Source organism: Lactuca virosa, chromosome 9, assembly GCF_052849685.1.
Source record: "Lactuca virosa cultivar CGN04683 chromosome 9, Lactuca_virosa_CGN04683_v6, whole genome shotgun sequence".
Taxonomy (NCBI): domain Eukaryota; kingdom Viridiplantae; phylum Streptophyta; class Magnoliopsida; order Asterales; family Asteraceae; genus Lactuca; species Lactuca virosa.
The window spans coordinates 54,190,561-54,262,649 of NC_136434.1; the positions used below are offsets into that span (position 1 = coordinate 54,190,561).

The following is a 72,089-nucleotide window of genomic DNA, read 5'->3' on the forward strand; positions in this document are numbered from 1 at the left end:
AAAACCCGGACATGGACCTAGACCCGGTAAGTCTCATCCGGTCCGGTCCATGGTCCACAATATTCTCCAAAACTGGTTCGATCCAAGAGCCGGTCTGGTCCAGTCCAAATGCTCACCTTTACTACGAACGAGGTCAACCACCCCGATGGTGGTCAACTGCGAGGATTGGAGTACGCTCAGCGTATCTCCGGAGTACGCCCCGCGTACTCGTACTGGGTCAGCCCGATGAGTTGACTCGGTTAGGTTGACTCAGTTGGGTTGACTTAGTTGACTTAGTGGGTTTTGAACAGTTGACTTTGACCAAGTTTGACCTTGGAGGGTATTTTAGGATTTTGATGGAATTGGTCTTTGGTGGGATTAGGTGTCGGTTAGAGAGTTGAGATTCGGAGTCAGGGACCTGTAACATACACGTTTTGAGATCGTGTTTTATATAAATAATATTATGAAATATTATGTGATATTCAGTATTGAGTTCTAACAGATAGTTTTTACTAGAAATAAGGTAAAACTATGTTTAGAATCACCCATAAATTATTGGAAGTTTTATGAGATTCCAATTAAAAGCTAAATAGTGAAATTTAGCGAAAATATAAAACTTGAAATAAGTAAAATTTTATTGTTGAAAGTTGTAGATAATCTCGTTAGAAACATATAGGCGAAAACCGCATCGAAATCCGAGTTATAACGAAGAAGTTATGACCAATCGAAGATCCGCGATAAAATCGGCACGGTGCCGAATGACGTAAAAAGTGAGTTTTCGATAAACTACTTTTTAGCCTTAGTGATCTAAATGAAAGTCGTAGTATTCATTAAACCGAGAAGTTCGATAAAAAGAACGCCAAAATCTGACTTCGTATGAGGAATTTATGATTTTTACAAGTTTTAGCTTAGCAGTAGACAGCTAAAAACTCGAATTTTAGATCGAGTGATTTTTATCTGACACAACCTAAACAAGAATCGAAGGTCTCGTCATTAGTAGTACAACGGTAAAAAGTCTGACGAAAACGGACATCGGATGAAGAAGTTATGAATTTTTAACGGCTTTTCCAGTCCCGGTCTGTTAAAAATAATAATATAAAAATAAAGTCAAAATTTTCCGACGAAGTCTAAATGAAAGTTGTAGAGCATAATTTTCTCTACGCGTGTATATAAAGAACGTCAAAAACGGAGCTCGTATGAGAAAGTTATGGATTTTACAAGATTTGGCACAATTTTCGAGAAAAATCGCATGAATAGTGCTGCCACATCATCCCTCGCATGCAGCCTCCACGTGTCACCTCCTGATAGGACCGAGGTTCGCTGTGTCGCCTTCTGATTGTACCAAGTCCGCGGTCCACTAAGCCCCGGACACCTTCGCAGGAGACACCCCGTGGACACTCCTCGGACCCTCGTGTCCCCCTCCCATTGGACCGAAGCAGCCGACCCGATCCGAAGCCAGAAGCCGCATCATCCAACCAATGCGAAGCAAGCACCTGTCCGTCCGAGCCTCGCCCTACTGCCACCTGGTCCGAACCTCGCAGTCGCGTGCCCTCACCCCCTCGCTTCGGATCCGAGGCTCGCACCTATATAAGGGGTGCGAGACCTCCCGGTTAAGAGTTTGAATTTTGGTCTTTTTCACCCCTTTTCAACATTTTCTTGCATTCCGACTTCCCCCGAAGCCCCGGTACTTATTCCAAAGCCTGAAACGCGCCCCGAGATTCCCGAGAAGTCCGAAAAATTTATCTTTTCGGTTTCAAAGCTCTACCTTCGCAAAACCCGATTTTCAAGAAAACTCTCGGTTTTCAACGAAGAAAGTCATATTTAGAGCCGAAGTGTTGCCCGAATTACTATTTTGACCCCCGGTTATTTCTCGGTGAGTTTAATATATAGGAACAATTGTATGTTATGTGTTATATGTGTTATGTGCTTTTCCATGTTATCATCTCGAGTTGTTGTATCTGCTATTTTATAGCAAGGCTGTACCTCTGACTTGAAGTGTATGACATAAGCATCACTTGGGTATTGGTATGAACCGTTGACCATGAAGTGTATGACATAGGCATCACTTTGGCTTCGGTAGTATGCTAAGATAAGGCTGAAAGCCTAAATATTCTAGCAAAATGATATTCTTGAGTATTTACTGTGCCATTTGTGCTTAAACTTTATTGATTTTATATCAAGTATAGAATTTGTTATGTCTCATTGATTAATATGGAAAGCTTTTCGCATTATGCCTTTGTTGTTCCTTGTTCCTCTTTGCTTCTGGAATATTACAGTATATATATGGCATAACGTTATATTGTATCTATTATTGAACTCACTAAGCGCCACCGCTTACCCCTCTCAATGTTTAACTAATTTGCAGGAGATAAGCATCCAGTATAGTTATATACTGGTAGCAGATTTTTGAATAGTTTGAAACTACTGTATTGATAGAAGATTTTCGAATAGTTTGAAACTATTGTATTTTGCACTCCCATATGTATAAATCTATAGAATCCTGGGAAGTTATGTAATATATAACACTATGAGATAGTGGGTTTGTATCCAGTAGTTTGTAACCGTTTTATCAATATAAAATATTGTTTTACGAATATGCATGTAGCATGTTTCGGAATAACAATTGTCAAATATGAAAGTTTGGGTCTTTCAGAAATATAAAAGTATAGAAAGGGGTTCTTTCAGGACCTCATCAGCTTCTGTTCAGTTTGTGAGGGGAGTTTTCCTCACTATACTTTTAGGTCGAAGGCACCAAGGCCGGCCTATTGGATTGTTATCATGGTTTATTGCATGTTGGTATGCTGTAGTGATCTAGTAGATCTGTATCATGGTAGATAGGATGATATTCTGCTTAGTGATCTGTCTGATTGTTTATTGACTGATTATATGTATGCTTATCTCTTATGTATATTCGGCATGGTTTGTGTGTGGTTGGGTTGAGGCTTATCAGTATAAACTGAAGGCCAAGAAACCCAGGGCGTCCCGGATAGACTGCAGGCCCGAGAGACGTACTAGTCAAGCCAAAGGCCCTGAGAACGTTGCAGATAGGCTGAAGGCCCAGTGAGGCGTACCAGTCCTGTTGAAGGTTCTATGAGCGTACTAGATGGACTGTAGGCCGGCGGGGCGTTCCAGTCAGGCTGAAGGCTCTGTATGCATGTTGTCTGTATTACGCTTATTATGTGTTGGTATTTTGGGGGAACTCACTAAGCGTTTGCTTACAGTTTTAGGTTATGTTTCAGGTACTTCGGATGATCGCGGGAAGGCGAAGGTGTGACCGTACACATCCTCATGTTTTGACTTATGATTTTGGGAGACTCTGATGTTGAACATGTTTTGAAAACTATGATTGTAAACAATTTGTGAAATTGGTTGGTTTTGAAAATTTTAAATTTATCATGATTTTTATGAGTGTTACAAGTTGGTATCAGAGCCTTGGTTTGAGTGAACTGGAGGAACACTCGTGTGAATCCACTCTCAAACTATGGGAAAAGATTTTAAAAATGATCTTCAATTTTTTTTCAAAATAACCAAAGAGGATGCGATGTGTACGATCAGTCGGAGCCAGTAAGTAGACCCCAAATTACCACACTGTTATTTGATTTTTGTGATATGTTAGAACAACATGCTAGTGATAGGCTAGGGTTCTTTAGGAAATTACATGATAGAATTGCCTTATTATATGATGCATGATAGCCTAGGGTTCTTCCTTATATGAAATTGACATCATTACTGTAGTTGCTTAGTGTATGCATCATGATTATACATAACTAAGATTCTATAGCCTGAGAATGTTTGGTTTGGCCTTATTTCTTGTTCTTATTTGATGAAGGGCTTAGGGTAGGATTAGATATTCGACTGTCTATAGGGTCTAGTGTTATGTATGATTAGCATACACGAGTGCTGCAGGGTTGGTGGAAGTTTCATGGATGAGTTGTGTGGGGTCAGCCGGCCAGTTTCGTGATGTTTAGCCTTCCTCTAGGGAATGAGGGTTAAGTGTATCCGTATGATAGTATGTATTGTTAGGATTATTGTGATGATCCCCTGAGACAAATACGGGTAGGTGTGGAAGGTAGTATGGGCCCGTACTAGTGAAAGCACAAGACTCGTACGCGTAACATGGAAGTCACAACCCCTAGGGCTTTTTTTGGGAGTTGGTTCCCCTGATATGATATGTATGTTATTCGATATCTTCCTGGTTTCTTTTCAGTATGGTGATGACGAGACGATTTGAGGTTGGATCCGGATCAGGATCGGGAGCTGGCAGTGAGGGTGGGCCAGTTGTGTCCGAGGACAGATTATGAAGATTCTTCAGGAGGAGGTTGTTGCTCACTTTCGAGCACTGTTTACAGAGATGTTCAGGTCTATCAAGACCGCCGTTGTGGAGTATTTTGATGAGCATTATGTTGCTTTGTCTGAGGCTGATGCTGCTGCTGCAGCCACTGCAGCCGTTGCCGCTGCTAGGGTTGGTATTGGGAGAGTCTTCCAGTATCGGGACTTCGGTAATACGAAGCCCCCGACATTTGATGGAGTTCAGGACCCAATCATACCCATGAGGTAGTTGTCTGACATTGAGGGGTGTTTATTCACTTGCTCTTGCCCAGCTGACCAGAAGGTCAGGTGCGCTCTGAACCTTCTGATGTCCGGAGTGAAGGATTGGTGGAGACTTGTTACTGGTTCGTATTCTACTGAACAAAAAGTTGTTGTGTCTTGGGAGCAGTTCTCGGAGATGTTCCATTCTAGATATGTGCCACTGGTGGAGCGTGGGAGGTTGTCCCAAGAGTATTTGGATCTGAGACAGGGGACCGAGTCGGTGACGGAGATCACCAAGATGTTCACGGAGAGGGCCATGTTTTGTCCTGAGTTTGCAACTTCTGAGCAGGCTCAGATGACCCGTTACTTGAGCATGCTCAAGACAGATATCATTCAGTTTGTATCCACTCATCGTTATGGTTATGGTTATTTGTTTTAGTCATTTATGGTTTTTTTTATGTTTTTATTTTTTTTAATTCAAGTAAATAAACTTAAATTCGACAAATCATGTCGAAACCATTTTTTTTTAATTTTTCTTATTTGTGAATTAAAGCGTTAATGTTTTTTTTTCTTTTATACCGTTACGGTTCATGTTTTTTTACTTGGATGCTCCATAACTAATATCGTTATCAACTTTATGTTTGCATTTATCATTATCATTATTTCACATTTGTTTTCAATTTTTTTTTTAATTTAGTTATTTATTATTCTTCTATTATTTTTATTTATTTTGATTGAGGTAATGAAAAATAAAAAAAAACAAAAAACAAAAACTCAAAAAACAAAATTGTAATATACTCTAATATATTATACATTTTACCCTTTTCATATTTTTTTGGTTTTTTTCGTATTTTTTTTAAGTTTTTCGTATTTTTTATAATTTTTTCGTATTACTTTTTTAAGTTTTTCCTATTTTAATTTTTTTGTTGTTTCGTTTTATTTTTTATCATTTTGATAACTTTTTTTTACCTTTTACAAAAAGTGTAAAATATATGAATATATTAGAGTGTATTACAATTTTGGTGTTTGTCTTTGTGTTTTTATTTTGATTCAAGTAAAAAAAATGGACCAAAATTACAAATATGTAGTATATAACTTTTTATTTACTTGAATTTTTTTTTCTGTCTAAACTTTATTTTATATCTTTTTTAATTAAAACATTTTAGTTATCATCATACAACGAATGAGAAGGTAAACGGGCAACAAGTTGCTCCGCTAAGCCCTTTTGTATGGTAAAACCAATTCTTTTGAACACTACATCCATAGATCTAGGGGATGTAACATTGCTATGCATGATCCGTTGTAGTCTACTAAGAAGCTCCACCGCATCTGACGCAAGGAAACCAAACGTATCAAATGCAAATGGTATGAACGCGTGTTAATTTTCCATGCACGGTTTCTCATGTTTGGTGACCTTGCATGTAGCAGCTTTTAAGGCAGCCTGACCCGCCGTGAAACCCCTGGCCCTCAAACTTACGAGAGGGGATACCCCTGTAAGGTCCACACATGCATGTTTCCCTCCAACCCATCGGAAAATCAAAATGGCAGTCGGTCTATGGGTTGACCTTCATTCTGTCGGGTCAGTCAGGAAATTCACAGGAGCCTCTTTCTTGGCGGAAACCCCGGCACGCTTACTTATGTCGACCAAAAAATCCCTAACCATATCGTGCCTGTCTTTGAACCCCGGGAGTTCTTTGCAATGAACTACATGCTCGCCGAAAGAGTCCAAACATGTCTTGCGGCACACCGGACATATCCCATCGGCTGGGAATATGGGAATCATGAGTCGATATCTGAGGACCAAAATCACAAATATAAATATAACTTTTTTATTTACTTAAATCAAAATAAAAAAGTTACAAAATCCATAAATAACCAAAATTATAAAAAAATAAATAGAAAACCAAAAAAACACAAACACCAAAATTGTAATATACTCTAATATATTCATATATTTTACACATTTTGGAAAATGCAAAAAAAAAGTTATCAGATTGATGAAAAATAAAATGAAACAACGAAAAAGTTAAAATTAAAAAATAATACGAAAAAATTTAAAAAAAATATGAAAAAACCAAAAAAAGATGTAAAGGGTAAAATGTATTAATATATTAGAGTATATTATAATTTTGGTGTTTGAGTTTTTTTTTTTTGTTTTTTTTTTATTTTTCATTACTTGAATCAAAATAAATAAAAACAATAGAAGAATAATAAGTAACAAAATTTATAATAAAAAAAATAGAAAACAAAAGGTGAAATAATGATAATGATAAATGCAAACATAAAGTTGCTAACGATATTAACTATGGAGCATTCAAGTAAAAAACATGAACCGTAACGACATAAAATTGAAAAAAAAACATTAACGCTTCAATTCACAAATAAGAAAAATTAAAGAAAAAACGGTTTCGACATGGTTTATCGAATTTAAGTTAATTTGCTTGAATCAAAATAAATAAAAACATTAAAAATCATAAATAACTAAAATTATAAAATAAAAATAGAAAACAAAATGTCAAAAAGATAAAATAAAAAAAGTTATCAAATTGTTAAAATGATATATATATATATATATATATATATATATATATATATATATATATATATATATATATATATATATATATATATATAATTTCAAATTTACAAAACTACACAAATGGTTCTTGAGGTTTGTAGTATATTACAAATTTGGTACAAGGGTAAAATATTCTTTTTCATTAAAATCTAACAGCTGAAAAGTTAGATTTAACGGCAAGAGGACCTTTCATGTAATTTTGCAAACCACATGAAGACGTTTTCCTTGAAAGTCCTTAAAGTGAGATATTTTGCAAACCATAGGAACCAATTATGAAATTTTGTCTAAATTCTATGACATTCCATATATGAAGTCTTAATGACTTAAATAAGTCCTAATATAATTATTTCATCCCATTTAAGTCTTATATTATTTATTCCCTAATGGTTAAGACATTTAGACATCATAAGAGCTATATGGAAGCTCATATAGACATCATAACATAAACAACGGTCCATATGTTCTTAATGGATTCCAACCTCGTCATTTATCATTCTAATTACTTGATAAGATCATAATGAAATTGTAAACTTATTAAAACCCCTTGGAATAGTGAATTCCATTCATAAGTTATGATTCTATTTCATTCATTTTGATAACAACGCAACTAATGACTAATGTTGACTCCAATTCTACATTGAAGTTACAAATCCATCTAAGTTCTTTGAAATACTCTTTAAAAAATATAAAACTATCATACATTAGTTTATATTATTAATTTTCCAAATTAAATCCTTATTTGAGTTCAAACTTGCTTAAAAATCATTTTAATACATTTCAATGGCAATTCGCCATAAAAGATAACTAGGATCAACAATCATAAACTACCTCATTTCTATTGGATTTGTCATCACCAAAGTTTTTATAAGCTAGTTTCCAAATCATTATTGCCAATGTACAACTCTAGTAATGAGGTTAGGGTTAGAAACACCCATTTCCATCAATAAAAAATGAAAATTGACCATTCATTTTGTAACGTCCCGATTTTTACCATAAAAATTTTCATTTATTTATTCAAATATATCATAGTATAATTAAATTCGGTGGAAAACATGATGCGAATGCGTGTATGTACAGTTGAGCCATGCCCTTCTCACGATCCGAAGAAATACCTGAAAACATTTATAATCAACTGGGTATGCACGAAGCTTAATGAGTTCCCCAAAATACCATACACCACAATACATATATAATGCATACACATTATTATTTCTACATAGATCTTTGTGTTTGTAGGAATCTATCCTTATCATACTCCTTCTAATGAATACTCAGGAGGTCATGTTGTACAAAATGAGCAAATGCTAGGTTAGAAAGCCATACCGAGGGATGGACCCCGATAGTGTTCTCCGATGCCTAAATTAGATATTTCTTTTTGCATAGTGGAAATATGTTGCCTTCTGGCCCCTCGCCATCTGAGAAATAGACTTACCTTTATATAGATGGAGGTCTATCCAGTTCGTGACTTTCCCATTTGTATCATGTATTGGTCCTTAGGTCAAGGGTAGAACCTTTTGATTAAATAATCTCGTTTTTCTGTGTTTCCTGGGATGTTGCTTGGAATATCTTATACAAAAGATTTATTATTATTTTATTTGTGGCCGGCTTGATAAAATTGTATCCGGCCTGTGTTTCTTGTTTACTACTTAACGTCATCCTTTTGCCAGCCTATTTTTGGATGGGCCTGACCCATACATCATTAAGCCCCTAAACCTAATTGTTAAAAGCGGTTGTTGAATCGTTTTTTATAATTGGGCTTAAATTTGTAATTACGACTACTGGGCAATGAAACGATTTGCGGTTATTACATGCGCCTTAGTATTCGTGGCGACGTCCCTTTGATTGATTTCGCAACAATTGCCTTTCCCGCTTTTCGCCTCTTATAAATTTTTGTCAAATCCATCGCTTTCATTCCTGTTGCTTTCTTCATTTCCCATTGATTCTTCTTCCATTTTCCCCTTTCCTTGAAAATTATCATGGCTCGTCTGATAATGCATCCTCTTCAATCTACCAAGACCCATGAACGCCTTGACCAGCTGTCACTAAACTATCATTTGATTGACGAAGATGGCACCATTCTTCCCAATCCTACAGCAGCTATCGATCGTCCACCTCCAGGAAATATTAGTTTTTATTTGTATTATTTTGAGATTGTTCTGCGTGTGCCCCCTCTTCATTTTTTGGTGTTATTATGGAGGTGTACATGATTCATACTTTCCAACTAAAACCTAATTATATCTCCAAGATTGTTTGTTTCGAGTTATTATGCCATGCTGCTCTCATGGTTCATACTGTTGCTTTGTTCCAATATTTCTTTCGAATATGTAGTAACGGTGCTTGGTATTATTTTCATTCTCTTGGTCATATTTCGATTGAAGGTCTTCTTGAATCCATCAAAAGATGGAAAACTGAGTTTCTCTGGTTGAATCCATCTGTGTTTACTTATCACAATGTTTTTCATCGTCCTCATACTATTATTGATCAAAAGCCCAATAAGACTGTTGATTTGGGTCAGGATACTGACAAAATCTCCCGCTTTAATGTTGTTATGAAGAAGTTTCCAGAAGTTGTGTTAGGTAAAGTTGGTAAGAGTCCTTACTGGATTCGCATGGGTGTGGTTTCATCCTTATTCATTCGAGGACTAGGTATATTTCCTTATTCTTGTTCATTTTGCTTGTTTTATTGTTGTACTATGGATATGTACACATTTTGTTTTGGATGGATACCGAATACCCTTTCTTTTGTCTGACTTCGTGGAGGGGAAAATTTTAGCTTGAGATCTTGATTCCGATGACTTTAAGTTTCCGGTGTATGATGATAGCTTTACTGACAGTGGTAATAAAGGTAGAAATTATGGTGATGATGAAGAGGAATCTGAGTCTTCTGTTAGAATACATGACTCGTATGACGAAAATCATGGTGATCATACTCCTAATTGTAACATCCTGATGATAAGGTACTTCAAACTTCAACCCTTTAATTTATTTATATTGAAATTGGTCCGAAAGTTCAAGAATTATATGCAAAAGGGCCTTAATTGCATTTTAGTAATTATGGCTTCGGAGTACGCCATGCGTATGTGGTGTACACTGGGCGTGCATCCTTGTACGTTGGGCGTACTTCCTAAATGGGAAACCCTAATTTTTAGGGTTTGGTTGGTATTTAAGCATCCTTATGGCCTCATTTCCCTTCACCTTCTTAGCCTCCACCCTCTCATTCGTGTTGTAACCCTAGAACCACCTTGTAAAGCCATTTTAAGCCTTAAAGTGTGTGTTTGTGTGCTTAGAAGAAGAAGGAAGGAAGCCAAGATCATCTTTGGAGAGTGAAGCACTTTGGATTTGGGATTTACTCTTCATTTGCAACCCTTCAAAGGTATAAAGCTTGCATCTTGATCTTTTAATCTTGTAGATCTAGAAATGGGTGTTTTAGTTATACTTTTTGGTCCCAAATGTCTCATCTTGAGCATGGCATGTTCTTGACAATTTGAGTTGTCCTTTCAGACCCTACGAGGGGTCCTAAGTCACAAATGAAGTCCCATTAGTTGGTTTTGCTCCATGCATATTGTAGAAGGTCTTAATGGATTAAGATCTTGAGTTAGGCTCTTATTAGGCATGTAAAGTCATAAAGTTGGAAACTTTATGACTCTAGAGTATATTTTGGCCATTGATCCAAAGTTGGGACATAAGTGCTTAATCCATTAAGCTCTTAGCAATATTTTTGGGCTTGCGAGGGTACGCCCCGCGTACTCTGAGTACGCCCTGCGTACTAGAGGTGAGCATTTGGACCTGTGGACCGGACCAGACCGTTTTTTGGACCCCCGGGCCGGTTCTCAGTTCTAGGATTTCAGCAAAACCGGTCCGGTCCGGCCGATTCCGGGTATAAACCGGTTTTCGACCGGCTTATTTTAAAAAAAATTGTATTTTGTAAATTTATTTAGACAAACATATCTCATTCGTTTTAAGTCGGATTGACATGAGGTTTTTTCCAACGTGTAATTTAAAGTTTTGTAAATGATTTTAGACTATATATATATATATATATATATATATATATATATATATATATATATATATATATATATATATATATATTTGTGTTATATTTGATAAGTTACAATCCTTCAAAGATGAGATATCAAAGCTGAAATATTTCAGCTTTTCAGCAATTATGTGAAAAAATTTAAATAAGCATATCTCATTCGTTTTAAGTTGGATTAACATGTAGTTTTTTCTAACGTGTAATTTAGAGTTTGTAGATTATTTCATATTATAATTTTGTTGTTTTTCGTATTATATTCGATGAGTTACAATGCTTCAAAGATGAGATATCAAAGCTGAAATATTTTAACTTTTCAGCAAAAATTTAAACTTTTGTATTCTGTGAAATTATTTAAACAAACATATCTCATTCGTTTTAAGTCGGATTGACATGCGGTATTTTCCAATGTGTGATTTAGAGTTAATAGATTATTTTAGACTATAATTGTGTTTTTTTGGTGTTATATTCAATGAGTTACTATCTTTCTAAAATGAGAGATCAAAGTTGAAATATTTCAGCTTTTCAAAAAGAAATTATTTTTTTTTATTATGTGAAATTCTTTAAACAAGCATATCTCATTTGGTTTTGGTCGGATTAACATGCGTTTTTTCCAACGTGTAATTTAGAGTTTGTAGATGATTTTAAACTATAATGGTGTTGTTTTTGGTGTTATATTCAATGAGTTACAATCCTTCAAACAAATGGTATAAAGTATAAATAATGAAAGTTTGACCGGTCCAAATGGCACAATAAACGAAAACGTATTCATTTTTACGATTTGTACCGTATCAAACCCAAAAAACTATTCATTTTAATGAGTTGTAACATATCAAACCCGACAACATATTTGTTTTAACAAGTAGTATCAAACCCAAAAACACGTTTTAACAAATTGTACCATATGCATATAAAGTTGTACCAGTTCAAATGGGTCCAAGAACCGGAAAACCCGGACCCGGACCTAGACCCGGTATGTCTCATCCGATCCAGTCCATGGTCCACAATATTCTTCAAAACTGGTTCGGTCCAATTGCTCACCTTTATTGCGTACGAGGTCAACCACCCCGATGGTGGTCAACTACGAGGATTGGAGTATGCTCAGCGTACCTCCAGAGTACGCCTCGCGTACTCGCACTGGGTCAGCCCCGATGAGTTGACTCGGTTAGGTTGACTCGGATGGGTTGACTCAGTTGACTTAGTGGGTTTTGACCAGTTGACTTTGACCAATTTGACTATTGAGGGTATTTTGGGATTTTGATGGAATTGGTCTTTGGTGGGATTAGGTGTCGGTTACAGAGTTGAGATTTGGAGTCAGGGACCTCATCAGCTTCTGTTCAGTTTGTGAGGTGAGTTTTCCTCACTGTACTTTTAGGTCGAAGGCACCAAGGCCGACCCATTGGATTGTTATCATGGTTTATTGCATGTTGGTATGTTGTAGTGATCTATTAGATCTGTATCATGGTAGATAGGATTATGTTCTGCTTAGTGATCTGTAAGATCTGTCTGATTGTCTATTGACTGATTATATGTATGCTTATCTGTTATGTATATGCCAACATGGTTTGTGTGTGCTTGGGTTGAGGCGTACCAGTGTAAACTGAAGGCCAAGAGACCCAGGGCGTCCCGAATAGACTGCATGCCCGAGAGGCGTACAAGTCAGGCCGAAGGCCCGAAGAACGTTCCAAATAGTCTGAAGGCCCAGTGAGCCATACCAGTCCTGCTGAAGGTTCTGTGAGCGTACTAGATGGATTGTTGGCCGGCGGGGCGTTCCATTCAGGTTGAAGGCTCTGTATGCATGCTGTCTGTATTATGCTTGTTATGTGTTGGTATTTTGGGGGAACTCACTAATATAGTTTTAGGAATGCCCTCAAGAGGCCTTCCAAGAACAAGAACACACAAAAAATGGATTAGGGTTTCGTGGGAGCAACTTAAGGGTGAACGGGTGGCTGGACTTTATGGCATAATGTTCTTTATATAGGGGTTAACCATTAAATTTTAGGGTTTGCACTTGGCACGTGAACGCAGTGCGTTCCCCAGGGGAACGCCCAGCGTCCGGGCTCCGCCTCCAAGCATCTAAAATTGGCAGAAACGGTCCCTCCTTCCCTCAACCTTGCAAACATAAGGTCCAAAAGTAATAATTCAACATATAAGGGACCAAAATATAAATAATACCTGGAGTGAGCGTTACAATTCTCCCCTACTTGAATCAGACTTCGCCGTCGAAGTCCGTCGCCTCGAACAACTCGGGGTAGTGTTCCCTCATTTCCTCCTCGAGCACCCATGTCCATTCTGAACCCTTTCGGTGTTGCCACTGTACCTTAACCAACCCCATGACCTTGTTCCTCAAGGTCTTCTCCTTTCGATCAAGAATTGCTATCGGTCTCTCAATGATATTCAGGTGGTCATCCACCTGAATATCCTCTAAAGTCACGACCGCGGAATCATCCACCAAACATTTCCACAATTGGGAGACATGAAAGGTGTTGTGAATCTGACTGACCTCTGCTGGAAGATCCAAACGATAAGCAACCCGGCCCACCCAAGCCAAAACCCTAAACAGACTGATGTATCTGGGGCCTAGCTTTCCCCTCTTCCTGAACCGGATGACACCTTTCCAGGGTGACACCTTCAGGAGAACCATGTCTCCCACCTGAAACTCTAGGTCATATTGGCGCTTGTCGGCGTAGCTTTTCTGCCGACTCTGAGCAGTCTGGAGCCTGCTCCGGACCTGCTGGATCATCTCAGTAGTCTTGAGTACCACCTCGGTACTCCCCATGACTCTCTGATCGACCTCGTCCCAACAGATTGGGATCCTACATTTCCTCCCGTAGAGCATCTCGAAGGGAGGTCGGTCTATGCTAGCATGATAACTGTTGTTATACGAAAATTCCAATAACGGAAGATACATATCCCAACTCCCACCGAAATCCAATACACATGCACGTAGCATATCCTCCAGAGTCTGAATCGTCCTCTCACTCTGCCCATCCATCTGAGGGTGAAAAGTTGTACTGAAGTGAAGACGAGTGCCCATCTCGTCATGAAACCGCTTCTAGAATCTGGAAGTATAACGAACATCTCCGTCTGACACAACCGAAACTGGAACTCCATAACATGCCGCCACCTAGCGTACATAGATCTCGACTAGCTTCTCAGCCGATATACTCTCCTAGATAAGGATGAAATGTGCACTCTTGGTCAGCCGATCCACGATGACCCAAATCGAATCCACTCCATGTGTAGTACTGGGAAGCTTTGTGATGAAATCTATGGTGATGTCTTCCCATTTCCACACGGGAATCTCCAACGACTACATATTTCTGTGACGTCGCTGGTGCTCGGCCTTGACTTTCCTACAAGTCAAGAATCGCTCCACATACCAAGCTATGTCCCGCTTCATGCAGGGCCACCAATAATCAGGGTGAAGATCCTGATACATCTTCGTCGCCCCGGGATGAATGGAGAATCTCGACTTGTGAGCCTCCTCCATTAGAACCTGGCGTACACCGCCCTAGTAAGGAACCCAGACCCTCCGATGCAGGATCAACAACCCACGGCTGTCATAATCAAATGAAGCCACCTGACCTATAATACGCTCACTCTTCCGGTGCTCTTCCTTCATAGCCTCTACCTGTGCCACTCGGATCTTCTCCAGTAATGGAGTAATCACTGTCATCCTCAAGCATATATCCCGAATCGGAGCCGCGACCGCCTTGCGGCTGAGAGCATCGGCCAACACGTTGACCTTCCCCGGGTGATAAATAATCTCGCAATCGTAATCCTTCACCACGTCTAACCACCTTCGTTGTCTCATGTTCAGGTTCGGCTGGTCCATCAAGTACCTCAGGCTCTTGTGGTCCGTGTAAATGGTGCAACGAACCCCATAGAGGTAGTGCCACCAAATCTTGAGGGAAAAAACAACGGCCCCCAACTCCAAATCGTGTGTCGGGTAGTTCGCTTCATGAGGCTTCAGCTGCCTCGAAGTGTATGCAATCACGTGACCTTGTTGCATCAAAAATGCACCCATACCCGTGATCGAAGCGTCACAATAAACCACGAAGTCGTCGACGCCCTCCGGCAAGGTCGGAATCGATGCCTCACACAACCGCTGTCTGAGAGTCTCGAAAGCTGCCTGCTGATCAGGCCCCCAGCGGAATGTCACCGACTTTTTGTTCAGTCGGGTCAATGGAACAACAATCTTGGAGAAATCTTGGATGAATCTCCAATAGTAACCCGCCAGACCAAGAAAACTTCGAATCTCAGATGGAGACCTCGTACGCTCCCATCTCATAATAGCCTCTACTTTGGCCGGATCGACCAGTATACCGTTCTGGTTGACAAGGTGCCCCAGAAACTACACATCGCGAAACCAAAACTCGCATTTGGAGAACTTTGCGAAAAGTATCTCCCTCCTCAACGTCTCCAGCACCTCCCTCAAGTGCTCCTCATGTTGTTCCTGCGTCTTGGAGTAAACCAAGATGTCATCAATAAAGACTATCACAGACCGATCCAGCATCGGCCTTCATACGCGGTTCATGAGATCCATGAACGCGGCAGGAGCATTGGTGAGCCCAAACGGCATCACCGCGGACTCGTAATGACCATAACATCCAATAATTTACGACCAAAAATTTCATTTTTAATTAAGTAATTTATGAAAACAATATTCTGAAAACATCGACAATGTCATCCCATGTCACGATCAAAACCAATATATCAAATATCCAAAACACGTCATAGAAAAGTAATATCAGAGTACAACTCCCAAAGATCTCATGTGCGGAAAACCATAGTGTGATGCGCTGCGATCATGTCGGCTCCTTTCCTTTCGAAGAAGAAGTACCTGAAATCAAAACTGAAAACTGTAAGCACGAAGCTTAGTGAGTTCCCCCATCATACCACATACCATACAACAAATACACTGCCAAGCATATCTGGGTGCTGGCCTCCCCTTCGGTCTGTTTCAACCGGATACTGTCGAGCATATCTGGGTGTCGGCCTCCCCTTCGGTCTATTTCAACCGGATACTGCTGAGCATATATGGGTGCTAGCCTCCCCTTCGGTCTATTTCAACTGGATACTGTCGAGCATATTTGGGTGTTGGCCTCCCCTTCAGTCTATTTTCAGCTGGATACTAGGTCTATCCCACCCCTACCACTACCACATAATAACATAGCAAGTAAGCACATAAATCATAACAGATAGTGGCATACCAGACAATTATCACAAAGACAATCATCTCTACTATAAACAACTACTAGTGGGCCGACATTGGTGCCTTCGGCCCACTCATACAGGGAAGGTAACTCACCTGAATGTTGAATCTCACGGTAAGAAATCTCTAATGGCTGCTCCGACGACTCCCAGAGCTATTAGTACAAAATAACACTTAGTCAAAACTCAATAATCCTTCTTAGGGTAAAATGACCATTTTACCCCTGATCTAATTTGGTCCTTGCCTAAAGCCCAAAACCATAACATGAAAGTCCTAATACTAGGTAGACTTCCCACGCCTACTAATGGCCCACCATTGGCCCAATTTTCTAAATCGGGCCCAATCCCTCTAATGGGCCTTACCCTAGACCCAAAATAAGACATAGTCCAATAAAGCCCAAAATGATGATCCACTAAGGCCCATAGTAGTAAAGTCCAATAAAATGGCCCAAGGAAGCCCACTGCCGTAACGAACGTAGGGCGTTCCCTTGTGGAATGTTGAGCATTCCTCACCAGTCCAGATCGCGAGTCCCAATAGGAACTGTGACATCCCCATTTTTCACGGCCAGAAAAGACCGATTTTGTTTATGCTTTATAAAAATCAGAGTATCTCCTTTAATAAAAGTGTTGCGGAATTTGTTCCCAGAAAAACATGATAAATACGTTATCAAAGCATTTCCGAAGAAATGTATTTTTATTCATTTTCAAAACCTTGGGATGTCATCGTCAATACAGAAACATAAGTATAAACAGAACTTACATTTATTTACACTAGTGATCTACATCTCTTTTAAATCTCTCAGTGTAAAGTAGCTTCACATCGACACCTGTGATACAAATAAACTGAGTGGGTCAGGTTGGGAAACCTGGTGAGTACATAGGGTTTTCAACCCACAATAATATAATTATTATGTTTAATCATCAAACAATTAACCCAATTACCCATCCCCATTATCTTATTTACTCTTAAGGATCTACCCTAAGAATCAACTATTTCTTGTTCATTCGTTCCTAAGGATCATCCTAAGGAATAGGCACGAAATCCATCATTGCCAGGGTTTACTCAACGGTTACTAAATCCATAGTTGTCAGGGTTTGCTCAACAGACACTAAATCCATAGCTGCCAGGGCTATTTCGTTTATCAACAATATCGTTTCCGAGAATCCACTCGCAATACATGTCAATGATTTTTAGAGTACATCTGGTGAATACACATTTCAAAACACCTACAGGTTGCGAGCCTGCTAGTGTTTACTGGACTGTCTAGAATAGTCCGTGGTTGTCATCCATACTCTGCTGAATGACGGGGCCAACACATGGGTAAAAGGTTTCTCTCATGGTTTACCTCTCACCCTTATCTCATGGTCTGTATCACTTCTCATCATTTTATTTTTGTCACACAGCAACTATTTCATCTACCCATGTTTTACCCAACACATTTTGTAGATATAAAATACATATACAGTTTAAATCATTTAAAACATGTATAAAAATCTTTCACCCAGCACAGACGGCAAGTATACAGACAATATGCACACATAGCACGTAATTTATATTAAATACTTCATATCTATGTGTAAGATGAAAGGGACTATGCACTCACCTGAAAGGTGGTGACTCGGAACACGGACAGCGCTTCGTTATCTCAAAACAATTTTCCCTTGACAAAACCTAGTATCAATACCACTAGGGTTTAGTCTAACGTTAACCGAGACTAATTAATAGTCTAGCTATTATTATTATTATATAAGCGTTAAAAAACACTATATAACTCCTAATAATAGCCCAAATAATTATTATAAGGTCCTAATAACATTACTATATTAAAACATAAGCTATACTAAAGATAGGTTAGGCGTAGCGCACTTACAGCGGGTTTTTCTCAAAAACCGGGCTTCGCCGGAGCAGCGTTACCGAGCCGAAAGGCTCCTTTCTCGGGACTCCGGGAGCCTCGGGGCTTCCTTCGGGTGCTAGGGAGGTTCCCTAGGATTTTTGGGAGGTTTAGGGGCTAGAGAGAGGTTCTAGAGAGAGAGAAGAGGTTGGAATGGTGTGAAGAATGAGGGAACCCGGCACCTCTATTTATAGGCTGGAAAACAGCTCTACTCGTCGAGTAGGTCCTCCTACTCATCGAGTCAATGCCACATGTCACCTTCTGGTGGCTTGCCTTGGGGAGAAAGCCTTGGCCCATAATCAGCCACGTCACCCCTTTTGCAGCAGCACCCTGCCGACTTCTAAACCCCGTAACTTTCGCATACGAGCTCCGTTTTCGACGTTCTTTTTTTCCACGCGTAGGTAAAAACAAGATCTACAACTTTCATTTAGACTCCATTGGCTAATTCTCGACCGATCTTAAATTTAACAGTAGGATGAGATTAGACTATTAAATGACCACGAAGAATTCGTAACTCCTTCATACGGACTCCGTTTTCGTCTGTCTTTTTACCGTTGAGTTCCTATTAATGAGATCTTCAACTCTCATTTAGGTTGCGTAAGCCAAAAACCGCTCGAACTAAAATTCGAGTTTCGGGTCGTGCACTGCTATGCCAAATCTTAGAAAATTCATAACTTCCTCATACGAAGTCAGATTTGGGCGTTCTTTTTATGGATGTTCTCGGTTTAACATATACTACAAATTTTGTTTAGATCACTAAGGCGAAAAAGTCCTCTATTGTAAATTCACTATTTACGTCTCCCGGTGCCGTGCCGGTTTTGCCGAAAAATTTCGACGGGCCATAACTTCTTCGTTATAACTCGGATTTCGGCGTTCTTTATTTGTACGGAACCCTTGAGACATATTCTACAACTTGGTTAAGATTATTTTTTCTAAATAATCTTTTTGTCGAAAAGTCGTTTTCGACCCCTATTATCTCTAAATTGACTAGCCCGGATCTACGGGCGTTACAATTATCTCCCCCTTAGGATGATTACGTCCCGGAATCATCAACAAAACAAGGCTGTATAATGACTCCATACGTTATCTCTTCATCCTAGGTAATAATCGTAACTTCTATGTTCCTTCGAATGAGTATCTTACTCTTGGACTCCTTGTCTGTAGGTGGTGCTCGATCTTGCACTTGCTCCCTATCTCACGTTATACTCCAAATTATGACCTTCAAGTCACAATCTCGATCCTCACTGGACACGAACTTAAGATAAGTTCTTTTATTACTACAATGGACCGATGTGTCATATTCTAATGACCTATCATCGTATATTGCAACGCTTAGACTCAAGTTTCTTAGAGTCAAATTCCAGAACAGACTATACCTTCCTTATTGTTCTAATGGGATATAATCACATCTTAAAAGGTAGCATTTCTGGCTACAAGCAACTATCGCGATACCTCTACTGATCGCTTTTTATTTCAATCTTCCATCTTAAGTCAGATGCTACATCGAACTTGATTCTCTGAACCACATAACATACTCAGCGTAGTCGGACTCAATTTGATATGACCACTAGGGTCGGAATAACAATCATTTTCTTAGTCATTACCGAAACGATGGTAACGACATACTTGAATAAAACGAAATGAATTACTAGCTCCTTGGTAACCTTGTGACTTTCCCTGATCCAAGCGTGAGTCCTGTGCTTCCGGTAGTATATGCATCTACTACCTTTCACACCTACTCATACTCGTCCCAAGTATTGTCTCGCAGTTTTCCAAGTCATCATACAAGAAAATCACTTAACAACTTAACACATCAGATAGCAAAACGAAGGTTTTATATATTGTTCCTTGAAAAGATTACATAGGTGTTCAAGTTCACCCTAGACTATGCCTCTAATAGGATACTCCTATGTCTACTTCATAACTCGATCTTCGGATATCAATCCTCACTTTTCATTGCATTGTCAGCCGCTTCGTTAGGGATGACTCTTGGCTTTGGAGGTGCACCCGCTCTTCCTGCTTCACTTTTCTTCGGGCAATCCTTTGTTATATGCCCCTTGTCCCTGCATCCGTAACAGAACCTCTTGCTGGATGTACAGACATTGGCGTAATGTCTATTCTTCCCACACTTGAAACAAGTCACCTCTTCGTAGCATCTCCCATAGTTCTTCAGCGGTGCATTTGGCTTTGTAACTCCTTTCCTCTTTGGGCAGTCTTGCTTGAGGTGCCCTTCCTTATTACATTCGTAACACACCCTGGTGTTGAATGTACACTCATCGGCATAATGCCCATGCTTTCCACACTTGAAACAAGTTACTTTTTCGTAGTACCTCCTATAGTGTTTCAGCGGTACACTTGGCTTTGTAGCTCTCATCGGGCATTCTTGCTTGAAGTGTCCCTCTTTACTACACTTAAAGCAAACTTCTTCCTCAGTTGGGCATTCGTGGGCATAGTGACTAGTCTTCCCGCATTTGAAGCAGGTCACTTCCTTAGGGCATCTCCCGTTGTGTTTCCTTCCGTACTTGTCACACCATTTTGCTTCACCTCCCCCTCCAGACTTTGAGAACATGTAGTTCTTTTCAGACCTTGAAGACCCCTCAAATTTCCTCTTCTTTCCAATTTCAACCTTGTTGGCGATCCTATCGTTGATCATTTCTTTGACAGACTTAGCAGCCCAGATGGTTGCCTGGCGTACTGGCACAGTAAGTTCGTCCTTATTTTGTTGAAGTAATCGTCTTGTCTCTACCATCTGACGATCCAACATCATCTGCACCATTGCTTGTACTCCTGCCATCGTGATCGTCTCGGGTGCAGTTGCTACCTCTGGCACATGCTCAATCACTGGTGGCTCGGGCTGCGGGTTACCGCTTCCAAATCCGCTTCTAGTGCTCACCATGTTGATCTATGCACCAAATCAGACGTTCGGTGTACCGAGGCAAGAATTTAAGATAGGAAAGTTTTATTTACGATAGACGTATAAATCTCCCTATTACTCCGAAAAGTTACATGCCAGTTCTAATATCGTAATTAAACGTTTAGAAATCTGAACACATAAAATTTCCAGATCCGTTCGGCAATAGACCACATATCCGAACAAATAATAGCATATAAGGCATCTTTATAGCTATAACATAAAACATTTAGCACATAAAACATTTTAGGCATCTTTTCTAAAATAAACTAGTGCTCGTGTCTAAAATATAGCAGACACTCATCTCACAATCATCGCTTAGCATTCTAAGTTTAAGTCTAGAAATAAATCCATATTCCTAGTTCGCTTAAACTAATGCTCTAATACCAACTGTGACATCTGTGACACCAGTCAAATTTTGGTCAAAAATAAATTGATCAATAATCGTAATTGGGATAAACCAAGTGGTAGAGTTTGTAACAAGGTTTCCAAAAACATAAAGAACACTAAAATCCGAGTTATAACGAAGAAGTTATGACCAATCGAAAATCCGCGACAAAACCGGCAAAACACTGTTCAGTGTAAAAACTGAATTTTTGATAAAAGGATTTTTATCCTTAACAATCTAAATGATAGTTGTAGTTTATGTTAAACCGAGAACTTTCATAAAAAGAACGGAAAAATCTGACTTCGTATGAGGAAGTTATGATTTTTCTAAGTTTCGGTATAGCAGTGTACAGCTAAAAACTCGAAATAAAGATCGAGCGATTTTTAGCCGACACAACCTAAACGAGAATTGAAGATCTCGTCGGTAGTAGTACAACGGTAAAAAGACAGACAAAAACGGACGTCGTAGGAAGAAGTTATGAATTTATAACGGATTCCCGTCCCGGTCTGTTTAAAATAATAATATTAAAAATAAAGTCAAAATTAGCCGACGAAGTCTAAACGAAAGTCGTAGAGTATGATTTTACCTACGCGTGCATATATATAACGCCAAAAACGGAGCTCGTATGCGAAAGTTATGATTTTCGCAAGTTTGGCACAAAAATAAAGAAAAAATGGGAAAAACCGGGCAATTTCGCATGTCACGTCATCCTCGCACGTGGCAGCTGCTGAGTGGACCGAACCCATGCGTGGCACCTCCTGATTGGACTGCAGCCGAGGTCCACTTAGAAGCGAACAGCTTCGCATGAGATGCCCCGGAGACACCCCTCGGACACCCTCCTTCGCATACGTGGCCTCTTTCTACTGGACCGAAGAATGGTCCAATCCGAGACTGCCACTGCGAGCCTGCTGTCCGAACCCTCGCACGTGGCTTCACTGCTGACCGACGCGTGGCTGCTGACTCCCCCTCGCTTTGCCACCTGTCCTCCTCGGCCGAACCCTCGCACCCCTATATAAAGGGTGCGAGCCTCCTCGCATAAGAAGAGTTTTTCACCCCATTTTTCACCCATTTTGCACCATTTCACCCCCTCGACTTTCTCACGACCCCCGAAGGCCCCGGTATCGCGTCTAAAGCCCGAAGCAAGCCCCGGAGCCCCAGAATTCTCGAGAATTCATCCTCTCTCCTGTCGAAACTCTGCCCGGTTTGAGCCGGTTTCTCGTTAAATAAACTCTTTACGGGAAACGAAACGCTGCCCAAATCACCGCTTATCAAAGTGAGTTCATACCCCTATAATTTACCTTTTCAATGGTTTTTAAATACTTTTTAGGGGGGAATACAAGTTTAACACAATATTAAATTGTGTTAATAACTGTATGTGATAATAATCACACAAAATGATTCCGTATGCTTTTAAGAATTATCAAATACTTCCAAAATAACGTGAAGCCATGTTAAATCTTTAAAGTCATGTAAAAACTCCGTTAAATTCTTTGAAAAATGTTTTATAAGCTATTTCAAAGTATAAATGCCAAAATCATGTTTATATATGTATAAATATATAAATAAGATTTGAAGGGCTTAGGACTAATGAATTATCCTATATCCTTTTCCTTGTTTGGATGTGGAATTAGGGTTGTATTGTTTGTCCGAAGGTCGTTTCCTTCTTAATTATATATATATATATATATATATATATATATATATATATATATATATATATATATATATATATATATATTATACATATATGAGTACCAAAGGTTACTCCTTTTGGTATCTTCACCTTTGTATCAGGCTGAGCAAAGGTGTTCATCCATGAGAAACCATGCTAATCAGATAGAACATATAAATTATAATAGGTATAATTTATCATTCAAAACTAAAGATACAAGTATGAATTACAACTGTATACTTTCCAAGGAAATTACCAAAATTCATTCAACTATACCAAGATATGTATAATACCTTTAATATACGAATAACATATTAAAGAAGTAAAGATACATCATACCTAGTTTGCATTAACAAAGGTACGATACAGAGTACCAGGGTTAGCAAACACATGGTAATGCCGGGTTTGCATTAACAAAGGTACGATATACAGAGTACCATAGTTAGCAATCACGAGTAATAATACATCATACCGGGTTTGCATTAACAAAGGTACGATATACAGAGTACCAGAGTTAGCAATCACGGGTAATAATACATTCTGCCGGGTTGGCATTAGCAAAGGTACTATACAGAGTACCCGAGTTAGCAAACTCGAGGTAATAATACATCTTACCGGGTTTGCATTAACCAAGGGTACGATACAAAGTACCAGAGTTAGCATTCATCGGGTAATAACAATAATACATCGGAAATCTCGTTGAAACAATAAATTTGTGAGACCCTTCACGGTGTGCTTATCTAAGTACGACCTTTTTAAGTCCTGAACTATTAGCCAGAATCTCTTGTAGAGAGAGCGTGAATTTGTGTATAGATCTATATGGGACTGACAATCCCGCACCTTTACTGTTCGCTACAGTTTGGTCGGCAGGCCTAGGGTGTCAAATATCATACCGTTCCGACGCCTGAAGAACGTCGCCGCAGGCATTTCCGTCATATTAGTATGGTTAATAGGACTCACATGGATAAAACAACGAGTGAATTACAAAGTAATATACTTCTCTTATAACAGTAAGAAAAGTTAATTACATCCCGACCAGATATACCTTCAGTAGCTTTTACTTACAGTAAGAGCTATATATCATGAAATCAAGTATTGTACTTCTGGTTTTGAACGTTTAAAACCACAAGGCAGTATTATGGATAATAGAATACTCTCCATGATTAATACTAAGGTTGTTACTGTAGAACAGATATAACTAAGAACACTTTTACCAATGAAACAGTTTATGGGATTAAACCACTTTTACAAATGAAACGGTTTATGGGATTAAACCACTTATACAAAGGAAACGGTTTATGGGTTTAAACCACTAATCAAATGAAACTTAGTCATTCAATCTTTGTAAACTAGTGGTTAATTCTATAATTCCTTATATATTACATCAGAGTTGTACATAAGTAATGTCCGATTGACAGTGAAATGTGTGACTTCCGCTTTACTTCCTGTTCCTTGTTTGGTTGTGGGCTTAGGGCAGATACACCCATTTAACTGTCAATTCAATATTATGTTATGTATAATCAGTATAAACTAGGTAATTACAGAGGAAAACTATTGAGGTTATCAGTTAATCACCTCAAGAAATATAGGATTTCCTGGAGAAACCAGTGAACTTATTCAAAGAGCTTAGGGTATACTTAATAAAGACTAAAATACTTATGAACTCACCAGCTTAAATACTGATCTACTCTTTTCAAATAACTTGTATTCTCAGGAATCCAGTAGACAGGTACACTCCCGAAGCTTTTGAGAAGACTACCTAGTACCATACCGTGACTCTTGTCTTCTGTTGTACCTACTTTAGTGTTTGAATATGTAATGTTTAAACACTTATGTAAAACTTATACTTATTAATGCAATGGTTGTTTGTACTTTGATTACTATGTTACATGTGTTGTGATACTTACCTTAAGTCCTCCGCCCCCGAACGTTTCTGCCGTTCTGGTTTGGGGGTGCGACAACATCCCCATTTTTCACGGCCAGAAAAGACAGATTTTGTTTATGCTTTATAAAAATCAGAGTATCTCCTTTAATAAAAGTGTTGCGGAATTTGTTCCCAGAAAAACATGATAAATACGTTATCAAAGCATTTCCGAAGAAATGTATTTTTATTCATTTTCAAAACCTTGGGATGTCATCGTCAATACAGAAACATAAGTATAAACAGAACTTACATTTATTTACACTAGTGATCTACATCTCTTTTAAATCTCTCAGTGTAAAGTAGCTTCACATCGACACCTGTGATACAAATAAACTGAGTGGGTCAGGTTGGGAAACCTGGTGAATACATAGGGTTTTCAACCCACAATAATATAATTATTATGTTTAATCATCAAACAATTAACCCAATTACCCATCCCCATTATCTTATTTACTCTTAAGGATCTACCCTAAGAATCAACTATTTCTTGTTCATTCGTTCCTAAGGATCATCCTAAGGAATAGGCACGAAATCCATCATTGCCAGGGTTTACTCAACGGTCACTAAATCCATAGTTGTCAGGGTTTGCTCAACATGCACTAAATCCATAGCTGCCAGGGCTATTTCGTTTATCAACAGTATCGTTTCCGATAATCCACTCGCAGTACATGTCAATGAGTTTTTATCTCGTTTATCGACAGTATCGTTTCCGAGAATCCACTCGCAATACATGTCAATGGTTTTTAGAGTACATCTGGTGAATACACAGTTCAAAACACCTATAGGTTGCGATCCTGCTAGTGTCAACTGGACTGTCTAGAATAGTCTGTGGTTGTCATCCATACTCTGCTGAATGACGGGGCCAACACATGGGTAAAAGGTTTCTCTCATGGTTTACCTCTCACCCTTATCTCATGGTCTGTATCACTTCTCATCATTTTATTTTTGTCACACAGCAACTATTTCATCTACCCATGTTTTACCCAACACATTTTGTAGATATAAAATACATATACAGTTTAAATCATTTAAAACATGTATAAAAATCTTTCACCCAGCACAGACGGCAAGTATACAGACAATATGCACACATAGCACGTAATTTATATTAAATACTTCATATCTATGTGTAAGATGAAAGGGACTATGCACTCACCTGAAAGGTGGTGACTCGGAACTCGGACAGCGCTTCGTTATCTCAAAACAATTTTCCCTTGACAAAACCTAGTATCAATACCACTAGCGTTTAGTCTAACGTTAACCGAGACTAATTAATAGTCTAGCTATTATTATTATTATATAAGCGTTAAACAACACTATATAACTCCTAATAATAGCCCAAATAATTATTATAAGGTCCTAATAACATTACTATATTAAAACATAAGCTATACTAAAGATAGGTTAGGCGTAGCGCACTTACAGCGGGTTTTTCTCAAAAACCGGGCTTCGCCGGAGCAGTGTTCCCGAGCCGAAAGGCTCCTTTCTCGGGACTCCGGGAGCCTCGGGGCTTCCTTCGGGTGCTAGGGAGGTTCCCTAGGCTTTTTGGGGGGTTTAGGGGCTAGAGAGAGGTTCTAGAGAGAGAGAGAGAAGAGGTTGGAATGGTGTGAAGAATGAGGGAACCCGACACCTCTATTTATAGGCTGGAAAACAGCTCTACTCGTCGAGTAGGTCCTCCTACTCATCGAGTCCATGCCACATGTCACCTTCTGGTGGCTTGCCTTGGGGAGAAAGCCTTGGCCCATAATCAGCCACGTCATCCCTTTTGCAGCAACACCCTGCCGACTTCTAAACCCCGTAACTTTCGCATACGAGCTCCGTTTTCGACGTTCTTTTTTTTCCACGCGTAGGTAAAAACAAGATCTACAACTTTCATTTAGACTCCATTGGCTAATTCTCGACCGATCTTAAATTTAACAGTAGGATGAGATTAGACTATTAAATGACCACGAAGAATTCGTAACTCCTTCATACGGACTCCGTTTTCGTCTGTCTTTTTACCGTTGAGTTCCTATTAATGAGATCTTCAACTCTCATTTAGGTTGCGTAATCCAAAAACCGCTCGAACTAAAATTCGAGTTGCGGGTCGTGCACTGCTATGCCAAATCTTAGAAAATTCATAACTTCCTCATACGAAGTCAGATTTGGGCGTTCTTTTTATGGATATTCTCGGTTTAACATATACTATAAATTTTGTTTAGATCACTAAGGCTAAAAAGTCCTCTATTGTAAATTCACTATTTACGTCTCCCGGTGCCGTGCCGGTTTTGCCGAAAAATTTCGACGGGCCATAACTTCTTCGTTATAACTCGGATTTCGGCGTTCTTTATATGTACGGAACCCTTGAGACATATTCTACAACTTGGTTAAGATTATTTGTTCTAAATAATCTTTTTGTCGAAAAGTCATTTTCGACCCCTATTATCTCTAAATTGACTAGCCCGGATCTACGGGCGTTACAGGAACGCAGGGCGTTCCCAGACCCTACGCAGCGCGTTCGCGTCCAGATTCCAAAAACCGGCCATTAAGCACTTAATGCTTAATCTATAATACCCAAACGTAGATCCATGCCATTTGGGACCTCTAGAACTATAAAGTCATGGACTTGGTGACTTTGCATGTCCCCAAAAGCTCCAAAGTCCAAAAATGGCATTCTACTTCCATGAAAATGGCCTTATCTCATGCATGAACACATCAAGACCTTCAAGATGGCAACTTTCTGTCTTAGGGACTCAAATAGTACCAACGGTGGCAACCCTAAGCCTAGGAAACAGATTTGAGCATTAAAGCTTCCTCCTTGGGACCAAAATGGTCCAAAAACTCAAAATAAGAGATCTAAGTACTCATGGATCAAGTTCAAGACTTTATACCTTGAAAAGGTTTGAAATGAAGCAATACTCCCAGATCTACAACTTCTCCTTTGCACCACCACCTTGCTTTGACCTTTACTTCCTTGGTAATGGATCCAAAACACCAAAATGCTCTCAAGAGGCCTTCTAAGAACAAGAACACACAAAATATGGATTAGGGTTTCGTGGGAGCAGCTTAAGGGTGAAAGGGTGGCGGACTTTAGGGCATAATGTTCTTTATATAGGGGTTAACCCTTAAATTTTAGGGTTTGCACTTGGCACGTGAACGCAATGCGTTCCCCAGGGGAACACCCCGCGTTCGGGCTCCGCCTCCAAGAATCCAAAATTAGCAGAAACGGTCCCTCCTTCCCTCAACCTTGCAAACATAAGGTCCAAAATTAATAATTCAACATATAAGGGACCAAAATATAAATAATACCTGAACTGAGCATTACAAGAAGTCAGAATCAGAAAGAGAAAGATATGTGAGTTTTGGTGTGAGGAATGAATAAGGGATGACTGCTATTTATAGACAGGATTTGGGCACGGCGCGCCACGACTTTTGGTAGGTGCGAGGGTTGGCTACCACTAGTACCACGTGTTCGATCCTACGCCTCCCATGCCAGGTAAAGTCGTGAATCTTTAAAAATACATATCTTTCGCATACGAGCTCCGTTTTCGACGTTATTTATATTCATGTGTAGCTATCGACGAATACTACACCTTTCATTTAGACTCTGTTGGCTAATTCTCATCTCATTTTAAGTTTAACAGTCTAAGAAGATTATACTGTAAAAGACAATGTAAAATTCATAACTCTTTCATACGGACTCTGTTCTCTATGTTCTTTATAACGACAGATTGGTATTTATGAGATCTTCAATTCTCGTTTATATTGTTTTGGCTATTACTCAACCAATCTTAATTTCGATTTATGTATCGCATATTGTTGCGCCGAAACTTCGAAAAATCATAACCTCCTCATATGAAGTCAGATTTGGACGTTCTTTACATGCACACTTTCGTTTTTACAATTACTACGACTTTCTTTGAGATTACTTAGGCTAATAAGCAATCTGTCTCCGATTCACTTTTTACGATATGCTTTGTCGTATAGGGTAGAACATGAAACTTCAAAGAATCATAACTTCTTCATATGAATTTATATTTAAGCGTTATTTATATCTACAAAATCCGTATTGATGTCTTCTACATGTTTATGATGATTATTTTGGCTAAAATTCAAAAAATCATAACTTCCTCATATGAAGTCAGATTTGGACGTTCTTTACATGTACACTTTCACTTTTACGATTACTACGACTTTATTTTAGATTACTTAGGTAATAAGCAACATATCTCATATTCACTTTTTACTATACACTTTGCCGTATAGGGCAGAACATGAAACTTCGAAGCATAATAACTTCTTCATACAAAGTCATATATAAACGTTCTTTATATCTACGAAATTCGTATTGACGTCTTCTACATGTTTATGATGATTACTTTTGCTAAAAAGTAATATGTCGCTACTTTGAATTTTACAAATGAACGTTTATATTAATTTCTACTGTACAGGGAAAACGGGGTGTTACACATTTATTATATGGAATCCACATGATGATTTAGAGAACATTCTTAACTTTCAAAATTCATCTAAATCATTGTTTGATGGAAAATTTTGGATTTGAGAAACTAGGGTTAGGAATCCCCCAAAACCATATGCAAAAGTCCATTCAAACATCTATAAGGGAAATGTTATTTAGGGATTGAATCAAATAGAAGGATAAAGTTTAGAAACTCCATTAGAGCATATAATTAAAATTGGAATTCGAATTCCACATCATAACACAAACCATATATAATGGAATAGAGAAATTAGAAAAGAAAAGTAGCTCTTCGAGAAAGAAATTGATGAGGAAATGTATGGATCTTCACTAGGTCATCATCTATGCTTCAGAATCTGGAGAAAAGAAATTTTCCATGGAAGGAGCTTCCATTTTGATGAATTCGTTTGAATGGCTGAAGATTCAATCCTAAAATTATGAGCCTTTGGCTAATATGATCCCTCAACTTCAAAAACTTACACTTAGACCAACATTTTGAATCAGAACTAACTAGTTCTTTATTTTTTTCCTTAAATAACATTTCCCATGTAGTTTACGACTTTCAAGTCATATAAGTCAAATCTCAATTTTTATGAGTTGACCACTTTAGTTCTTATAACATAACTTCTTTAATTTGACTCTATTAAACTTTTAATTTACTTTATTATTATATTTATCATATATTATATTTATTAAGTTTTAATTGTTAGGAAATATATTAGGGGACATATCTGTCAACAATTCAACATTCTACTTTATGTTTTTTTTAACAGCTGAATTATATAAACGTCAGCATTCTAGCAATAACACATTCTACTTTATGTCCACAACTACTTAACATGATTCGACTACTTGAAGCATTCTGAATAGGTTCAATAAACATCTTGTTTCCGACATTGAATCTTTAAGTATGCATGTTTATGTTTGTTGCCCCATATGTCCATCCTAATCCTCAGAGGGCTTGCTATGAAAATGTGTTGGAGAAATTTTATGTTGCAAATTAAATATCATTATACCTATATGAATCCCACTTGCCAACACTATTACGAAAACACATCATATTGGTTCATCATTAAGTGTCCGACCACATGTTCATGTTAGACCATTCGTTATGGTCTTCACGACCACCACCGTCTTCCACCTCCACGTCACCACCACAACTATTCCTCAACCTAACGGGATGGTCACTTCCTCGTGGTCTGCAAGAAAGAAGAAGACTGGAAGAGAGAAGAAGAGAGGAGAAGAGACCTGATTGGTCGTCCGCCTCCGTCGTCTCCAACACGAACCGCCACGACCACGAGCCACCACGAGGCAGTGGGATGGTGTGCACGAACGTGGTTCGTGGCCAGCTAGACCACGGAGGCCTTCGTTCCGGGTATACCGGACGGCCTAATGAGAGTGTTTCCAAACTCCATCCACGTGTGACTCTCTTGGACGACACAACTGAATCATCCACTTCTTCATGTTAATCATGACAAGCTTGTTCTTTGATATTGCATTTTGCGTTGTGAAATAGTTTCGTTTTGTAGTCTTCGATAAAGAAAAAAAATCGGTCGGTGTCCTTCCCGGTCCTCGAGCAGACTGTCCGAACCATCTCTTTTAAATCGGTCTTAAAAATTAAACTTGACAAAAAAGACCGAAAAAGTTTCAGACCGACTAAAAAAAAAACCGATCTTAAAAAAGATAGGACCGGCCTTGGACCCATTTTGCCCTCCTTTAGACGAAATCGTGGTGGCAATACCGGCGGCCCTCCTGTCTCTTTTAGTAGATAACTCTTTAAAAATATGTGTTTACAGTAAACGAACGCAATGCAAGCAACAAAGACCGGAAACAAACTGTCAGAAAGAATGAAAAAGTAAACGAACCAATGAATCTTTGTCTGTTGGTTTCTCCAAACTTCTAAAAATTCTTTTCTTCGTCACCTACACAAACAAATCCCAAGTTCTCCAAAGATCTCCAGCAAAATACGAAAACCCAAACCCCAATTCTATCCATACATAATCGCTAAACCCAGAACCAAATCTTGCAAAAATGCAGTGCCCAAGCACTAATTCCTTCCGTTTCAACTCTTCTTTATGCGCTTGCAATCCAGGGTTCTTGTACAACGCCACCGCCAACGTATGCACCCCTTTCACCGTCTCCGGCGCCGACGAATTCTTAGTGGGTACCGGAGTTGATTATTCGATCAATTTCCCAGAGACCATCTTGTCATTTGATTCAATCAAGAAGTACACGCAGTCGCAGGGCGTGTTTCTTGGTGCTACCCTTGTGATGATCGTGACTTGGCTCTTGTTCTGTTTTTTTGTGAGGTTTGGAGATCTTGGTGATGGAAGAACACCGTGGTATAAGATCAGATGGGCGATTAGCAGATTGGATATCTGTTTTGCTACTCGCCACTGGCTGGTAATCTTTCTAGCTCGTTTTTGTTCTTGAAATTTTGATTTGAGCTGCTGTTGAGCTTTTCAAATTCAAAATCGATGTGCTTTTAGGTTATGCCCCTTTCTTATAAGGTCTAAAATCTAGGGTTCATATTTAGTTTGAAACTTGCCTGCTTAATTAGCTAATTTGAATGAATTATTGAATTAAGTTTATGTTCTTGAGAGACATTCGAGCTTTGAAATTTTGAAATTTAACCATCTTTATTTATACTCCATTGTTTATGTAGGATGATCAGAAGGTTCTCAAGAAACGGAAAACAGAACTTGGGGGAGCTTTCTCAATTGCAAGTTGCATTCTTTTTATTGGTTTGTTTGCTGCGTGAGTGATTGAATTTATTTTATCTACATTCTGCAGTTTCATCAATTCTTGATCCTATGAAAATATATAGTTTGAAGCTAATTATAGGTATATTTTTCAGTTATTTAAAATACTACTTAATAAAGACAAAAATATAAGAATCTTGTGAATCCAAATCATTTAATTCAAATTTATTTGAAACAATGACAATTGACAATTTGGCGACTTTAATTGAAAACTTTTCAAAAAATGTGAAAACCAAATTAATGCAAAATTTCATGGGATGAATGGAATACTTTGTTTTTATCGTTCATGTCTTCCTCCTATGACAATTTCAATCCACATATGAAAAAAAATGGCCCATTTTGGATTATAACTACTAACAACTTAATTTGGCTACAATTACAGGTTACTTTACCAAATTATATCAAAAAGAACAATAGAAGTGCATAGTGTTGTAGCAGCAAATGCACCCGATTTAACTTCATTCCACAACGATATGGAATTCAACATCACAACAATTTCCACCATGAGTTGTTCAAATATTCGAGGTCTTGGCACTTTATACACCGGAAATCCCGGTTTTTTGGATTTTAGAACAAACCCATTATCCACTTTTGCAAATTTTTCATGTCAAAACACTACAAAGGGCCCAAAAGTCACCCTCAAATGCAACAATTGTCAACTTCTTCGTGACAATTTTTACACTTCGTGGCATTTTCTTGATCTTCCAAATACACCCGCAAGTGCTGTTGGATTTGAGTTCAATTTAACTGCAAGGGATCATGAACGTGAACATCATATGAGTTTTGTGAGTGGGATTTTGAAGAATGGAAGCGGAAATAATGGGAAATTTGTTACGTTTAGAGGGAGGGATCCAAATATTTTGCAATTTAATTTATTTCCACGGATTTACCGGAATAAACGTGATCTTAAACTTATACAACCGCTTCTTCATGAGTTTCTTCCTGGATCTTCGTTTGATGAGATTAATCAGTTGAGGGGTTCTTTACAAAGCTCTAATGATGGATTTGTTAACATCACTTTTCATTTGAATTTCCTTTCATCTTATATTGTTGAAGTTGACAATCAGAATGTTTCGGGTCCAGGTGAGTATCTTATCAAGATTCAAGACTATGTTATTTCTTTTTTGACTTAATGTGCTTAATCGGTTAAGCACTTATTCAGTTATTCTTGAAAACTTTATATGGTTGTTTCTTTTTGACTTAATTAGGACACCAACTTGTTACCTATTTGTCCTTTTTCCTCCCAACTCCTCTCACGTTAAACTTGATGAATATTGTGAAAACTTGTTTGCTGGGATACAAGGGTACAATGGTCATTTGATTCTTTTTCTTTTTTCCGAGGATGCAGTGGGCTTCCTTGCTGATTTGGGTGGCTTGTATTGTATTAGTATCGGCCTTTTTTTCTACCTTTTGGTGCAAGTATGTTTTTCTTATTTTCTCAAGATTACATTACATAAATTTTTATCTATTTTAAGTTTTTAACCATGCTTTAGTTTTTCTAAGTTAATTCCTGTGTAGTTTGAATACAGATTCAAGAAGTTTCGCCATGAAGATAGCATAATGAGAAGGATTAGAAGTCAAAGGAAAGCACAAGAACGTTGGGACAAGGTAAAGTTCTATTTTTCTATAAAGAATTCAACTCATGTCTACTTTAAGTTCATCGATTTTTTTATGCCAAATGTGTTTTTGGTTGCTTAATGTTTGAAAAAATAGTTGAGGAAATATGTAATATTTACATGGGGTCGTGGTTCATTGCCTCCTGAAAATGAAGGATCATCAAAGAAACGAAAGCATCATATAAGAAAAGATACAATCAGTTTTAACACCAAAGTTAGCATACCCGATGAGAAGGTAATGATTTTTTTTTTTATATATTTTCTTGTGGTTAATTGTTTATTTTTGAAAGTTTTTTGTTTTCTTGAATTTATTTGTTTTTTTTTTCACAGAAGTTTAGTCAAGAGAAAGGTGAAGCCCGAGGAGTGGCATGCTGTTTTGGTAACTCTGGATCAATCCCTGTGGAAAGAATCTCATCCCAAGTAAGTTGCATTATTTTTTATTTTTTTGTTATTTTTCAAGTGTTCTCTGCTAGGGGTAGTTAGGTAAATTTACATTTACACTTTAAAAGTTAGTTTTCCGAATGCAATGCAATCAACTCCAGAAATTGATCAATTAGTAAAATAATATATTTGTTTATTGTAGCTCATATTCCAATCACCTTTTGTCATATTAGTAAAAAAAACTTGCATTTTTGGATAGATTTTGCATACTTATATTAATTTATTCAACAGGTGGCACAAAATGAGGGGTCAGGTGATGGGAAATATGAGAAAGAAAAGGTTACCAATAATGACATACCTTTGCTACCTTCTTTAGGTAAAATTACCATAATGCCCTCCAATCAAAATGATGTCGGAAATGATAAAATTACCATTATGCCCGTCAATCCGTTCTTTGCATTGATTTTATTTGTCTTCTTGTTAGCAGAAATCAAACCTGGTTCAGAATTAAGTGCTTCAGAAATCCAGAAAAACCTTCAAAACTTATACGAATACAATGTGATGCTTCGAGAGGAGTTGATTGTTGCTCAATCAATGCTCCATACTTTAACATCAAAAGCTTCTGCATCATAGCATCAATAACATACAGATGAGCATACGTATGAGAAGTGAAAAGCCCATTTTACCCTTGGATCCTGTAGGGGTTGTGCAAGGAGCATAGCACCTCGGTCACAAGGAAAGAAGAAATTTCACATGAAATTGTTTTGTTATTTGATATGGGCATAAAAGAATAGTGTATGATGGTGTTTTAGTTGTATATGGCTTGTGTTTTTATACTTTTATTGTTTGACTTTGAAATGTAAGTTTGGTTTATTGTTGTTGTAGATAAGGCTGTGGAAATAGTCTCATCCCAAGTAAGTTGCATTAGTTGTAGGATATGAACAATTCTTTCTCATAGTTTGAACAAAGATTAAGGGATAAATGCTACAACATATTTTCATTTATTTATTTATTATAGCATCATGTTTTTATTTCTTACAACATTATACTTTGAAATTTTTACATGGTTATAGCATAGCATTTTCAACTGTTTTTTATGGGAGGTGATATTTTCAGTAATGTCTTTTATTGGCACATCACACTTCAAAAAATCTATTTAACTATAGCAGTGAAATAGAAAGTTCACTTTGTCGTGGCTTGAAGTAAAGAATCAAAGTAACGCATGTCCATGGATCATTTTGTAACAACTTTTTAATATTTTGGGCATGAAGTATACAGTTCACAATTTTATTAGACGAAAAATGTAGCATGTATATGTCATGTTTGGGATCATTCTATAAGAATTAGTTATCTTTTAGGCATAAAGCACAAAGTTTATAACTTTATCAGACAAGAAATGAATGTACGTCATTCTAGGGGCCATTCTATAATAGCTTTTTTATTTTTTGTCATCAAGCATGTATTCACCAAAAAAACGAACCATGTGTTCATTAAGGGACACTGTACATACTTCAGTCAAAAGAATCATACTTTTTTTTTTCATATTTCTTACAACAAAAGAAATGCTAAAAATGTATGAACCATTATAGGGGATGGTTTCATAGTTTCATAGTCCATGTGTTTGCTCAAACTTGTTTTTCATGTTCTTGTTTTCAAATTTGATGCCCAAAAGAGATAAATCCTGCTTCAACAAATCTGCATTCTTGAACTGTAATCCAATGATGCCAGCTTCTTTTGCAGCCTCTACATTCTTCATCCTGTTGCATATTTGTAAAAAGTTGGGACTATTATTTTTCAACAACATTAAATGATATTTCAATTTGATAAACATATACGTATAACTTTAATATAACATAGATCTAATTGAACTCAGACCCTTTATAACTAGAATACCTGTCATCAATAAAGACACAATTATGTGGCTCGGTGTCAAGGTACTTTATAACTTCTGAATAGAAAAGGGGATCAGGCTTTCTTTTTCCTGCAATTAGGGAAGTATATATAAAATAATGCATTATCTCAAAAGGATTATATTCTCAAAAGGGCAATAATGTTTATATGTACCCATTATACATGAACAAAATGTCCAAGATAAGTAAGAGGAAATCTTCAATTTGTCCTCTATCATTTTGTACCTATAAAACAATAAAGAAAAGTGAGAGATGGAAAAGGGGACAATATCACTAAATAGTAATCAAGTTTCACATTTTGTCCATGGCTTCTTTTCAAAATGCTTAATCACTCGACTTTTTTTTTTTTTGTTCCATTGCTGTATGTTTTGTTGACCATGTTTTAGCTTTACTCCAATGTTGAAACTTGAAACATACAATGTCACTATAGATGTGAAATTTAGGATCATTGACCAAATTGTCTTTTTTTTTATATAAGAATAAATATGGATTTATTCATTTGACAAATAAGTATGTGACAAACCTTGCAGTTCAGTCATACCATATTGGGTAATTTGTAAAAGCATGCATCTCATAGCCATTATCTTTCAGTGTACTAAGAAGTTCTTCAACACCTTCAATATAGGAGTAACCTTGACTTACACAACTTTTGAGACCTAAAAAGGAAATCAAATTAAGTCATGCTGATTGAAAGACGATTTCTGTTGGTTACTAAATCTTTTGTAACCTACCTTCCAAGTCAAATTGTCTTCCATCTTTGAAAAATATTCTTTCTAGTTCCATCTGAAGAAGATATTCTTTAATAATGTAAGCCAAAGAAGCGAAATTTCAAGTGAACCACAAGATTTCTATACGATATGAATAAATCATAAACACCACTTTGAAATAGGAAAGATCTATCAAATGTTATGTACATGGGACATTCTGCAAAAACTAGTAATATGAATGATGAATGTCCAACAATACCTCATCAATAAGACCTTTTTCAAACTCGATCCACGCTGTAGGATGTTTGCAGTCTAATAGTTCCTTCATGGACATTCTGTAGAACACAAAATATCTCAGAAGAAATGCATAATAAGTAATCCCTAACTAACAAAATCAACCATATGAATTAGTTTTCATAGTCAATTGATATAATCTTACAAACCACATCAAAATTCATAATAAGTAATCCCTAACAGACTGTAACGAGAACCCATAAGGAATTTGGGGATTTAAACACACTATATTTGACCTAAGAGGTGAGAATTTCCTCAGATTGGCATTCAAGCTATCATCTAGGTAATTGCATGTGATACTTAGTCCAAACTATAACAAAGGGGATACTCCGTTGGATCAGGTCCAGCAATAGAGACAGTAAGATTACGTTGACTAAATCGATCTTCATGAGAAATATCATGGTAATTCTGAAAGTGAAACAAAAAAAGTACCCGAAGAATGCAGGGATGTCGTGGTAAAAAGGATCGCGAACAATCGTGTCCATTATGTCGAACAGCAAAACGGGAAGCTTTCTTGTAGTGATGGCGGAAGCAGAGGCGGCAGCGGCAGTGACACGGAAAGCCATTTTTGTTGCAAATGATTTAGGGGAGGATCTGTAGATGAGAGGGAAGCTCAGGGTGATTGTTTGAGTGGGTCTGAATGACAGTGGTGGTATCAAAGCTGCCATTGAAAATATCGCAACTTCTGAACATAGCAAAATCGTGTGGTATTACTGTTACATTTATAAAAGTAAAATGGAGAAAATATTATAAATTAATTTACAGAAAGGCCCTCTTCGCACCATCACATTTGACAAATGCTGTGGATTGGACTGATTTATATTTTATGAATAAATGTAAATTTTTTTATTTTAAAAAAATGAAATCTCTAGAAAAAAATCTTATTATATTAGGAAAGGTAACGATTAAGTCTCAAAAAGAAATTGAATATAAAAGCTCAAGAAATCGATAAATTTCTCCATTTTAGTCAATTTTGATCTGTTCAGTAGGTCATTAGACCAAACCGTTAATTTTTCTAAAATAATAGGAATTTTCTACAGATTTTTCCAAAATTATAATGTATAAACGTATTTTTATGTATTTTTTTAAATATTTTTACATATTCTTATATATTTTTATGTATTTATGTATTTTTTTCAAGTTTTTTTATATAGTTTTTTATGTTGTTTATGTATTTAAATGTATAAACATATTTTTTTTACGTATTTATATGATTTTTTAAGTATTTTTATGTACTTTGGTATATTTTTATGTATTTATTTATTTTTTAAATATTTTTATGTATTTTTTTACGTATTTATATGTATTTTGTTAAAAAAATTTACGTATTGATGTATTTTTATAATTCAAGTTTCATTGTAAGCTAACTATAAGAGCTTGTAAACAAAGAAAGAAAATACTAGAGTATTTCAAAAGCGATCATTATTAATCAACGTCATTTTGCAGGTAAAGCCTTCCATTATTCTTGAATTGAGTTTGTAAATGAATTCAAGAAAAATGAAAGAATTTACCAGTAAAAATGGCATTGATTGTTAAGGACTGTCTTTGAAAAATATTTGTTTTTAAGTACTTTAGTGCTTTTTATCTTCATTTACAAGGTATAATATTTAGCTTATAATAAAATTTGAAGTAAAAAATATATAAATATGTAAAAAAATATACATCAAAATACTTATAAATACGAAGAAAAAAATATATGTTTATACATTTAAAATACATAAAAATATGTAAAAAAAACTATATAAAAACTTAAAATATATATAAATACATGAAAAATATACCAAATTCGTAAAAATACATAAAAATACTTACAAATTCATATAAAGACGTAATATATGCGTTTATGCACTTAAAATACATAAAAACTTTAAAAAAAATACATAAATACGTAAAAATATATATATAAAAAAACATTTATACATTACATAAATTTTTTTGAGGAAATCTGCAGAAAAGTCTAATTATTTTGGGAAAAATAACGATTTGGTCTCATGACCTGTTGAACGTATCAAAAAAAGTTAAAGTGAAGAAAATTGTCAGTTCCTTAAGCTTTTCTATTCAACATTTTCGGGACTTAATCTTTAATTTTCTCAAAATAACGAGACTTTCCTAGAGATTTCTTTTAAAAAAAAAAACCTAAATACTTTTTATTTTACGTAATTATTTTACGTAATTTTACGAAAGGCTAATGTTATTTTAAACCCCTACAAATTAGTTGGGAAGAAGTTTTATGATTTTATTGTATATAACACATAAGATGGTGAGGATAAAAAAAAAAATAAGAAACATGTATTGTATTTTGTCACTTGATGTAAGGGTAAATAACAAAATGAATTGTATTTTTTTATCTTTCAATTTGATAGTGTATATTTTTTTTGTTGTTCTAAATCGAACATTGCATTTTATAATTTTGTTCAATATTGACAATTTCGACTCAGGTTACTCGGTTGCCATGTTGAGTTGGAAAATAGTGTCGATATGGTATGTTGGCGTGACATGAAAGTCAGTACATTATTATTTTTTTTCGATTTTGACACCGTTATTTTATTTTCAAAAGTCACTAAATTATCATTTTTCGATTTCAAACATCTCCATCAAAAATATCATTTTCTAATATTCAGTTTGTTAATTCAGGATGTTTCAGGTCGAACATCTTCATCCCAAATATCCTTTTCTCCATCCACTTTGTGAAACTCATTAACAACTTTTTGTTTGATTTGAGGTGTTGGATTTGGAAAACGGATTCATACTAAAGTTAAACCGTGTCTGCCTTATTGCAAGTCAATTATGTGGGAGTGATCCAATGCAAGGACAAGGTAATGATCCTTTACATTTATTGATGACCTCTAACCTGAACTTATATATGAATATGCATATCCTAGAGCGTATGATCAAGAGGATCTTGCCAATTGTAGTGAAATGTTACATATCATTCCTTTAATGACATATATGAAGGTCCAAATTTTTTAGCTGCAAAAGGTTGATCGTCTTGAACAATGAAAAACCTCTTGCAATCCAATTTGAATTATCCTTTATAGATGAAGTGGCCAACAATATATAATGCACACAACACAAGTGCATTGTTTTGACTATTGAATATTGATGGGTCAAAATATCGATCAACATAATGTTTTACATAAACTAATAATAATACAAAAAGAATAAAACAAAGTGAACTACACGAGGTTATAGAGGAGGGTAGAAGTAAGATGAGAGAGAAAAACCAAGAAATAGCAAACCCCCAACTGTGGCAACCGTGCCTTGTGAAATTTTTGATGCCAACATGCTTCCCCCAATTACTGCTATTGATGTACAGATTGTGTGACCTATTGTTGCCCCTAATGCAACACCAACTGCATTTTTATGCGTCGCTAACTGCAAATTCCAACCACAAAACTCATTTTCTCAGATACTTTTTAAGCACCATTTATCCAAACAACACTTAATAGGGAAAAGAAAAATCTTACAGCAATAGTTGCTATCTGGCTTCGGTCCCCCCACTCTGCTAAAAATGTCAGTATAAATGACTGCAACCACAGAAGAGAGTGAAAATATTATCATCAGTAAAAAAGAAGATAGGTAAAAGGTTAGTGTCTTAATACACTAAGTCATTTTATCCAGATTAAGTCAAAAAGAAACTGTCATGTATGCGTTCATATATTAAGTGATTACTCTATTAAGTCCATTAAGTTAAAAAGAAACAGCTCCTCATAGACTAATAAGTAATCATATTAAATGAAAAGATGAAATAAAAAACAATATTCAGGCTGAACATACCTCTAAAAAAATAGGAGTACAGAATCTAGAAAAGAATCTGCGGGCAGCTGTTTTGCCTTGTCCAGACTCTAATTTCTCTTCTACCTGCATATATTTTGTAATAGAATCAGATTTCTGGAATGTTTTTTGAGTACTTAATAATGAGGTAAAGCCTAAATTTATATAGAAACTATAACCCTTAATGGGGAAAAAGAAAACATACTTCCTCCATCTCCTTTTTTTGAGATGCTTTTGAATCTGATCTCCAAGCAATATAGAGCAACCGGAGCCCAAAGAAGGCATAAAGAACTGCATTGTAGAAAAAACAATTTAGATGTCTCACAATCTTTATATTTTATATGAAATTTTAACTTTATATATAAAAAATGTCAATACTCAATACATGCCTGTAGCAGCACTGTTTGTGTGTTTCCTTGATATCAGATTTGGAACAATCCTACCAAGCCCTGTAGAAAGTATCTACATACCAAGTAAAACCAAATTAATATGATTTTTCATTGTTGCAATTAGTGTTGTGGATAAAATATGTTATCTTTTGAAAAGGGTATCAAGAAAAGTAGCAAACTTACAGTCATTACAAACAGAGCACTGAGTGCACCTGATAGAACAATTGACTTTGGATGACGCATTGCCATAAGAGCTGCTATAATAAAAGTTTCATCTCCAATCTACATGGAAGCAATAAATGGAATATTGGGTTATGTAATTTTGAGAAATAAACATTTGTGGAAACTTATGTTTGCCTATAAAAAAGGATAGGGAAAGAACATACCTCACTGACAAGAATCATTGACAAACTGGCAAAAAATGCATCCAAAACACCAAGACCAGGATCCAAATTTAGTACAGCTTGTGGATCAATCTTGTCACCTATGACATTGTTTTTAATTCTTTCCACAACAACCTGTTTAAAGTAAATACGCGCATTAAGATGTATGATGAATAACAATTAGAATATTATTGAAATCTCAACATAGACTGGCATATAGTTAAATATCTAAAACTTTCTATAACATAAAGAAACAAAAATCTGAAATCCAACTATAAAGTATAAACACAGGAAAGAGGAAACTTATAAATTAGTATTGAAAGAGTTCATATGTGTCTGATTGCTCATCCTCAACAGAAGGGTTTCCAGTGTATAAGGGTTTTAACAGTTTCAAGTCAGTTCACAAATAACAATATTATAGCTATATGACCTTGAATTTACTGTTATACCTCTAGATCCCAAATTCCCTTTATGTTGAAGTGACTTAATTTTTTCAACTTTAATCATGTCTTTTGATAGACGCATGTGATATCAGTAGAATGTAATTACAACCATATAAAAAAAATATAGGGTTTTGTATACTCACTTTGCTACGCCGACCTAGATCTATAATGGATCCGGTTGAGTCTTCCTTCTCATTATCACCGGCAACATCCTGAAATCAACAAAAATAAACAGAATTCAAATCAATTATCCGCAATGGATAGCTTTGGCTCATATCCTATTCAATTGCGAATCAAGAAAACACATAAAGAATATACCTGAGCGAAAACGCGAGATGCGACGAGGAAAACGAAGAGGAATAGAATGACAAAACCATGATTTGCACGCGGATTCATGATTTGTCTACTACAGGATGACCGGAGGGGGATCTACGAAGAATTAGAGATGAGATCGGAGTAGAAAGAAATGCAACTAGTGCTGCATTTCTGTGAATGAGGAGATATTGTTAAGTTGTTGGCGAGGTATATAAGCTGGGTCGGTGTGCGCGTATGGTTGATTACCACATAACGGAAATGCGAAGGAAAGTTGACCCCTTTGATGAATTTTGATTTCACTCTCCGTATCGTCGATAAAGAATTAAAGATTGTTGAAAAGACTTGGTTTGTTTTGTACTTCTACCAAAATTTTAGACTTGGTTGCCCCTATCAACTTCTTATGTTACTCGTACTTATGTTATTCTTTAGGGGTTGTTTGGTATGTTTTTCAAATTTTATTATTAACTTATTAACTTTTTTAAAAGTAAATAAGTTAAAAAAGAGTTTGGTAAATACTAATTTTTTAACCAAAAAACCAAAAATTATTGGCTTTTTCAAAAAGTCAAATATGATTTTCAAAAGCACTCTCAAACACCTCCTTAATAGTTGGTAGTTGGATGATGTTACTCTCTATATTTGAAAGCTTTTTATTTATACAGAAGTGATCATCCGAAATTTTCAAATATGAAGAAATAACCCAACTGTTTTGGGTTTTACCAAGATGATTATTATGTCAGAAAATATGAAGCATTTCAGGCTTATTTTCTACAAACTATATGTCAAACTAAAAGTGTACAATTATGACATGAAAATGACATTTTAGATTAAAGTTTCAGATTTCGGATTCTGGACAGGTGAAAAACTATTCCAAATTTTCAAGAAAATGTCTAAATTTTGATTAACAAATCCGAAATTTCGAGAAAATATTTCGTTTGTATTTAAATCTAACAAAATTTAAGGAAACATAACGAATCGGAAATAGATACAATACAAGGCATAAAATGTGACTTTTTGTTGAAAAGAACATGATTTTAAACATTTCAAAATGGATAAATAATGTTTTTAAAAAGTATTGATGCGTACGAGGAAAAAAATCAAATTATATCATTGAAGTCCGAGATTGCCATTTTGGAAATGGTGGGCATTTTTTGAAAATGCTAAAAGTTGAGACATTTAGGTAGTCAAAATCCACATGAACACTTGATTGCTAAGATTTCAAATTGCGATAATTAGATTATCAATCTAAGCACAAACTCATGATATGATATGCAACCCTTATCCTTGTCTAACATCATGCTAACAAAACACTAGTAAATTTAACGGTTTATCAAAATCAGAACTTTACAACAAAACTCAAAAGATGATTTTATCTCAAATTTAAAAAAATATTCTAAACTAGCTTGATCTTTCTTAACCAAGTTTGCTTAATACTTCTAATCAACCCAAATCCACATTTGCAGTAATGATTATTTTTCCTCAAGTTTTACCTTCAATTTCACATCTATCCTTTTGCTCCTCTTTCCCTTTTAGCACTAGTAGAAAAACCCTCCTACAATTGAGCCTCTTACTTTTCGAAAATAGTTCAAAGTCCTTTACTCAAAACTTGTTTCGTTGATCTCCCAAACTTACATAAATGAGTCGATTTTGATTATAGTTTATTTCTAACAAGTCAAATAGGTAAAAGATTAATGAAGAAGATTGTTTAAGATGTATTTTCAAATCAACATCTAAAAACTTATGTTATAAGTGTATCATCATATAAATGCCATAGTTAACAAAGGTAGATGTATTTGACTATTTTCAAATCACCACATTTTATTCATAAAACTCCAATGTAGGTCATAAACTAACGGTCACCCAAAGTACATAACATAACATAATATAACAGCCTCACTTCTTGACCAACCGCTCCTTCATTCTCTCAACCGCACTCCTAAGAGTCCCCTCATCCTTACAAAACGTAAACCTCACAAGATTCTTCCCTTCCTCTTTATCCAAATAAAAAACACTCGTAGGAATCGCCACAACACCAACTTCCTTAATCAAATACTCACAAAACGCCACGTCATCCGGAAGCCCGAAAGGAGTATGATCCACCACCACAAAATAAGTCCCACTTGACGGAAACACCCTAAACCCAACCGCCCTCAACCCATCCACCAAAATCTCCTTTTTACCCTTATAATCCTTTCGCAACTCCTCATAGTACGAATCCGGGGCATTTAATGCTACCGCTGCGGCATACTGCATCGGGGTGGACGTCGCAAACGTAAGATATGAATGCGCTTGTTTGACTCCCCATAGTAAGTGCGGTGGGGCGATCGCCCACCCGATTTTCCACCCCGTCAACGAAAAAGTCTTCCCCAAGGAATTCATAGTCACCGTCCTTTCATACATCCCGGGTAAGCTCGCGATCGAAATATGGTCCATTTCAAACGCGAGCTTATCATAAACCTCATCACTAAAAACCAAAACATCGTTTTCAATGCATAACAACGAGATTTGTTCGAGTTCTTCTTTTGTAAACATTTTTCCGGTTGGGTTATGCGGGGTGTTGAGAAGAATCGCGCGTGTGTTTTTCGAGATTTTGGATTTGAGTTTCTCGAGAGGGAGGGCGAAGTCGGGAGGTTGGAGCGTGATGCAGGTGATTTTAGCTCCGGCCATTGAGAGTGTAGCTTCGTATGAGTCGTAGAAAGGGGCGAAGAGTATGACTTCGTCTCCGGGGTTTATTAGGCCGAGGATGGTTGCGGCGATTGCTTCGGTGCACCCCGAAGTGACGGTGATTTCGGTTTCCGGGTCGATTGTGATTCCGGTGTCTTTTTGGAATCGGGAAGCGATGGCGGAATTGAGATCGGGGATTCCGTAGCCGCGTGCGTATTGGTTTTTACCGTCTTTGATGGCTTGGATTGCCGCGTCTTTCACGAAATCTGGACCGTCGAAATTCGGGAAGCCTTGGCCGAGGTTGATCGCATTGTGTTTGATGGCGAGTGAGCTCATTTGTGTGAAGATTGTGGTTTTGAACTTTTCCAACCGCTTTGCCACCTGTAAAAAAAACAACAAATGATTACTTCTTCTTGTGGAAGGTCTTATGTGGTATAGTTGTTGTAGGTGGTGTTTGTTGACCATTTTCAGTTCCATTCCAATCCCTCTAGAACAAATTTCCACCATTCCCATTCCTTCGAACCAAACGCTATCTAGGTTAGAATGTGTGGTTAATTGGAATCACTGGCATAGCATGGGATTAGCTTTGGATTTGCGTGTGGGAGAGAGAAAAGAAAATATGGTGAGATGAAGGGTGGTTTCTACACCTAGTGAGGAAGAAGCCTAGGTTAAAACTTAAAAGAGAAAACAGTATACATATTTACTTTCATGACAATAATCCTAGAACACCATACCTAATATTATGTCCTAAAGCTATATTTGTAAGCTTCTGTTTTCAATTTTCAGGGTGTCAACAATAGTTACCTCCTTACAAAAGTATTAAAACACAAAATCTAGGATAGCATATAACAGAGGAAACTGCATGAAATACCAGTTATCTATGAACATAATTAAATTATCATTAGCGAAAAAAGAATATTTGATGGTCATTGCACAAAATTTGAGCAGCTAAGTATCTAAATGATTCTTCAAGAAATGTATTGAGGATCCAAAATACATGTCTTAAAGCATCATCTAGATAACTAGCTAACTCTGATTATTAAAAAATATATAAGTAGAAACATCTATTTACCACCAAGAATGCTCCTAAATTCATTAATCCCCCAAATCAACTTTCATGAGTGATTTCACACCTCAATTTCATTTCCAAGATTATTAGCTTTTCCAATATGGGAACAACACAATCGCAAAACCTTATTATTTGATATTTTAAACAGAATTGTTCGTTTCCAAGTTCATCTTTTCTGCAAAACCTTAAACCAAGCACATGCAGAACAAGCGATGAGCAAATACAAATTGACATCAAAAACATCGAAAAGCTAGATCGAAGACGCAGATTCAGTGGGTATTTTGAACGAACCTGCAAGGGATGCTGATTGATCGGTCCATCTTGCGCCATAACAGTGGCCTCGCTTGCAGTGGAAAAGGTTGAAACGGAAGATGCCCTAACAATTGGGAAAGAGAGGCTGCTGCTACTCTTATTCTTCGCAGCAATGTTGGTCCACAGAAAGGGTTTAAAAAGGGTTATTCGAAGTGAAGGTCTGAAGCACGCTGGAAGAAGAAGCATTTCAGTGGAAAGATCCAGCCGTCCAGGTGCGTTGAATGTGCGCATCTGTGAAGCGAAGAGAAAGGGAAATGACATGATTCATTTCTAGCCTGTTTGGTAGCGTTAACGATCCACGGGTCGGGTTTGGTTCGGCAAAACTAACCGGTGGTAGCGTTTGATTTAGCTTTTGATTTTTGAGCCTTTTGTTTAGACGGCTAGGATTGGGCATTAGCTAAAAACGCCTAAAAACGCAGTGGAACACCGCCCCCGGTTGGTGTTATTAAATGTTGTGTTATTATGATGTGGTAACGGGAACGGGAGATAACACCCAATCATATCATTTTTTTTCATTTTTTTCTCTCTATCTCTCTCCTTATAACACCATGTTATAACATATAATAACATGGGGAACACCACCCCCACGTCATGTTATAACATGTAATAACATGAAATACCGTTGCCCACACCTAATAGCCTTAGATTAAAAGCTAAACGTTTCTGTCGCCGAACGAGGTTTTTTCTTTTTTACTAGTGTTTTCTTAAAAGCTAGAAGCTCTCAAACGTTGTGTGACGAACACGCTCTAATAGAGTGAGTTATATTAGATCGTTTATGTGATTATAAAAAAATGATGGATTTAATTTTCATTTTTAGTTCTTATTTTTATAGTTCTTGGATGATAATATTGGAAAGGGTCATCATTAATGTCTTGTTTTTGAGTTTTTTTAAGCAAATAAATGAAAGAAAATTAGAAGAAAGTTGTGTTCCTAAGATTTTTTTAGGATGAGAAGGAAAGAAAGAGAATGAAGTGTGTTCTCTTGTTTTATTTACACATTTCTCTAGAATTTTATTTAATGAGAGAAATGAAAGAAAACGGGAAAATCATTACTCCGGAGTTTATTTATTGAAAAGAAGAGGAAACAAAATAGTCAAATTTTTTTCAGACACTGTAACGTCCTAAAAATTAAAATTAAAAATTTCGATTTTTAAATTAATAAAATCATTATCCAAAACAACATCATAGAAATCATGGTGAATCAAAGTGTATCAATAACATCCAAGTACATCAATGTAATATAAAATACAGAACAATGTGGTGTGTGCACTACAATTATCTCGGGCTCTTCCCCTTCGAACCAGAAGTACCTGAAACATAAACTGAAAACCGTAAACACAAAGCTTAGTAAGTTCCCCAAAATATCACATACCATACATATCAAACATATAATGGGCCCTGCCCGTTATCGGGTCCCGCCTTGCATCAAGCCTCGCTCGGAACAGATCCGTCAGTTATCAGGCATCGCCTGGCATCGGGCTCTGCCAGGTATACATACAAATATATAAACACATAAAAAAATCACAAAGATAAATAGCATACAATATAATCATCAGGCCTCGCCCGGTATACAGATAAACACATAACACATGCAAGAGTCACACATACAACTAGCATCCTAAACATAATAAACCATGGGCCGACGTTGGTGCCTTCGACCCGCTAAACCCAGTGAGGAAACACACCTCAAGCTGCTGAATCTCTCAGAAAAGTCTCGGTCTGCTAATCTGGAAAATCCTCGCGCTAACATCATCAAATAATATCCCATTAATATTCAGATATCAACCCATAATCCATAATCTAAGTTACTTGTCCCATATCCAGGGTAAAAGACTATTTTACCCTTTTCTTACTTGGACCAAAACCAAGGCCCAACCTATTTGTTCAAAAGGCCCAAATTCCTAAATGGCATCACAGGCTCAATATGGCCCAACTTTCTAATTGGGCCCCAAAACCATCATTGACCTAATTCCAAGAAAGCCCATAGTCTATCCATGGCCCAAAATCAGAAGTCCAATGGCCCAACAAGGCACAAACCCTAAAAACCCAAAATATGGCCCAAACCCGAGGAAGTCAACCTAAAAGTCAAACAGCTGAGTACGTTGGGCGTATTCAGACTTACGCTTGGTGTGCTCCTTCCGGGGCCAGTACGCTCAGCGTACGAGCTGAGTACGCCCCGCGTACTCCGCAGACAGCCAACCCAACTCATTAAGCACTTATTCGGTTAAGTCAACATACCAAACTCTCACATCTAATTCTAGAAGGTGAATTAACACGTAAAGTTGGCAACTTTACACCCATTCATGACTTAATATGACCCAAAACTCAAAAGGAACCATAAAAAAGAACTTAACTCATGCATGGACCAAAATAACTCATCAAGGTTGCATTTTTATGGGCAATGGATCTAAAATGTGTTAAGATCCAACCTCTATGGATTCTGAAGTAGACCATAATCTCAAATATGACCTAAAAGACCCAAAAATGAAATAATAGCACCCTAAGTTAGATCTAGCACAAAGATCCATTAAGATGAGATCTTTTTACCTCAAATGGCATGCTAAGATGAAGATGCCCCTGGATCTACAAGCTTAAGCCACTCCCAAGCAACCTCTAAGTGTTCTATTCTTCTACTTCACCAAAACACCACCAAAACTCACTTTCAAGCTCAAAACTCACAAATGACACTTAGGGTTTCGATATTAGGGTATAGAGTGATAGAGGTTGATCAATAGAAGGTCCAAAGGTGATATAGGTTGCTTAAATAGGGCACAACCCCTAAAAATTAGGGGTTTCCTCAGCCTTGTGTACGCCGTGCGTACTCCCACGTACGCCCAGCATACGTGGGTACATGCGTGATCCATAAAACGGGCTAGCAGCTAAGCGTACTCATAGAGTACGCCCCGTGTACTAGATAGGGACTAAAAAGATAGAAATTTTGCATTAAGGGGCTAAAAGGGAAACATACCAAATCTCAAATGTTACAATTCTCCCCCACTTGAATCAGACTTCGTCCTTGAAGACCGCTACCCCAAATAACTCTGGGTAGTGCTCCCTCATCTCGTCCTCCGTCTCCCATGTCTATTCTGAACCCTTGCGGTGCTGCCACTGAACTTTCACCAACTCCACAACCTTGTTCCTCAAGGTTTTTGTCTTTCTGTCAAGAATCGTCACTGGTATCTTGATATAATTCAGACGATCATCCACTTGAATATCTTCCAATGGAACCACCATGGAATCATCCACTAAACATTTCCGCAATTAAGATACGTGGAATGTGTTATGGATCTAACTAAGCTCCTCGGGAAGATCTAAGCGATAAGCAACCCGGCCCACCCAGGCCAAAACCCTAAAAGGACCGATGTACCTAGGGCCCAACTTGCCCCTCTTACTGAATCGGATGACACCTTTCCAAGGTGACACCTTTAGGAGAACCATATCCCCAACCTGGAACTCTAGATCTGATCGGTGCTTGTTGGCGTAGCTCTTCTACCGACTATGTGTTGCCTGGAGTCTACCCCGAACCTGTTGGATCAACTTGGTAGTCTTGAGTACCACTTGGTACTCCTCATGACTTGCTGACCGAACTCACCCCAACATATCAGGGTCCTGCATTTCCTCCTATAGAGCATCTCAAAAGGAGGTTGATCAATGTTGGCGTGATAACTGTTGTTATACTAAAACTCTGCCAAAGGGAGATACGTATCCCAACTCCCACCGAAATCCAATACACATGCCCGAAGCATATCCTCCAAGGTATGGATAGTCTGCTCGCTCTGCCATCAATCTGCGGGTGGAAGGTCGTACTGAAATGCAGACGAGTACCCAACTCATCATGGAACCTCTTCCAAACGATAACGTCCCAAAAATTCATGACATAAAATATTTTGTTTTTAGATTAATAAATTGTTAATACATATCTTTCCCATAAAACCAAGGTAAACAAGTTTTAACAAAACATCATCGAATCAGAGTAATTCACAGAATGTCGAAACATGTGGTGTGTGTTCTACAATCATCCCGAGCCCTTCCATTTGAAAACCAGAGTACCTGAAACATAAACTGAAAACCATAAGCACAAAGCTTAGTAAGTTCCCTAAAAATACCACATAACATACAACCACAGAATATCATGCAACATACATATAGTTGCCATGGGCTCCCCCATGGTCTTTACCTGGAATATCATGGGTTCCCCCCCCCCCCCATGGTCTTTGCCTGGAATGTCATAGGCTCCCCCATGATCTGATATCCAAGTGTCATGGGCTCTCCCATGGTCTTTCATGGAAGTATCACAGAGACAACTAGCATTCCACATAACACGTAATGGGCTGACATTGGTGCCTTCGACCTATGGATATAGTGAGAAGATTGACCTCGCACTGCTGAATCCCGCGGATAAATATCTGGATGTCGGTTGACCGAACCCCAAACTATCAATATCAAAACAACACCCAATTAACAATTGGGTTCCAATCCATAATCATAAATCCATACTTAGGATAAAAAGACCATTTTACCCCTAACCTAGCTTGGTCCAAAACTAAGGCCAAAACTTACAATCTGAAAGACTCAAAGGCCAAATAATCTACCAAGGCCTAAATATGGCCTAATTTTCCAAATTGTAGGCCCTTACATGGGCCTTACCCTAAAGCCCAACCATTCTTCCTAACCGAAAACACTTGTACTCAGATGGCCCATTAAGAACTCAAACACCCAAGCCCAAAGGAAAGCCCAAACTTGAGGCCCAAACTGCAAAATCTCATCTGACTGAATACGCCCCGCATACTTAGTGGGTACGCTAAGCGTACGCCCAAGAATCCTAGTACCCCCCGCATATGAGGAGGTACGCCCCGCGTACTGACCCTACCCACATCCAACCTAAAAACATCTTAATCCCTTAAGCCAAGACGTCCAAAACCTCCTAATAGCTAAATATAAGTGACTTGATCCATAAAGTTGAAGGCTTTAAACCTTTGCATAGCTTACTGAAGCCCAACACCAAATATGAACTTCAAAGGTCAAAATCATTCCAAAATGTCTTAAGAACTTCTAAATACCTTAAGACCTTATTCCAAACTTCCAGATATGATTCAGAGGGACTTTTTAAGTCATAAAGTTCCTGACTTTATTACTTAGCATGACTTAATGGGACCCAAATCAAAACCCTAAGTCCCAAACTTCACCAAAAGACTACCAAATTGTGCATGGGAGGTTTATACTCATCAAGAACCAAACTTTATGACTCCATAACCCCAACAAAGGCCAAAAATGAAGCTCAGAGGTTCTGGAGTAACTTCTACTTACAAGAACCACCACAAAGGGACCAAAATCATAACAAAGTGCCACCTAGCTAGATCTACAAGAAAGAGTTGACAAGGTTGAGACTTTATACCTCCAAAAGTTAGATCTAGGTGAAAAAAGCCTGGATCCAAAAGCTCCAAATCAAACAATGACTCTTCAAGAAATTCTTTCTTCCTCCTCAAGCACCAAAAACACACATAAATCACTTTGAAGCTCAAGAATCACTCAAATGGGGGCTAAGGGTCGATTTCTAGGGTTTAGAGAGATGGAGTTTGAAGACATTAGGGTTAGGTTATGAGATAAGGAGCTTAAATAGGGTCCAAGACCCTAAAATAGGGTTTAGGTCTGACTGGAGTACGCCCATCTTACATATGGTACGCCCAGCGTACTCCATAGAGCACCCGCGACCATCCTGATCAGTACGCCCAGCGTATGCCGAAGAACGCCCCGCGTACTGCCCTTTTCACTAGTACGCTATGCTTACACCTGTGTACGCCCCGCGTACCCGCCTAAGCCCCAAAAACCACCAAACTTCCGAAGGCCATAACTTCTTCGATATAAGTCTGTTTCCAACGAACTTTATATCGACGGAAAGGTGACGAGAAGCCCTACGCTTCTATAAAATCACCTCTACCTAAGAACTTTCCGAACAAAAACCCAAAATTCATAAAGGACCGAGATATCAAATTACGATTATACCCTTGGGCTCTGAAACACAAACGAACACCCAGATCACTTAGACTATAATACCCACATCCAAAAAGGACCAAATCCTTTCTTCCCTAAGACCCAAAGCCTTATGATGACTGATGACCCAGCCACAACCCCAAACAATGAAACGATTCGAAACCGAGTGTTACAACTCTCCCCCACTTAAATTCGATTTCGTCCTCAAAATCATTCCTTACCATTCTCGGCATGCCCGACAGCCCAAGGGATATAATCACAACCTTGAGCATACAATGGCCTTCCCAAGGCAACTGAGCCCAACCCAAGAAGAGCTTTCCAACTCGAAGAAAACAAATCGAAAATCCCATGCAGAAATCAACCCTACTTTTCCTAAAATCTGAAATCTCGAATTAGTGTGACTCCCCGACAGATCGCCCATACTGAACCATTGCTAAATCCATTCCACTTATCCCCCGACTGACTACTCATCTTCTGATAACTTGAGGTCCCCATTAGAGAACATAATCACCATCCAATTATTGTTGTAGAACACTTTTACTTGACAAAGGCTCAGATAATCCTTCGAGTAGAGGACTCATCCCTGCAACGGTTAGACTCAAATGAGAGTTGGGCAACAGGGTCAAATCTTTTACTCTGAGATTATTTAACCCAAAATGCAAGGGGTCTAACATATTCTCCGAATAACAAGCGACTCCACCCACAGATCCAAATCAATAATACCGCCTTGACTTATCTTGCTGCTCTTCACAAATGGAATCAATCCAGGACACAAACACCAAGGCTAGATCTATCATCAAAACTGAATCCATTCCTTACCCTTGGACCTTTCGAATGATGTCTCGGCATATAGATACCCCAATTCTTATTCCACTGAAAAGAAGAATTTTACACATGAACACTCGTGATACCCAACTCGAGATCTCACCCAAAAACCAACCCGATACTCAATTCATAACCCGAGATCCATGGATCTGCACTTGCATTTCACCAAAACCTTCTGATTCATAATAACCACTAACTAGACCAAGATATAAAGGTTCCTAACCATCGCTGACACTACCAGTCTCGCACCTGGTCCAACCACCAGTTTCCTAATAGACCAAATAACAAGGCTACCCAACCTATAAACCCCTCTGTGCCATACACTGAACACCCACTTAACCCTAAAACTAAATATCTAAAACCTTGACCCAACGGTGGCCACCAAATTCCACCTGTATTATCATAATCACACGGGCCTCGACCACAGGTTCCACCCAACAAGAGCTACATGGGCCCGAATCCGTCTCGAACCCCAATGGTCCTCAATCTAGAACAAAGTAATACTCCTCGACAATCCTGACCGGTGTGCACAAGGCACGGACTGATTTCCCATTTGCCCTCATAACCACCTCCAATGATAGACTACCTCGAACTAGTGAATCCTACGATCCCATCGCAATCTTACAACACTTCTAACCAACCATGGTTACCACCCATGGCTTTGCCACACCCTAACCATCACAACCCCACACATCCTGAGCCGAAACCTGCATCCAACCGCATCCCGCCAGATGTTCGGGAAATACTTTGAATTCCAAAGCCCTCAACTTGGACTCAACCACAAGCCTGATATGTATAATAAAGGAGACGTCAACCAATGGTTGGAAGTTTCCTGAACTCCCAACTACACCACCTCAATATGAACAGTCACTTGGGTCGTCATTCTCCCCCGCTGAGCAGCATGTGAAACTTTCCCAAGTTCCACACCCTTCCTAACTTCCGGAAATCCGAATCAATCCTCCCCCACTTGGATTCGACGAAGCTCTCTCTCACCTCTTAATTTTTATGGAGCCCCGACCCGTATACCACAAATAGCATGAACCGCCTAAACCTATGTTAATCAATACCAGTGTTCCATTTCTAGCCAAACTCAAAGATCGCCCAACTCCTGAAACCCTGAAGAATGCTCCTGAACTCTTAGAAAATTTGTCACAACTGAAATTTTCCTAGAACAATTAAAGTCTAAAACTCCAACCAAGTACCAATTGATTTACAATGTAATTGGATGCAATGGAAATATGACTTTCATGAGCCATACTTATGGGTTTGATTTAAGTATGTGTGGTAATAACCCTTGTTAGTTTAAGTTATTATAAGCTAATACAAGTTAACAAGACATTAAGGACTCAAAGAAGTCAACACCGATTCAAGTAATAAGTATGTGAGCATGCTATGGTATAGAATTTAAACTTAAAATCGTTATATATATATATATATATATATATATATATATATATATATATATATATATATATATAATTCGGTTTGAGGAATCTTTTCCCAGACTTAAAACTGAATTCACACTTTGGAATATAAAATCGAATTTACTTTTCTCTTTGACCTTAGGACCGAATTTCCTTTTCTCTTTGACCTTAAGACCAAATTCCCTTCCTTATGGAATAAATCCAAGTGAATTCGGTCATGTATGGCCGAATTCTACTCTTTGAAACCGAAAACACTTCCTTCCATGTGAATTTATGGTCGAAAACCCCTTAATATCTTATCCTTAATTCAACTTCCCAATGTAATTTGGTGCAGTTACCAACGTAAGTATCACATCACCTCCTCATATTTACTTCATATATAAGTCTCACATAAGATTATTCTTTCATTCTACAATTCCAGTAACAAGTCTCACCACTTTTCCTCTCAACCTTCATATCCTCTCAATACCAATTAAGCTCCAGGAGATCTTCACCTCAACATAGTTATAAGTTTTGGTAAATAACTTTCATATAAACTAGTGTTTATACCATGATTTTCATATCTAATTCCATATATCCACACATTAATATGTGTTTAAGCTATTAGGATACGACTACCATTACGTAATCTAAATCGAAGATCACCGTTCTATCCCGTTATCAAAATCGTTATCACACTCGATGTGAGTTCATACCCCTACGCTTTTCAATAATTTTCCTATGTTTGGGGGGGGGGGATGCAAGTAAAACACGAGGAAAATTGTGTAAATATACAAACTATTAATTACGTTTCTTACCTTTAATATGCAATTTACGTAAAGCTTTCTAATATGCAAAACAACGTCACCACCAAACAGTGCAAATATTTACATGTAAATTACGTTAAAACGCAACAGTTTTTAGTTCATCAAAACATATACTTTAAACTGTAGTAGGTATAGTTTGGGAAACATTTTCATTATCTTACCTTTTTTTCGGAACCAAGAAACGATTATATAAAAATAAGTTATTTTTATATTTTATAAACATAACGAAAGGATAATACTTACCTTTACAATAAAAAGGGTTTTACAGTTCGTTACAAAAACACGTAAATCGTTGGAAATTTGTGAGACCTTGTCTTCGTCGCACCTACCTAGGTATCCATGGAAGTCCTATTTTATAACCCAAGTCTCCTCCCGGAGAGCGTGATACTTGTGTATAGATCTATATGAGACTGATGATCCCGCACCCTGGTTGTTAGCTACAGCACGACCGACAGGTTATGGATGACAAATGTCATATCTTTCGATACTTGAAGAACGTCGAGGCAGACAATTCATTAATAGCACGGTTATGAAAACTCACATGATAAACGACTATACGTGGATTTTTACGTAAAAACACATCTCTTTAAATGGTTTTATTTACAAATAAAAATAGCTATAACTATTTTAAGTATTGATAATACTTGTACTTATCGGTCTTGGATCATATTAGACTACAACTCAACTTATGGAAAATATAGGATTTTCCGGGATAAACATAAATACTTTACAAGCAAACAGTTCACAGTTCAGTCTACAGTTACAATTCATAGTTCAGTTCACAGTTCACAACTCAGTTTTATGGAAAAATATAGGATTTTCGTAGATAAACATAATTACTTTACAAACAAACAACTCATAGTTCAGTTTTATGGAAAATATAGGATTTTCCTGGATAAACACAATTACTTTACAAACAAACAGCTTACAGTTCAATTTTATAGAAAATATAGGATTTTCTGGATAAACTCACTTACGCTTTCAAGGAACAAATAACATAATTTTATATACCAAATGCGTATGAACTCACCAACGTAAATGTTGACACTTTTTCAAAACTACTTGTATTCTCAGGAAAATAGTAGACAGGTACACACACAGGGTCCGAGAAGACGGAGCATAGTAGCTTCAAGTCTTTGTTTTGCTATTTACTTTTGGAGTCAATCAAGTTGTGATTCGAATACAATGTAAACACTTTATTATTAATGCAATGGTTGTTGTTGCTTTGTTTACTATTATTCATTGTTATGATATTGTACATGACGTCCTCCGTCCCCGAATGTTTCCGCCGTTCTGGTTTGGGGGTGCGACAAAATTTGATAATCCAAATCACCTCACACGATACTTGTAACATCCCAAAATTCAAGACCAAAAATTTCATTTTTAATTAAGTTATTATAAAACCAATAGTACAAAAACATCCATAGTGTCATCCCATATCAAAAACCACTATCTCAATAATAACATGTCATGATGAAACAATATCAGAGTATAATCCCAAAGATCTCATGTGCGGAAACATAGTGTGATGCGCTGCGATCATGCCGACTCCTTTCCTTTTTAAGAAGAAGTACTTGAAACCAAAACTAAAAACCATAAGCACGAAGCTTAGTGAGTTCCCCCATCATACCACATACTATACAATAAACATATTGCTAGGAATATCTGGGTGCCTGGCCTACCCTGTCAGACATATCTGGGGTGCCCGACCTACCTATGTCAAGCATTTTTGGGTGCTTGACCTACCCTGTCAGACATATCTGGAGTGCCCGGCCTACCCATGTCAAGCATATGTGGGTGCTCGATCTACCCTGTCAGGCATATCTGGGGTGAGCGACCTACCCATGTCAAGCATATCTGGGTGCTCGACCTACCCTCCGGTCTATCTCAACCGGCTACGGGGACTATTTCACCGCCTACCACTACCACACATTACATAGCATAACATACTGTCAGGCATATCTTGGGTGCCCGACCTACCCTCCGGTTTATCTCAACCGGCTACAGGGTCTAACCTACCCTTCCTACCACTATCACATAATATCATTGCATACTAGCACATAAAGCATATCAGATAGTGGCACACCAGAAAATTATCACAAAGACAATCATCAACTATAATCAACTACTAGTGGGCCGACATTGGTGCCTTCGACCCACTTCTACTGGAAGGTAACTCACCTCACACTGTTGAAGTCCCGCGGACAAAACTCTAGCTGCTGGAAGACAGATTCCCAAACTGTCAACATCAAAATAACACCCACTTAATAATTAGGTTCCAACACATAACCATAAATCCATGATTGGGGTAAAATACTCTACTAGGTCAAACATACAATGTGGTCGGGATTAATTCATAATTCCAATCCAATGGTCCAAACATGTCGGTCCCGACAATTCCAAATTAACATATCCAAAAATTAGGGTTTTCTAAACCCTAATTAGGGTTTCCAACACAATCGCGATCCAATTAGTCCATTTGTTAAGCTTTTAGGTTAATTAATTGTTAATTAAGTCAGGCACCACCCACTACCACCTCGGGTAGTGGTGGTCAATGGCAGTTCACGGCGACAGCCACCACCTCGTGGTGGTGGTTATGATTTTAGACTAAAACATGTTCAAGCATCTAACTAGCAATCCAATCACACAATGCACACCGCCACCCAATATGGCGGCTGGTGGCGGCAGAAGGCGGCAGCCACCACCTCACGGTGGTGGTGGTGGGTTGCTTCCTTGATTAATTCGGCCAAACAATACATTTTACAAAGCAATATCCAAATGAACACACACACACACACACAAATAACACACACGCGCACATACACACACACACACCCCAGCCACCCTTGAGGTGGCAGGCAGTGGTTGAAGGTGATAGCCACCACCTCACGATGGTGGTGGTGGCTTTTCTCGTGAATTTTGGCCAAACAACCACACCTACGGCATACACTCTAGTGGCAGAAGCACACCCACACATTTTTACTCGGAAAAATGGACCCAACCACCCACCTGGTGGCGTATAGCGACGACAACGGCTCGGAGGACAGCAACGGTGGAACAGAAGCGCTACAGTTAGCATTGACGGCGGTTGTGGCTTGTTCTTCTTCATTCCCGACGTCCCATCGTTGGTCTTCGTCCTCAGCCACAACAGAAGCAGCGATAACGACTTATCGGTGTAAATGAAATAGTGGGATGGTGGTGTGTCTTCAACAGAGAATAGTGGCGGCTCCTCCACGGGTTTGCTTCTCCGACAGTAAGATAGTCGTGGTGCTGGCTTCGGTGGTTGGCGACCTCAACAGCGATGGTGGTGCGACGCTAGAAACTGTAGAAGATAAGGTGGCGGCCGACGGTGAAAGGAGATATAAGGTGGGTGGCGGCTGTTTCACTATTAGGGTTAAGGTTGGACGAGGGTGGCGGGTTATATATCACGAAACTTCATCCCATATTGGCACAATCAGTCTCTCCTTCTCCTTTTTCTTTCAATTTAGCTCCAAAATTTACCATTTATACCCTGACTTCTGAAATCCCTTTCAAATCCAATCCGTAATTTACCCAACAACTCTCAGTCTTCAAAATCCTTTCATAATAAGTCCAATACTTACCAAACACCCCCTGAATTCTAAAAATCTTTACAAAATAAATCCCATAATTACACTTTAACCCCCGGAAACCCAATTTATATCATTTGGCTCCCCGAAACCAATACCCCGCTAAATATTATGGGTTTTAGGGCTACTATTCATTCATTAATTTGTCTATTTATTTATTTAATAAACGGGATGTTACAACTCTCCCCCACTTATATTAGATTTCGTCCTCGAAATCATTCTTTACCATTCCTGTCACGCCAAACCACTCAAGTGACATGGCCACAATCCCAGGCACACCCTAGCCTTCCCAAGGCAGCCGTAACCAACCCTCGCTGGGTTCTAAAACCCGAAGACAAACGAATTCTTTCCAACATGATCGCCTTTACTCAATCTGAAACCTGGAGTCTCGAGATGGTCTGACTCCCTGACAGGCCGCCCATACCGAATCATTATTGTTGAACCCAATCCACTTATCTCTCAACTGACTACTCAACTTTTGATAACTCGAGGTTCCCACTAGAAAACAAAATCACATACCCAATTATCTCTGCAGATCACTTATACTTGGTCAAGGCTCAGATAATCCCGCTGTGAGTGACTTAGCATAACCCAAGCAATCTGTTACTCTAACTATACATGAAATCCTAAAACACTAATACTGCCCGAAATAACGTGCTCCGACCTGGCTGCTTTCCAAAATCCACCGAGACCTTCCTAGTCCCAATTCGTCAGTTAGTCACCTGAAATATCGGGTTCCAGCCCGGTCGCTGAGCTTAAAAGACTCCCACATAGTCGCCCCCACACTACTTTCGAATGCAATCCTCTTCTGTTAATCATTACCCTTAGTTATCTTATCACCATGGCTCTAACGACCTCCTAATCCAACCGATCGGGTCCATACGTCGAATCTTGACGTCACCAAATCCAAGGCTAAAAGTGATTGCTATATGACCAATGGTAGCCTTATATCACAACCGACCTTAAACACTCCATCGCTTCCTTGACCCCATGACTGCAGTGGTGTTCCTACGGTCTTATCATTGGATCAACTAGGTCTAATTCATTTGGGAACTCCGTAAACCAATCCTTGGATTTGCTACGCCCTCACTTCTGCACCCGAAATGGTGGGTACTACTGTTCCTTCCGCGATCTAACAACACTCTCATACTATCTACCATCCTAGTGAATGTTACGGATACACCCGCAGCCTTACAACACTCTGGCACTATCTGCCAACCTTGTGAATGCTATAGCTACACTCGCAGACTTACAACACTCTAGCACTATCTGCCAACCTAGTGAATGCTACGGCTACACCCGCAGAATTACAACACTCTAGCACTATCTGCCAACCTGGTGAATGCTACGGCTACACCCACAGACTTACAACACTCTAGCACTATCTGCCAACCTGGTGAATGCTACGACTACACTCGCACACTTACAACACTCTATCACTATCTACCAACCTGGTGAATGCTACGGCTACACTTGCAGACTTACAATACTCTAGCACTATCTGCCAACTTTTTGAATGCTACGGATACACCTGTAGACTTACAACACTTTCCATACTAGGTCGAACACGCACTCGTCCTAACATTCAACTGAACTTGAGTTCTAACTGGAGCTCTAATCTGTTCCCCGAAATCTGCTATCTGATGCCAAGGAAAGGCGTGAACCAAATGTTGGAACGTTTTCCAAACTCTCAACTCACACAATCCTCAACTTAGACGGTTACTCGACCGACTTCCTCCCTGAAGGGGATGCGAAACTCATCCTAGTTTCACACCTAATTCTACTCCTGAATACCTGGTCGATTCTCCCCCACTTAGATTTGACTAAGTCTTCACAGCACGTGAGAATTGGAGGATTCCCAATCCTTCTTGCTTTCTAATAATCCACTGTTGACAACCTGTGCTCACCAATGATAGCGATCAATTACCAGTCAAACCCTAAGATCGTCCATCCTCTGAAATCTTGAAGAGTACTCTTAAATTCTGGTCCAGTCCGATACCTCAATCCACTTCTCATGCTACTATACCAACTCCATAAGTTCCCATGCTGGCGACTAGAAACCTTAACCTTCAATCTAGCTGACGAATCCTCGTAGAACCATTGAACTCTAATCAAACATGACCCATGAGAAAAATACAATTCCCTTGGAACTTCCAATGGTCAAACAACCCATGTGACTGACACTCGTATCCTTCTACTACCACTCCTCTCCTAGCGACGGTAGTGCTAGAACCCAGAAGTTCTCCCATAGGCTACCACCAATCATACCGGAACAGATGATGAAGCCACTATATCCCATCGATACGGGTGGACTAGCTCGATGAAGCTAACCACATGCCTTCCACATAATACCCCTGACCGATTTCTACTACGAACCAAGAGAACACTGAGCATCCCGAACCAGCAAAAGGGAAACGACCTTTCACTAACTACTTAGTAATTCACGGCATGCAAATGGCATATGAAATCACTTGAAGATATAACCCAAACACAAGCAGGGAAACAAACCCGGAGATACACTTACCCAAACCCTTGTAACGAAAGACTCCATCGTACCGTTTCCCGCAAGTGTTACACTAAATCCGGCCCTGCTGGCCTCTCAAAAGTTGATCCGAAATCTTGGGTCTTGTTAGGAGTGCCAAACCCAACAAATAAAGGGGTACGATATACTCCTAAAGAACACTACAATATTGCACTAAAATGTAGTACAAGGCAAGTAGGGTCGATCCACAGAGACATGGGACAATCGGTCTATACCTCTTTGCGCAAGGTATTTTGGTCACCAACAGTAAAGAAGGGGGGTTTGAATGCAATGATTAGAACAACTAATTAAAGACAAAAGTAATTGACTAAATAAATGGATTAAATTCAGAAATGGTAAAGACTCCAACTCTATGTATGACAACTTGGCAATGCGATTCCAAAATGACATGACAGTTGCTCAATTCTATCTAAGCTGGTACTTGAAAGTGTTAACAAGCTCTAACACTTCCCATTCACCACATTAATTAACCAAAAAAAGCTCTTTGATTAACCCTAACCTTACTAACCTAATCTAAACAAATTCTTAGAATTAGATTAAAAATTTGCATCAAGCTTTATGTGAATGTTCCCAACAACACCCAATACTCCTCACAAGCTCGGGAGTGTAAAAATGTGTGAAAAGATTTACACTAAATTCATTCAATGGAAATCAATTTAATGCTTGTTACTTAGTCCAATTCACAAAACAATTACACATTTTGCAAAATGAATAACTTGAATGACCTAAACCTAATTCAAATGGACAATAAGAATCACAATTAGAATCAAACATTCGATTGAAGCAAAATCAATTTCACTAGATAGAAATTAAAAGCAAACATCAAGTCATATGATTGAAGTCACAACCAATAAGTCAAAACATGAAGTTGGAGAATCTAGGGTTCTAGCCACACATGACTAGAACAAAACACAAATCTAGAAATTAAAGTTAAAGTTAAAGTCTTACAAATTGAAATTCAAATGAAATCCAAGTGTTTCCAAGTATTAATTGTCTTCCAAATCCTCCTGAAAATCGCCTCCAGGACTGCTAAAATCGACTTAACTCCTAATGGAACCGGTTGCACCTCTTTAGAAAGAAGAAAAACTGCTTTAAACTTACGACCACGTTTACACGGCCCGTGTAAATTAACACTACCATTTACACGGCCGTGTAAACACAAAAAGTACATTGCACAATGTGCTCAGGCCTTCAAAGTATAATGCTCGAGAGTATGCATTTACACGGCCCGTGTAAACACAAGGCTTCCATTTACACGGCCGTATAAATATCTGATAAGCCAAAATATTCATTTCTTTGATATCTTCCTCCTCGGTGCTCCGCAAGTCCCGAAATTTCATCTACATCTCTTATTCATCTCCTCATATAAGATCCTACCTCCAAAAGTCCCTGAAATATCACAAAAGTGTGTGAATGAAATTGGCTCATGAAAAATCCCGAAAAACATGCAAGATGCATGAGTTTAAGTCTATATGCAATGAACTTTTATGGAGTAAAACTACAAAATGATGCATGAAATGCACCTAACAAATCTCCCCAAGCTTGAACCTTTCTTGTCCCCAAGGAAGAACAAGAAAAATTTAGACCGGAGAAAATAAAATAAAACAAAAGAAACAAAAATCAAAATCAAAACTTTTGAACTTAATGCAATAACAGAAACAAATATGAAAAAGATCCAACCCAATTAACCTCGTTTTTGTAGCACAGTTGAGAATGTACCTGTCGTGCCTTGAGTCAATTTGGCATAAGTCTCAAAATATTATATAACAACAAAAACAAGACTTTTGGCCACTCCCTAATGCAACTCAACAGAATCAAAGATCACAACACTTGTTTCCTCTTAATAGCATCAAGTCAATTCTTGGAACAAATTATGGTCTTACTCTCTTGAAAATGTATGTGACAAAACATGCTCAATCATTTTTTGTTTTACAAAAATGTGACAATGACCGACTCCAGCTATTTGTTGATCAACAACAATCTTTTTCTAAAAAATCTCTTCTAAAAATTCCCTAGTATTTACCGAGATTGGTTACAAATTTCAAACCACTTACACCAGTCAAAGTAATTAACATTCAGTCCCAATGTCATAAGTTCAAGTCCAAGTCCAAATGAATCTTTTGGCAGCCAAACATTTTTCCTAAACATATTATTCAATTAAACTATAAACATAAATATATACAAACTATCTAATTACATTTTCCTACAAACAAAGCTCATGGATTTCTTTGAAATCCATGTAACATGATTTCAACCAACACATCCAGATCAGATGACCTTAGTCTGCTAGATTTAAAGAGATTCCTCGGGTTTACTTTCCCGAACCTCAAAGGCCACATATTAGCTTTATTTGGGTACATATACATATATATTGTAACACCTTGTTCTGAAAGTATCCGTTTATGGATTTCAGAGGCCAAGGCTAGGGGCGTTTTGGTCTTTTATGAGTTTTGTTCGAGAGGTTTTGGGACGGGGTGTGTCACTAGAAGTGTAGGGCTTCTCGCCACCTCTTCGTGAATATAAATTTCGTCAGAAACGGACTTGGAATAAAGGAGTTATGACACTTTGAAGTTATTGGCATTAATGGTCCCTAATGGGAAAAGTTGACAAGGAAGGACCATGCATGCAAAGTGGAAGGCACGTGGGTACACCCAGTGTAAGCTGGGTTACGCCCATCGTATAAAGGAGGACGATCGTGGGTGCGTTAGGCGTACGCCCAACATACAAGAGGTACGCCCAACGTACGTCCAAAGTTCAGAAACCCTAAATTTAAGGGCATGCCACTATAAAAAGAATGATAAGACTCAAGGGTCAGCCTCTATTTCACCCTTGGACAGCCACCACGAAAACCCTAATCCTCTTGGAGCATTCTTGGAGCTTGGAAGGCTTTGTGAGAGCATTTTGGTGTTTTGGGTCCACTCCTCAAAGAAGCAAAGGTCAAGGCAAGGTGTTGGTGCAAGGGAGAAGGTTCAGATATGGGATTGTTGCTTCACTTCAGACCTTTTTAAGGTATAAAGTCATGAGCTTGATGATTAATCTTTTAGATCTCTTTAGGGTGGATTTATGGACTTTTTGGTCCCAAGAATGGACCTTTATGACTCAAATCATTTTCTAGGTCCAGGGTTGCCACCCTTAGCGTCATATGAGTCCCATAAGCAGTAAAGTTTCAATATTTTTGGACCCATTTGTGTTCATTCATGAGATCTAGCCCTTGGTATGGAAGATTGTTGAGTTGGTCTCATTTGGTGGGTTGCAACCCACCAAGTAGTCGACTTGCATAAGGGGTCTTTATATAGTTGTGACACAAGCAAGGTTACACCATGTAAACCCTAATTGTCATGGCTTTCCATATTCCATGATCCATGGGTTTGTAACCTCCATGGACTATCCATGGAGCACCTTATGGGTTTTAACCCAATCCATACAAACCATAGATCATTAGCCCACTATACAAGGATAGATTATCTACACAATCAACCCCATATATTTAATTAGTCTCTCTTTGATCACTTAATTAATTCAAGATTAACTCTTTGATCAATACTAAATATATACTATTATTAATATATTAGTACTTATAATACTATTAATAAACCTTAAGTGTCCTTTCTCTCATTTTGGTCTATCCAAGTATTGCAATTCCATGCAACCCAAATGGACCATGCCGGGTCGGGTCAAGTACATACCAATTATAGTTATGGACTTAGACACTATATCCAACAGTCTCCCACTTGGATAAGTCTAATAACTATAGTTGAAGATATGACTTCAAAATTCGACTAGCAATCGTAGCTCTTTCAAAGTCTCTTGTAACTAAGATGATGATGATGATGATACGCCATTTAAGATAAGTGATCATATAATCCTCTGCTCTCAAGATATCAGCCGGACAAATACATGGAACATGGTCTTACTTATTGTCCATCGTTTGTTTCTCGATATTTGATCTTTTTGACATAGAACTATATTGAACACATCAATTAGGTTCTGACCAGGCCCGGTACATAGGTCAAAACAAAATCATCGAGGGGCCCAGATATTGCTTCTAATCCTAGAAGGAACAGATAAACTTTGACTCATATGATTGTATTGACTACTTATTGAATTATGCACAAAAACATGTTTTATAACATCGAGTTACCAATGCGTTTTCATACAATCAATGTATAACCAACTCATAGTCAACGACTCATATCTCTAGGTTTGAAGATTTATATGATATTACCGTCTCACGATCACTCGAGATAAATTCCATGAAGTGATACAAGTGAGCGTGGGTTGAGTCCAATACTTAGAACTTATGAGCACTCATGAATGTTGCAGCAACCATTTCTATGTCTAATACACCTTAGACATTCTACAAACCCAATTCATGACAATCTTAATTCAATACCTACTTCCAAAGTATGACTGACTGTGGAGAGTTTGAATAATATAATTATCCTGGAAGTCAAAACATGCAAAATTGAAACAATAGTAAACGATTAACATAAGATAGTAACACTTTACTCATAAATAAATAACAAATTTTATTTAATCATCAAATGTCAATTACATTTTACAAGTTTCAAACTATCTAATTATTAAAACTAATATCATCCTTCAGCCCGATGCGCCTCGCATGTTGTAAATGCTTAACCCTAGTCAGTCCCTTCGTGAGGGGATCTGCTGGATTCTCATCTGATGATACCCTCTTGTATAGTGGGCTAATGCTCCATGGATTGTCAAGTTGGGCTAAAATCCATAAGATGCTCCATGGTATGTTTGAACCCATGGATCCAAGGAAATGGAAAGCCATGACAATTAGGGTTTACCCTAATTGTCACTAACTATATAAGCATCTTATTGTTGACAAAATCGGCCACTAGAGTGATGATAAGGGCTAGCCGGTTTTTCATGTAGTGTGTATGTTCTCTCAAGTTATTCCAAGTGTATTTGGTGTTGTGTGAACCATTTGAGGTGTCACACTTGGGGCACTAGGCACTCAAGCTTCATGAAGTCATTCTACATCAAAGAGTTCATATTTGCATGTATAATAGAGAAAACATAGATCCAAGGTATTTAGGGTTGCATGTACACTTAGGAGTGTTAGAATGCTCAAAACCCAATAGTGGTATCGGAGCCAGGTTTGTTTTCTTGTTATACTTGCAAAAATGGCTGAAAAATCGAATTTTGTTGCTGTATGAACAACAGACTCGCCGAGTCCATGAAGGGACTCGACGAGTCCAAGGCAAAATGCATCCAACTCGCCAAGTTGGTTCATGCACTCGACGAGTTGGACCCCCTGACAGCATATATTCGACTGTTTTGGCTGGAATTGGACTAGGAACATTACCCTAAGCTGTTTTTGGACTTATAAACTTATTTTTTATGTAGTAATGTTCATTCTAATCCAATTTCAAAGATAATTGTCAATAGATTCATGTTTTGTATTAGTTTAAGTGTTATGCTAATTACATGAAAAAGTTTGATTCCAATTATCTTGTTCATATGAGTTGCTTAGATTAATAGAAAAGGTTGATTGATTATGTGTCTTTGATCCATTTTAATCTAAGAGTGGATTCTAAAATGTGTTTGTGTAACTTGTCCTCAAGTTACATGAAAAGTCACATTAAAAAGTTTCTTAAAACTCATAAAAGTTGGCAATGGTTACAAAATGAAGAGTCTTGTCGTCATTAAATGGTTTTATGACTCCATAACTTGTCCTCAAGTTATGGAGGTTCAAGAGTCACTTCATTAAATAATAAAAATGTGTAACCTTAATTAGTTCCATAAGTTACAAAAGAAGAAAAGTTACATTCTTTAATAGTTTAAAGTCTTCCATAACTTGTCCTCAAGTTATGGAACTTGAAGAGTTTTAATTAAAACTACTTTAAACACATAAGTTATGGAATTAAATGGTTTTGAATATTTTCAAAAACTTGCCCTCAAGTTTTGGAATTTGTAAAGTTTCTCTCATGAATACTTTAATTCCAAATTAAGCCCTTAGAATTTTAAAAGTTAAAATTCAACCCTTATACTTTATAATATTATAAGTTAATAATATTTATATATATGTATAAGAGTAAAGTCGTTTTACCATTAGTAGGCCTCATTCACAAAGCCAGTCTATAAGGGGGGTATAAGGTTACTGCCTATAAAATGGCAGTTTAATGGGTGTCCACTCTCACCCACCGCTTCCTTGACTGGTGGAGGGTCGTTAGCCGAACGGGTAGGACAAGGACTATAATTCTCCCTTCATTAAAAGTATTAATGATAAATACTAAGTAACTAAACACTTATAAATTCCCAATCTTAGTTACTTAGGAAAATGTGAATAAGGTGCTAATCCACGAAATTACACTTTGCACTTTGCTTAAGTCGGTTAGTGGAGCGTGTGTGGTTAACCGGTACACTAATCTGGAGTTAACAAGGTAGGCAAAGGGTAACTTAATGTTTATCATAGTATCGGTGGGGCGCGTGTGGTTAACCGGCACATCGATTAAGGGGTAAATTATTAAGGGTACCAAGTAATTTGCATGGTTACTTCACACCTTGTTTTATGATCCTCGGCATCCCAGTCACAAAACTCGAAGGGAACACTCGAGATTGAAACATGCCATTGAAAAGTTCAATGAATCTCAAAAGATCTAGGAGTTTCAAATCCAAGTAAAACCTAATTAAATTATTTCGTTTTCATGGTGGAAATTGGTGAATCGTCATTCGCCTACCTTCAAATATTTTATAGCTTGGATTACGGCATCCCTCTTCCAAGTTATAAAAGTATTGTGTTGGGTCCTAGCCTTAATATCTCATATTGGGTGTTATATTAAGGACTTTAAATCGACTATCTTGAATATCTCACAAAAGATGTCTAGTTCAGACATCTATGATCTTCCCAAATCTCTTGGAACTTCACTTCCTCCACCTCCTCCAATTATTCTCCCTAACCCACAAGTTTAAGGTCACTCAACCCCTATTGGCAAGCAAGGTCTATGTGTGATCGCATCTTGGAGATGAAGTCACATATTGACAAGCCAGAAGAGTTGGGTGTCAAAGTCTTAAGAAAGTTGGATGCTCAATCACTCTCTAAGTCACATAGTGAGTTCCTTTGGGACTTCTATGAAACAGGCTATGACATGACCCTTAAAGATCTTATCTATTTGCTTGGTGCTGCTGAATCAGCAATGATTTGGAACGATAGTAAAGCAAATTTGATTAGAAGATCAACTTCCCAAAACTTTATGGACAGTGACAATGGTGACACTGGAAATCTAGAAAAAACATTCTCTTCCCAATGGAAAGGGATTGGCCATAGTCAACCCGATTGACCAAATGGTAAAGAGAAAGGCTAAGTATGAGATAGTCCCATTACCAAAGGGTCCATATGTTTATTTTGCCAAAGGAAGGGACGTTGATTGCAAAGCTGCCAAATTTACCTAAGGATGTTAAAGTCAATAAGTTTGACTCTACATCAGGTAGAGCCCATTATCTAACTCTGTTAAGTTTCTATTTTGAGATCCTCATTACATGATGTGACTGGGTCATATGTTGATGTTTTAAGAATCAAAGAATAGAGAGAAAGCTTAAAGGAAGTATATGTTGATTCTGATCGCGAAGGTGGATTTCGATCGCATCAGAATTTTGAGCAGTTGCTTAAGAAGTTATGATATATTGCTAAGGAATAGATAACAACAAGTTTCCATGTGGATTGTAAGGATAAGTTTTTCCGCAAAGTTTTAAAACAAAAGAAAATTGTTAAATTTTATTTATTTGAAGTATCCTTACAATGGCATTTATGGAAAATTGTTGCTTATATGATTATTGGAAAATGGATTTGATTCTTTCATTTGTGGTAGTGTCTAAACTTACCAAATCAGGAAAGTTCCTCATCGCCCAAGTTTCAATTGGACCGAAACTTGGAATCATGCAAGTTGAATAGTATGATGAATGAGAACTTTCAAGCATTGGAAAATTAAGACTAATACTTGTTCACATGGATGTGTGAGTCAAGTGAAGGACTAAAGGGATCGAGTACACATTCTTATGCACTGGTCATGTCCACCACAAAGCTCGTTAAGACTATTTGATTTACTAAAGTTTAGTAAATATGGTTATACTTACAAGTTTAAGTATAATTCTGAAACATTGGAAAAGTCTCAATGTATGACAGAACGAATGGGAAGATTCAAATTAGGCAGAAAGATAAAAGTTTCTCAAATCTGAAAAGATGGGAGAGTACTTTAGTATCATGTTTGTGATCATCTTAATGATTTAGAAATCATATCACAATTAGTCCTCTAAAGGTCATCTTAGTGCATTCTTATGACTAAGAAGAGGAGTCATGAATTGTTGAAATGGTTAGATCAGGAAGATGAGTCATACTTCGTTCCAAAACAATTCTTAGAGTCATACTCCAAGATTATAACTTGAGTGACATATCTTAAAGAAAGGTTTAAAACACTTGTCAAATGTAAGAGTAAGAGTGTCCTACTCTTGTACATTTGAAATTGGTAAGTTGTGATGTTTTGGGTTAAACAAAGACCAACTTAGGCCAAGTGTGTAAAGTGTTTGTCTTGATAAAGAAGCTGCACTATCTCTTGAATATTTGGCAAGATAGTCTTATATGTCAAGAGGACAGTGGGAGTCTTAGAGATTCTGAAAGCTTCAAGGTCTAATCAAGAATAAAAAACCTGTAGTTTAACACTAGCACACGACGTGAGGTTTATAACCTATCGTGTTGACATATTTCTATTTCTGTGCCCATTCCAGTTAAAGTTGGCTCTGCACAGGAGTTCTGCAAGTTCTGAATTGGTTGCATAACAACTTGGAAGCAATGACAGGCCCTTGAGCTGCCAGGTGACAAGAAATTCAGATTGAGTTCAGTCCATATGAGTTTGGATTTGTCATTAACCGTGTCTTGTGATTATGGTTTTGACAGATTCACATGGATAAGAACACATACACCATAAAATCTAAGGGTCATAAGGTTTCTCTCCGATTCATGAAAATGATGGTGAGGAAACACTTCCACCAAGTAGATTTGAGGCAGATGGAAAAAGGTGTAAACAATTGAGACTATGATTACGGCATCCCTTTTCATAGTTCTGAAATTGTTTAGACACACATGCATGCTATCGAAGGAAAGGTGTATGATTTTGATAAAGTTTTTATCAAAGCATTTTGTATCAGAAGTCTGAACTTTGGTAAGAAAGTCAATAAAGTATTGATTTCTAGAAGTCCAGCTAATTTATGAGTACATGTCAAAGCTAGTGGGAGCATAAGTGTTATGCTAAAAATCATCATGTTAGTGGGAGAATGATAATTATGATAAGTATTGCAAGTTAGCAATGTTAATTATAGAAAACAAAAGTTTCAATTCGTGAAGTTGCAGGGGTTGAAAAAGTTGTTTTACTATAATTAAGGGAGAGGATATACTTCATTTCAGTTCTAAAGGCTTAGATTGAGAACTTAATCATCTTTAGTCAAGAATATATATATGAATTCCATGATTGGATTGGTTGAACTTAAGGAAATTCCATATATTGCGTTCTCAAAATCCGATTATGATTAGGGCATCCCTCTTCATAGTCAAATTTAGAGAACATGGCAAATAAAAATATTGTAGCAAAAGACTGGTCTAGAATCATGTCTTTATGTGAGACATCATGAATCGTGTCCCATTTGCTTTGAGTACAGGATTGATTGCATGTGCTATAATATTTGTCCTTTCTAAATTTTCCAAATGCCCAGAGGCATTAAGAAGGGAAAAGGTCTAGAATTGGATATGACTAAAATGATTAAGCAATTGTCGAGGACAATATAAGGTTTACCAAAGATTGGTTGCTCAGGGACAGTTGGAAGTATAGTGCTAATTTTGGAAGGACCATATTGACATATTCTGAAAAGAGGCATCTCTTGTTCAGAAGTGATAGTCAAAATGAGAATATGGAGTTGTCTCCATAGGTGGAAGTTATCTGTGTAAGATTAGAAAACTTAATGCAAGAAGCATGTTCAAAGCAATGTACTTTGAATATGAGACTTAGTTTCCATGGAGTTGAACTCCATTGGAATACCTTATAATGACTGTTGACAAGTCTTTATGACTTTGTACATATTCATTACAGGAGGTTCAGTGCATATAAGTTTAAAATCTAAACAGTTTTCGATAAATGATAAGAATTTGGAATTCTTACACTTACGATAAGGATTTGGAAGTGTGAAATTAGAATCATTGAAATTATGTTTAATTGGTTTATTTCACAAAGTAAGGATCATAGAAAAACATAGAGTGCATACTTGGTGTATGGCAAA

The 72,089-nt window shown here is 37.7% G+C and overlaps 4 protein-coding genes across 5 annotated transcripts; 1 reads left to right on the forward strand and 3 right to left on the reverse strand.

Annotated features, from left to right (window-relative positions):
* The first annotated feature begins 31,359 nt into the window (after nt 1–31,359).
* Nucleotides 31,360–35,385, forward strand: LOC145137764 (uncharacterized). Of its 2 annotated transcripts, none has more exons than XM_079071901.1 (9): nt 31,360–31,988; nt 32,251–32,342; nt 32,730–33,430; nt 33,696–33,766; nt 33,866–33,955; nt 34,061–34,198; nt 34,294–34,383; nt 34,636–34,720; nt 34,829–35,385. In XM_079071901.1, exons 1-9 carry the CDS (start codon nt 31,617–31,619, stop codon nt 34,975–34,977), a joined length of 1,788 nt encoding a protein of 595 aa, XP_078928027.1. In that variant the 5' UTR covers nt 31,360–31,616; the 3' UTR covers nt 34,978–35,385. The 2 variants fall into 2 exon arrangements, with proteins under 2 accessions (XP_078928027.1, XP_078928028.1); XM_079071902.1 differs by having other exon boundaries at nt 31,361–31,988; nt 34,832–35,385.
* A 421-nt stretch (nt 35,386–35,806) lies between these two features.
* On the reverse strand, nt 35,807–37,971 carry FHY1 (Haloacid dehalogenase-like hydrolase (HAD) superfamily protein). Its single transcript, XM_079070260.1, has 7 exons — nt 37,688–37,971; nt 37,221–37,296; nt 36,986–37,037; nt 36,796–36,910; nt 36,409–36,479; nt 36,238–36,325; nt 35,807–36,101 (listed from the first exon to the last, which is right to left on the reverse strand). Exons 1-7 carry the CDS (start codon nt 37,921–37,923, stop codon nt 35,951–35,953), a joined length of 789 nt encoding a protein of 262 aa, XP_078926386.1. The 5' UTR covers nt 37,924–37,971; the 3' UTR covers nt 35,807–35,950.
* A 2,340-nt stretch (nt 37,972–40,311) lies between these two features.
* LOC145141236 (GDT1-like protein 3) lies at nt 40,312–42,770 on the reverse strand. Its single transcript, XM_079074543.1, has 9 exons — nt 42,563–42,770; nt 42,388–42,456; nt 41,805–41,936; nt 41,602–41,700; nt 41,419–41,491; nt 41,235–41,320; nt 41,033–41,116; nt 40,723–40,782; nt 40,312–40,630 (listed from the first exon to the last, which is right to left on the reverse strand). The coding sequence occupies exons 1-9, from the start codon at nt 42,638–42,640 to the stop codon at nt 40,442–40,444; spliced, it is 870 nt and encodes a 289-aa protein (XP_078930669.1). The 5' UTR covers nt 42,641–42,770; the 3' UTR covers nt 40,312–40,441.
* A 1,560-nt stretch (nt 42,771–44,330) lies between these two features.
* Nucleotides 44,331–46,861, reverse strand: LOC145137065 (Pyridoxal phosphate (PLP)-dependent transferases superfamily protein). The gene is made up of 2 exons (XM_079071209.1): nt 46,581–46,861; nt 44,331–45,601 (listed from the first exon to the last, which is right to left on the reverse strand). Exons 1-2 carry the CDS (start codon nt 46,830–46,832, stop codon nt 44,450–44,452), a joined length of 1,404 nt encoding a protein of 467 aa, XP_078927335.1. The 5' UTR covers nt 46,833–46,861; the 3' UTR covers nt 44,331–44,449.
* Between the last annotated feature and the right edge of the window lie 25,228 nt (nt 46,862–72,089).

Bases quoted from the DNA above. Each gene is read 5' to 3' on its own strand.
- FHY1 (XM_079070260.1), bottom strand. From the start codon at position 37,923: ATGGCAGCTTTGATACCACCACTGTCATTCAGACCCACTCAAACAATC. The intron at 36,480-36,795 runs GTATGACTGAAC...ATTGTTTTATAG, and splicing joins TTTACAAATTACCCAATATG to GTACAAAATGATAGAGGACA. The intron at 36,102-36,237 runs GTATTCTAGTTA...AATATGCAACAG, and splicing joins TGTGTCTTTATTGATGACAG to GATGAAGAATGTAGAGGCTG.
- LOC145137764 (XM_079071901.1), top strand. From the start codon at position 31,617: ATGCAGTGCCCAAGCACTAATTCCTTCCGTTTCAACTCTTCTTTATGC. The intron at 33,767-33,865 runs GTATGTTTTTCT...ATTCCTGTGTAG, and splicing joins TTTTCTACCTTTTGGTGCAA to TTTGAATACAGATTCAAGAA. The intron at 33,956-34,060 runs GTAAAGTTCTAT...TTGAAAAAATAG, and splicing joins CACAAGAACGTTGGGACAAG to TTGAGGAAATATGTAATATT.
- LOC145141236 (XM_079074543.1), bottom strand. From the start codon at position 42,640: ATGAATCCGCGTGCAAATCATGGTTTTGTCATTCTATTCCTCTTCGTT. The intron at 41,321-41,418 runs GCATGTATTGAG...TCTACAATGCAG, and splicing joins CACAAACAGTGCTGCTACAG to TTCTTTATGCCTTCTTTGGG. The intron at 40,783-41,032 runs GTATGTTCAGCC...CTGTGGTTGCAG, and splicing joins GTACTCCTATTTTTTTAGAG to TCATTTATACTGACATTTTT.
- LOC145137065 (XM_079071209.1), bottom strand. From the start codon at position 46,832: ATGCGCACATTCAACGCACCTGGACGGCTGGATCTTTCCACTGAAATG. The intron at 45,602-46,580 runs GTTCGTTCAAAA...TTTTTTTTACAG, and splicing joins TCAATCAGCATCCCTTGCAG to GTGGCAAAGCGGTTGGAAAA.